This window comes from Panthera pardus, unplaced genomic scaffold (assembly GCF_024362965.1).
Source record: "Panthera pardus isolate Hobbes unplaced genomic scaffold, ASM2436296v1 HiC_scaffold_21, whole genome shotgun sequence".
In the NCBI taxonomy this organism is placed as follows: domain Eukaryota; kingdom Metazoa; phylum Chordata; class Mammalia; order Carnivora; family Felidae; genus Panthera; species Panthera pardus.
In genome coordinates, this window is record NW_026526777.1 from 7,463,305 (window position 1) to 7,535,393 (window position 72,089).

Here is a 72,089-nt window from a genome sequence, read left to right on the forward strand (position 1 = left end):
ATTCTAATGTGCCTTTGCAGAGTGCCATCAATTGAAAATGAAGGTTCTTAGAAATTAGACCTTGAAATTTCTTTTACAAACATCTTTGGTGACTTTTTTTTTTTTGTATCTCAAACACTGTTCTTTTGGGAGACACCACTAATTACCTATCCAATCGCTATCCAGCCTCTCCTTCTTTGGTGACAAAAGTCTGATTTTATTTGGAACTGTAGTCAGCGTGGTGAAGAAAGATTCATCTTCATCAGACTTCCTTGAAAATGGAGATTCACACGCGGCCCTGTTCTGTTCAGCGAGATGTAAGCAGCCGTTGCTGGGTGGGCTTTCTGGGAAGGTTTTTCAAAGGACAGAGTTAGTCACACATCTTTTTGCTCTTTTCCCCGTCTCTTGGTCTGGGGCGCACACGCGGTGGTTGGTGCAGCCGCCATCTTGTGACCATAAAGCTGAAGCCACGCGGTCAGGATGGCAGAGCCCGAAGACAGAGGAGGGGACTGTGTCACTGAACCGTCACCGCGCCGCTAACCAGCCCTACGCTGCCCACACCTGAACTTCTTGTTCCGTGCAGCTGCCAAATCCTTCCTTTGTCCAAGCCGCCCTCCGAGGGATTCTCTGTTACTGGCAACCGAATGTCCTGTTACCGACTGACAGTCCTCCGAGAACCCAGCATCTTTCTACCTGGAATAAGGAGGAGATCAATACACAAAATACGCACGGGCACCTTCACTGTGTTGAGGACAACAGGATGTTCCCTCAGTTATTCTCCAGCTCTCCTAAGACTTGCCTGGGAGAGGAAGCAGCGATAGAGGGTAAAAATAAAATGTTGTTTCACTAGCATCTCCCTGACGTGCTAAGATCATGGGGCTGCCCTGTTGAGTAGCCTAAGTCATAGATGGGCCATTACGTACCTCCTCCTGGAGCTGTGGTTGGAGGAGGTAAGGATAAGAAATGGGTGCATCAGACAGAGCAACCGCTCATTCACGTATTCGCTGACGCACCTCCTACTTCTGTGCCGAGGACAGCTGGAAGGGGGAAGCAGGGGAGGGCGCCATGCTGGGTGGCCTCCTGGGTCCGGTGGCGGTTTGATGCTCTCGGCATGTGTCACTAGCTTTTGCAATCAGTGAACCTATGGGAAGGGGTAATTGCAAGAAAACAAAGACAAAAACAACAAAAACTACCCAAAACCAAAAAACCTTTTTAGGGTCCAGGCAAGAAACAAATGTGTGTGAAATGTGAAGTGACAGATGTGAGGCAGAGTCTGTCAAACTAAAGAAGGCGAGCTGGCCTAAGGGATGAAGCCAACGTTGAAAAAAATACTTTGTAGCCCATAAGCATGTGCGTAGGGCCGTCCAAAGACAGATAAAAAGTTTGTCTTCCTGACTTTACTGGGGACAGCAGACAAAGGGCACAGCAATGGGGTAAACAGGAGTGAAAGAATATGGGGGATATCTCGTGATATCTCCTGTCCACTGAGGGAACTATTTCATCAGCCCTCACGACACCACCCAAGAACCCTGCGATTTAATTGGGAAGGAAGGGGTGGACGCCAAGCCAAATGAAGTGATTCTGTTATTACAATCACATCCTTATTTTTATCCCCAGCCTGGGAGAGTCTGGGCGTTGCTTGTTTCTATGAATAGTTTCACAGTTAGGTTGGTGGGAGATAAAGTACATTGGTTTCAGGTGACATGTTTTCACTCATCTTTGACCACACCCAGCACCCAGCACACGATCAATGCAAGGTAAATTCCTAAAGGGGATTTCAATCAACTCTGGTAGTGATAATGATGATAATGGCTGTGATAGCAATGATAGCGATGATTTTTGAGTGATGACTGTGCAAGATGTTATCATGGATGATCCCTGCTTTGTAAGTGAGAAAACAGGTGTGTGTAGGAGTTATAAAAATTGGCAAAGCCAGACAGTTACAACCGTGGAGCCTGGAATCAAAGCAAAGCTAGTCTGCCTTAGGAGCAGGGGCTTCCTACCTCTTGGCTGTTCTGCTTAGGTCGAGTTCAAGGGCTTTTATATAAGGAATTCCTGTATTTCCACAAAGGTCACTGGTCCTTCCAGTGAAGCTAAGCAGCTAACTCCGCCCACGCCGGCACAGAATAGCTGCTTCTCAGTTTGTCCAGCCAGCCCAGGGACATGCTGAGTGAAGGGTTGATCAAGGCTTCCCGGGAGGCTGTTTGCCTTGAAAGGTGGCCCCCAAGGGGAGGAGGGTGCTGCCCCATGTGCCGGCTCTGGTGCGGGTCTCAGAAGGGGGGAGTGGGCGAATAATACACGAGTAGTTGCCTTCGGTGCGGGCCGGCTACCGGGAACAGAAGAGGATTCCAGAAGGAAGCTGCACCCCCTTCCTCACTGCCCCACCCCCAGCACACGTCTTCGGTAACCCCCCTCGGATTCCAGGGGAGGCTGAACTGTTTGAGTGCGGGCAGCGGCCAACTTCTAGGAATATAAACATTGCCTGGTTCCCCTGGGAACGCAGCCTTTACTCCACGCAGCTCCATTGTAATTTATTAATCGCAATTATTTCAAGAGGAAAATGTGAGCTTGCTATTTGGCCACACACACACGTGTTACACATAAAAGGCTTCAAAATATCAAAAGAGCAATTTCCTGAGGGGGAAATGGAGCACAGAGGCTACGGCTTTAGATGCTGAAGCTGGGGCCACAGGGCCTGATTACAAGCGCCAGGCTGTGGCTCCTTTTGTGTGTTTGGGTTTTTCCGTTATTCCCATGGCCAAGCCTCTGTCATGTGTCACACAAGCTTCCTGTGTGGCTCGTTTGACACGATGAAAAATGTCTGCAGTACTGAAAGAAGGCGTCAGTGAGTGCCTTCATCACCATCCTTGGCAACATCCATCAGGAAAGACTTTTTACTTCCTCCAAAGCGGCCCTGCGGCTGCCCAGACACCGCCTTGCATCCCTGCCCTCCAGAAGGTTCTAAGGCAGATACCAGAAGGCAAGTGTGCTGACGGCTCACTGCGGAGTCAAATTAAACATCCAAAGGAAATCGAGGGGCGCCTGGGTGGCTCAGTCGGTTAGGCATCTGACGCTTGATTTCGGCTGGGGTCATGATCTCACAGTTGGTGAGTTCGAGCCCTGCATCAGGCTCCATAGTGATAGCCTGGAGCCTGCTTGGGATTCTCTCTCTTTCCCCCTCTCTCTCTCTGCCCCTCATCCACTCATGTTCTCTCTCTTTCAAAATAAAGAGATACAAACTTAAAAAAATAAAAAGGAAATGGAAATGAACATTACGATGTTTCTATGTTTATTGATAAGCCAAAAATAAGATTGTTTGTTTTTTTTAAGCTTTTATGATTAAGTCATCTCTACACCCAACATTGTGCTGGAACTCACAAGCCCTGAGATCAGGAGTCACACCCTCTACCGCCTGAGCCAGCCAGGCGCCCCAAGTTTGGTGGTTAAGCTGGAGAAAGAAAAGGACCACTGAATGCATCCATGGACACATCCAGTCAGCAGCAAATGGCAGTGACACAAGTGCTCGGTGCCAGCAACTAAACTAGGACCTGGAAGCAGGGGTCCCTGGGGGTGGAGTGGAGAAGAAGCCAGGAGAGTCTGCTCTGTGGACCTCATGCAGCAAAGGGCGACGGGATTGTCCACAGAACCGATCAGGGACGTTTTTGTGGAGAAGGCTGGACTTCAGGAATGAATGCTAAGAAGGGTAGGGGGTGGGGAAGAGGGGGAGAGGGGGCAGAGGTGAGAGGTTCCCCCCCCCCCCCCCACCCTGCTGGTCTGTGAAAGCTGATTAGATGCTCTGCTTCCTTTGCTCTAGGAACAGAGACAAAGCTCCCAGGGGCTAAGAAAAAATGACAAGTGTGTGGATGGCCTGCATTTCCGGGGCAGAGACTGACACACCCTAGCCTCTCTCTCTGTTTTGTTTTTCCGGATCCCATTGAATACACATTCAAGGAGATCTGGGAAATTAAAGGTGGGGGGGGGGGCGTCCCCAAAGAGGAGGAGCTGGATCCCACCAGGGAATGAGGCCTCGCGGGGCATTTCCGTGGTGGCCAGGGAGGCCCAGCCCTCCAGCACCCTCAGCAGGACACGCACGCCGAGCGGATCACCGGGAGAGGGAGGCAGGCGCTCTGCTGGGGGGTGCGCCCTGCCGGTGCTCCGGGCTCTCCCCTCCGACATCTCCGCGATGTTTATTAAGAGATGACAAGTCTATCAGGCCTCATGAGCAGTCGTTCACAGGGAGGAGACGTTCCCATACACCCAGGGAGCGTCATCAATCTTGTGGCGGCTCGGGTCTCGGAGCAGCGGAGTGAGCAAGGCCCTTCTGCGCCCCGCCCCGCGCTCTAACCGCGCCCCCCGGGTTCGCCGGCCGCCTCTCCGCGCCGCGCGGCTCGTCGGGCGGTGGCAGCAGGCAGCTGTTTGCATAAAGCGTTTCCTGTAAAGGGGTGGAAACGGAAGGACAGAATAAAAAGGGCCCTCTGCTCCCTTGTTACTGGCCCTATGGAACACATTTCGTCCTGGGAACCGCAGTGGATTGGAGTGAGACTAGGAATGACGGCACCCCTGCGGCCAGCATCATGTAGCCACGTCTTACAGTATACAAATGATTTGTGAATTTCATAGTGTATGTGTGAATATCACACCCCTCTCAGAGAGAATATCTAAAATAATCTATATCTAAAATATCCAATTTGGATCTTCCACTGCGTGTGAATACGCACTGTGTTGTCTTTCCTAGATGCACGCTTTTTTTTTTTCTTTTTCTTTTCTCTCTCTCTCTCTCTCTCTCTCTCTCTCTCTCTTAATTTCTTGCTGGAAAGAAGATTTAACGCAACTATCAGCATTTGGTACTGGAGGAAAAGACTCCGTGGCTCTCTGCAGGACGCAGAATTCATACTACTCACAATTGTCAGTGGACCTCATTGAATATATGTTTTTTGAGTATTGTATATATCACTGCATTTGTAAGTCAAATGTGCTACGCATTTATTTTTCATTAGAATACCCCTAATCTGGGCCATGCAGCTTCAAGTCCTGAAAGACACTGTCAGATGGGACAATAATATCATTTTTTAAATTTCATGAAATTTATTGAGGCTTACAAATCATTTTTTTGGCACTGGTTCAATATTTAAACATTCCAATCTAACACATCATAAGGTTGTTTTTTTTTTTGTTTTTGTTTTTGTTTTTTTTTTATTTGGGGTTGGGAGAGAGAGAGGAAATTATTTTTCAGTATCATGACTGCTTCCATACATTTTTGGGGGAATCTCGTTCTTTAACGCATGCCTTTCAAAGACTTGACACTGGGCTTTGTTCAGAGAAACGAAAAAGGTCATGAAAAATGGCTCTTTTATCCTTTGCCACGGCATCTCTGTGGCTCCAGCAGAATCAGATAGGAGTGAAAGATTGGGCTGGCTTCATTTGTAGAAGACGTACGTTAACACTTAGCTGCTGGGACAATGCTTAGATTCTGGGATTTGTTTCAATGACCTATATTGGCCCAGAAATGCTGTTTTTAGGAAGATAGTAACAGTCAAAAGCTGAACGATTGCATGTGCCAGCCTAGCCAGGCTCTGCCTTGGTTTTGCAGATGAGGTTCCCCATGCTGATCCACGTCACGGCCTAATGCACAAGAGGTTTGTGTACATGCACACACGTGTGTGTGTGTGTGCACCCATGCGTGCATGTGTGTGTAGGGCAGGGATGGCTCAGATCATTAAAGGGGCAATATAATACCAACATAAGTGACTCGATGGGGGGTCTAGTTCTGCTGTGGAAATCAAAGAGAATCTTGTTACACTTAAATGGGAAATTGTATTCTTTTCCTGTTTTGATGAACACCACGAAAACCAGAAGAAGAGACTGCTCTCCTATGGGAAAATTCAATAGGGCAGAAAAAACTTTCCCAAGTTCCAAATTAGTTTATGAAAAAGATTTTTTGTTTCGAGAAGATGAGCTTCCAATGTTGGATTGAAGTTTTTACTTCTGACGTTTTTTGCTAAGATGGGAAGAAGCTTTGGTTTGTATAGGGGGGAGATGGGGACCACTTCTCCCTCAGCATTTCAGACAGGGTTTATTGAGATGTAAATAACATACATACACTTCGCCCATTGAAAGGACACAATTCAGTGGCTTTTTATATAGTTATAGAGTTGGGCAACCAACATCACAATCAATTTGAGAACATTGAGGACCCCCAAAAGAAACCCTGTCTCCCTTAGCCATTACCTCCCACCCCAGCCCCTCCTCCAGCCTTAGGCATAGCATCTGTTTTCTGTTCATTTAATTTGCCTATTCTGAATATTTTATGTAAATGGTCACCCGATATGTGGCTTTCTGACTGGCGTCTTTCACTTTGCATAATGTTTTCAAGGTTCAGCCAAGTAGCCACCCACACACTGGTGCTCATTCTTTTCTTTGCTGGATAATATTCCATTGTAAGGAGCAGTTGAATGGGCATCTGGGGTGGTTTCCACTTCTTGGCTGCATGAATAATGCTTCTGTGAACACTCACGTACAAGTTTCTGTGTGGACGTATGTTCACTTCTCTTAGGTGTATATCCAGCGATGGCATTGCTCGGCGACGAGTCTAGGTTTAACCTTGTGACAGATTACCAGACCACTTTGCAAAGCAGCTGCACCATTTTATATTTCCCTTAATAGTGCGTGAGGGTTCCAGCTTCTCCACATCTTTGCCAATGCTTGTTATTAACTGCCTTTTTGATTATAGCCATCCTCGTGTGCGTAAAGTGGCGTCTCATTACGAGTTTGATTTGCATTTCCCTGATGGCTGAGCATTTTTTTCTTTTCTTTTCTTTTCTTTTTTTTTTTTTTTTGGTCCTTTTGTATATCTTCTTTGGAGAAATGTCTACCCAAATCTTTCACCCATTTTTGGAATTGTACTATTTGTCTTTTTATTACTGAGTTGTAGAAGGCCTTTACATGTTCTGGGTACACATCTCTTTTTTTTTTTTTGAAAACATTGTTTTTTAAAATTTTTATTTATTTTTATTGTTTTAGAGAGGGGAAGGGAGGGGCAGAGGGAGAGAAAGAGAATCTTAAGCAGGCTCTATGTTGTTCAGCACGGAGTCTGATGTGGGGCTCCATCCTATGACCGGAACCGAAACCAAGAGCAGGACGTTCAACCAACTGAGCCACCCGGGTGCCCCTGGGTACCCATCTCTTATCAGATACGTTATTTGCAGAAGTTTTCTCCCATTCGATTCTTTTATTAATGTGTCCCTCAAGCACAGGGTTTTAATTTTTGATGACGTACAACTTTTTTTTCTTTTTCTTTCTTTCTTTCTTTCTTTTCTTTTTTTTTTTTTTTTTTGGCTTGTGGTTTTGGTGTCATGATCTGCTTTATTTTTACATGACTCTTTAAAGGAACTCCTAAGCTTTTGGATTGGGTCTGTGATAGGAGTATTGAGGGTGAGTAGTATTGGAGCTGATGGCATTAAAGATAGATACTAGTGAATTTAGAAAACCGGATCACTGCTTCTGGCATCATAACATGCCAAAATGTTACCATATATTGGTTAGAAAATTACGTTGTAACAAATTTATTGTCTAAATCCTTATAAGTATGGGTAAAATATGAAACATATATAATGTCTATGTAAACATATGTGTAAGATAGGAATGTTTATATATGAAACGTGTGTAATATATGAACGTTTATATTCTTATATATAATATATATGAAACATATGGAATATATGAATGTTTAGTACTTCATATTCATCACCTCCAAAATATTATACAGTATGCTGCCACCAGGTGGTGGTAACGGCAGCCTGGAATGAGCAGTCTCATTGTTTGAACTTTGAGAAACATGGTTTATCTGAAATCCAGGTTGTCTACTCTAGCCTATTACATTCATAAGAATAACTTTACAAGACGTAAAAATTGAACTTTCTAATAAAATCAGATTCTAAATGGTAATCTTATTAAATGTGTTTAATAAGATAAAGAGAAGAAAAGAGAAAGAATAAACATTTACTGAGCACTTACTGTATGAGTCTAGAGCCACTATTTTATTTCACCTTCGTGATACTATTTCAATTAGTGCCCCCAGTTTAAAGATGTTTAACTTCTTTGTCCAGGGTCACACAACAATCACACGTCAGCGTTTGTGAAGCCTGTACATCTGCTACTGTGCCTATATTTTGTGGTTTCCTATCGATAAATAAAACATACATTCACGTTTGAGTAATATTTAACAAGCATCCACGGTACCAGGCACTACACTAGGGTAATTATCATAAATGTGGGTATCATTAAGATTTTAGTCCTAACTATTACCTGACATTGCTTAAAATAAAGTTGATCTCTCCTAGATTTGATAAGGGTTCTCTTCCTCTCTCTCAATCTCTCTCCGCCTCTCTTCTTCACCCTTCCCTTAAAACCAAAATCCTTCATAGGCACGTATGTGCTTTGGGGGTTTTCCACTCAGGACATTGTATCAAAAAACCCAAATTCTCCAGAAACGAGTCCACAGCTTTCTGTAGTTTGCAGATTTTGTGTTTCAGCCTCAGAAGCGCTGTTTCTTGGCTTAGTGTAACAGACGCTACTTGGATGGTGGCCTTGCCCACACACATCCCCGGAGCTTCCCAAGGGCAGAAATTCTGTCTGTCCGCTTGCCTTCCACTTTGTCTTTATTCCTCAAAGCTTGGTGGCTCTAGTGGCAGCTCCCTATAGAGCCGGGGCCCTAACTCAGGTTATCGTAGTTGCTAGCGTTCCTGGGGACTTTAGGCATTTCCTTCCCTTTTTTGAACAACTTAAGTATTCTTATGATAGACCTCCTCTTTCACTTAACTTAGGTGGGGTTATTTAACCAACATGCTTAAGCTGCCAGATTTAATGGACTCCCTCCCTCTTTCCTCCCTTTTCCCTTCCTTCCTCCCTCCCTCCCTTCCTTCCTCCCTTCCTTCCTCTCTCCCTCCCTTTCTCCCTTCCTCTCTCCCTTCCTCCCTCCCTCCCTTCCTTCCTTCCTCCCTCCCTCCCTCCCTTCCTTCCTTCCTCCATCCCTCCCTCCCTTCCTTCCTTCCTCCATCCCTCCCTCCCTCCCTCCCTTCCTTCCTCCCTCCCTCCCTCCCTCCCTTCCTTCCTCCCTCCCTCCCTCCCTTCCTTCCTCCCTCCCTCCCTCCCTCCTCCTTTCTCCCTTCCTTCCTCTCTCCCTCCCTTTCTCCTTTCCTCTCTCCCTTCTTTCCTCCCTCCCTCCCTCCTTCCCTTCCTCCCTTTCCTCCTCCTCCTCTTAGCCCTCCTTCTTCATGGAGATAGACTCTTTCTCTTCCTTCTCCTTTACCTACACAGTAACTTTAGAGCTTCTTTATGTCCTAAAATGAAAATCTCCAAGGTTCTTCATGTCCCTTTTCGGGTTAAGTGTTAGGTTCCTTTAAAGACAGGGGTATGTTCTGCTGCTTCCATATGCTTCCAGGGGGATCACCTTTGCTCGGAGCTTTTTGACTCTTACATGCATTTCTTCTCTTTACTGTGGCAATTATTATTAGGTTCCAATATTTATAACCTGTCTCTACAAGAGAGATCTTCAAAATCGGTTTTTAAAACCATGAGCATATGCACTAAGGATAAGATTTTCTTCTAACCAAAATTATAAATAGTGTTCTGAACAATAAAGTGGTTTCCTCCAGATTTGGAAAGGCTAAACACACATATGTACCGTATCTGCTGGCCTGAGAGTTAGGAGAGCAATGTTTTTCATGAAATAAGATACAGGAGGGTAGAGTTGGAGGTGATTGGGTTACAGGACTGATATTTCTCCAGAGTCGTGAAGAAGGTACAGGTGTGACACTGGGGAAGGCTGTGTCTGAGTCATGTTCCTCACGAAACCGCATGCAAAAATCACCACAAATGGCTTTCACCTCTTGAGGTAATATCTATGCATGCAAATATCTTAGCTGTTTTGCCTCCAAGTGCATCGACAACTGATTACAAACAGTAAATGGGTAACTAAAAGCTAGTCATTTCCAACAAGTTGGCCATGGAGGGGAAAAAAGAAATCTAGTGTACTTCCTCCTGACTTTTATTGCCTTCCCTCCTCCCGTTTGCAAGGTTAAGTTTGTAGTAACAATAAGGAGACAATCCAGGAGAGTCTTTAAAGCTTTTGGGATCCCAGAGCATTTTACGTGGGAGTTGGTGACAATGTGGGGTCGTGACAAGCTGCGAGCCCCATGCTCTTTCCAGATATGCGTCAGAAATTTGGATCCCTGATCACGAGAACTGAGTGAAGTCCACAAGTAGGGCAGTCTGGAGGCAGAAGGGGAGCTCCAAGCAGGGGAGTGGCATCAGGAGTGATGGGAAGGGAGAGACACCAGGGCCTGGGCAGCCCTTCTGTGCCCTGAGTCATTCCCAGAAGTTTTCAACAGCCTTGCAATAGAGGTACAGCCTCCTGGGTTTTCCCCAGGACAGGAAAGGCATGGAAGGAAAGTTGAGGAATCCAGGAGGGCATCTGTTTAATGATGTGAACTCAGAAGCTCCTGATAAGTTAACTCTGAAAAGCGAACTCATCTCTGTTAGGGGACTTTTACCAGCCCCCAAGTATACTCTCCACTCCTTTAAAATCTATCTTTACCAGGAGCGCCTGGGTGGCTCAGTCAGTTAGGCCTCTGACTTTGGCTCAGGTCATGATCTCCCTGTTCACAGGTTCAAGCCTGCATCAGGTTCTGTGCTGACAGCTCAGAGCCTGGAGCCTGCTTTGGATTCTGGGTCTCCCCCTATCTCTGCCCCCCCCCTCTCTTTCTTTCTCAAAAATAAATAAGAACATTAAAATTTTTTTTAATCTATCTCTACCAAAAGGAGGGAAGAATGATCTCTCTCTGCCCCTCCCCTGCTCATGCTCTCTCTCTCTCTCTCAAAAATAAATAAAAACATTAAAAAAATTTTAAAAAAACGTATCCCTACCAAAAGGAGGGAAGAATAATCACCTTTCAAAACCTGGCAGAAATTCCCTGTCCCTACCTCTTCTTTAGGCAGAGCAATTAGTGTTGTTGTGTGTTCTCAAAGCCCTTTACACAACTTCACTGTACAGTTACTCATTGTTAAAGTTCCTTCCTCCCTCCCTCCCTCCCTCCTCTCCTTCTTCCTTCCTTCCTTCTTCCTTCCTTCCTTCCTTCCTTCTTCCTTCCTTCCTTCCTTCCTCCCTCCCTCCCTCCCTCCCTCCCTCCCTCCCTCCCCCTTTCCTTCCTTCCTTCTCCTTCCTTCCTTCCTTCCTTCCTTCCTTCCTTCCTTCCTTCCTTCCTCCTGTCCACTCTTTCTCTCATTCTCTCTCATTCCCTTTCATGTATGTGTCTTGCAGGACTATGGGACCCACGGAGGGCAGATACACAGACCACTAGGAGACAACGGCTCACAGCCTCAGGAAGCAAACGCAAGTTACTGGGGCTGCTGGACAAGGCTCTGGGAACACAGAGAGGAGGAGGGAGTTTCCTGAGAGGACTGCAGAGGGAGCCGGCTGTGAAGGCTGGAGGCAAGCTGTTAAGTGTGCAAAGGCCACAGAGAGAGACTGAGCCAAAAGGAATCAAGGCTCTGAGGTGAGTGTGCCCACTTTGTGCGGCAGGGGGTTTCCCCAGCTCATCCGGGCTGGAGCGTTCTGGAAGCACAGGAGGGCGGATTACCAGCTTTTCACATGGTTTGTTAGGAAAAGCCTGTTCTGAAGACACAACGGTAAACTGAGGCAGGCCAGTCAGGAGAATCCTGCGAGGTCCCCAGGGAGAGAAGATGAAGGCCCGCAAGGGCCGGGGGCGGGGCCTTTTGGGGAGGGGCAGGACTTCAGGGATTTGCCCCACTAGGCCTACAGGAGGGTCTCTGGGGTTTGGGAATCTGAGAGCAGGTCTGGATTTACCTGGGTCCTCTATCCCCAGGATCCTGTTCTGTTCCGGGGGTGGGAGAAGGCAGACGGGCCTCACCCAGCAGCTCACGACCTCCCTGGAAAGACCTTGCTCACTCGGTTCATCTTGGGAATGGGTTTTGATGGAAACAGAGAGTGAGATTCGCGGCACATACGTTAGTCTGTGGCTACACAGTGAGGGGTAAGAATGGCCCCTGAGTGGCTGTGCCACTGTGTCCTCTGACTAGCAGCGTCTCCTTACCCTGAAAGGCTGTAATACTATCCACTGTGAGCTTAACTTTGGAGATATTTGGCCGACCGTCCACACGGCTCCTCCTTCTGACCTGCCCTCTGTCTCCTCAGCGGCTCACCCCCACCCATCAGCACAGGACCACCAGTCAAGCTGACCACCTGGCCCCACCGTTCGAAGACCACACTGACTAGCGAAATGCTCCCAAGGACATTTTTCGTGAAGGCTAACAGCACGTACAAAGTGCTCATTAAATGGCAGCTCGGGTTCCTTCCCCCCATGACTTGAACTAGCTCGTTCCCTCAGGTATCCAAGAGGTCTGTTTTCCAGGGGAAACGACAAATCCTTCCCGTGCGTAAATGAGGTTAGCCTTCTTGAGTATGTCTTTGCATTTTCAATGGGGTCTTTCAGGAAATGGAATGACTTAAACCAAGGACTGGTTCCAGTGCTGGAGCTCCCGGCCACTGAGGAGGAGCCGTAGGAAGCCATGTGGGTTCCAGGGCTATTTGTGCTGAGCCCTCAGAGAGGCTCCCCACCCAGCTTATGAAGCCTGGCCCCCAAAGATCATATCGCTTTGGTTTCTGTCTCTTTGTAATGACCATCCAGAATGGCTTCAATGTGTTTTCCATGTGTGGAAGTGGCTGTAACTTTCGAAAGATGTCTTGGTGGGGGATGGTTTAGAGAAAGGGAGGGATGGGGGTGTGAAGCAATATGGCTGAACTTGGCTCACAGAACCAAACACAGGGAAGAGGGGACAGAGGCCACAACAAAGCACACTTCTCTGTGCCATTCTCACTCCTCGTCTTGCTCAGAGCTGCTCTTGGGCTCCCAATGTGTTTAAGGGACTCCATAAGCACATGTAGAACCGAGCACATTTCTCTCCATCCTTTTGCCCCTCTCTCTCCCTCTCCTACACATGACTTTTCCTAGTGGGCACTTTGTAGGCCCTGCAGAATCATTGCAGAATCAGTCTTAGTTGAGGAGCTCGTTGCCTGGTCGGAAAAGAGAGCAGGAAATAGACCGCAATCATGATAATCGCCACAAACACTGAAATTCTTCTTTCTGTGCACAGCCACTGGGAGAGGTTTACATTTCTTAGGATTTTTCTCACATTTTTTCACTCCATCAATACTTCCAACGCTGTGAAGCAGATACTCTTTTCATTATCCTATTTCGTCAAGACCCTTATTTTCTTTAATGTTTATTTATTTTTTTGAGAAAGAGAGACAGAGCATGAGCAGCAGAGGGGCAGAGAGAGAGGGAGACACAGAATCCGAAGCAGGCTCCCAGCTCTGAGCCGTCAGCACGGAGCCCAATGCGGGGCTCGAACTCATGAACCGTGAGATCATGACTGGAGCCGAAGTCAGACGCTCACCTGACTGAGCCACCCACGTGCCTCTAGTTTCTTGAAGATAGTTTGATGTGGGGTTCGAACTCATGAAGTGCGAGATCATAACTTGAGCCTAAGTCGGATGCTCTACCGACATCATCTTATTTAGAAAATGAAGGGAACCGAGGTGCCGAACAATTAAGTAACTTGCACAAGGTCACGTACCTAGTCAATGGCCAGGCTGATTCAGTCCCAGGCCACTTAACTGCACCACACAACACCTCCTCTGCCCGTGACGTTGTTTTACAGCCCCGACTGGCACCTCTGGGAAGCTTCCTGGAGGAGATGACTGAATCGTGAAAAATGAATACAAGTTTCTCCGGCGAAAGAGGAAGCAGGCTGCGGGGTAAAAGGAGTATTCTAGCCTAAGGCAGTGTCAAAGTCTGGAAGCTGGGAAACTTGGACTCAATTCTGAAAGCCAGGCGGAGCCTCTAAAAATCTCAAGGATGATCAGACTTGTACTATAGACACTCCTGCTCTCATTTCTGGGTGTTTCTGAAAGCCACAGTGTGAAGGATAGAGGCTCTGCAGAGAACAGCCAAGCGTCCCTTACGGTCTGTCTCTCTCCCTACCGCATATCTACCCTCCACATCCACTAGGACCTTTGCTCATTCATTCGTTCACTGATGCAACATTATTCAGCAGCTGTTGATGAAGTACCTCTTCTGTGTCAGGAACTGCACCAGGTACCAACGTGACAAACATGGACGAGGCACAGGTGATGCCCTGAGAAGGACAGGGCTGCCGGGGGACACAGGCATATACTCACGTGAGTTCAGAAGCAACAACGTGCAAAATGCTAGATCGTGGACACGTTCAAAGTGCAAAAGCTGAACAGTAGAGGAGGCGACAGGTCTTCACGGTTAAGAACACAGACCCTGGAGTCACATCGCTCTGGGTTCAAATCTCAGCTCGGCCGCATGGTGGCTGTGTGACCTTGGGTCACTTATTCCATTTCTCTGAATCTTAGTTTCCTCATGAGCAAATGTAGATCAGAGAGTTGTTACAAAGATCGATTGAGTTAACGGTTTTTTAAAGTTACTTAGTACAATACAAACGTACAAGCCCCGAAGTGACAATATTCCCCAGTAGATGTCACTGCTACATAGGGAGTTGGGTGAGATGTCTGAGTTCAAGTCTACCACTTAAGGATCCCTTCAGGAGACTGGTACACAAAAGGCTTTCTTTTCAAAATACAAAAATACAGCAGAGCGTGAGTAGGCTGTGAAATGTACAGGGGTCAGGGCTCACGATCACCTTTTCTAAGTCTTTAGACGTACTTGGAAGTTTTAAATGTTTTCCAGAGTGTCTCTCTGATGGAAGCAATTTTCTTTCTGTTTCCTAGAAATCCTAGATTTGATGTCTTTGGCTTAGGTTTTGTCAGGGACCACCTCTTAATTTCCAAGTGTTTCAAACCATTTCTGAGAAGGCATGTGACTCATGGTTGTCAGAAGCCACGAAGATCTAACTTTAAGAGGAAGTCAAGACGGGGACCTGGGGACCTTGTGGCACAGGAAAAACCTTCAGGCAGCAAGAGGCAGCATCACTGGGGCTGGCTTTATGGCAACTAAGTTTGAACCTATAGCCCTATTTTCGGTGGACTGGGAAAGGTCGAAGTTCAGCGACTCAGGTTTTGCTCCATGGTCTCCAGAGATCTCAGCTCAGACGTGGCATAGTGGGTGAGTGATTTTCTTTCTGGCTCTTGATGCTGACATGACCAGCCCTTGGGGTGAAATAGGTAGGCAGACACCACAGGGGTCATCGTGCACTCATCTTCTTATCAGATCTCGTACAGAAAACTTCCTTTGGACCAGACTTAGTGTAAGGGATACAGAGGTGAATAAGGCATGGTCCTTTTCCTCAAATGGTTTCCAGTCTAGACGTGAGTGGGAGGAATAGACCTGCGAGTGTATAGGTATAATACGCTCTTTTAAATATATTTTTTAAGAAGTGTCAATAAAGTCTGTAAAGAAGGGGAATTTGGACCTTTGTGTTGAAGGATGAATGGGAGTTTTTCATGGGGAGAAGTGAGAGGAGAACATTCCAGATAGAAGGAGCAATGCCCATCCAAGTACAACGCCTCAAAGGCAAGACTAATAGCAACTTCTCGGAATTGAGGGTCTGGGGATTTGGGTGGAAAGATGACGTGCCCCTCTCAAATTCAAGGAGGCTGTGTGCGGGTGCTACAAAGGCCCAAAGACCCTATAAAAGGAGTCCTAAATGCTTCCATGTTGGAACCGCCCTTTTCCCCTATGTCGTTCATTCTGTGACTTCTGTTTCCTTGCTAGGCAATCAGCGCCCACTTTGTTTCACAGGGACCAGGCTACGAGGGTAATTTTGGGCACACAATACAATTTGCCTCGGTCCTTGTAAAGGAAGGCCCTGGTAAAGTAACAACCAGCCTTAAGGTACACTAGCTAATAGTGATAAGGATGATGTTAGTGATGGTTCATCCTGTTGAGTGCTGTCTAGCCCTGTATTAAATGATGCGTGTGTGTGATCTCATCTAATCCTCATCCCCACCTTACGAAGGAGAAGGCAGAAGAGTGTCAGGTTCGCGGCGAAGCCTGGGCTGTGGGCATCTGGGGCCAGACTGGCTGGGTTCGTATCTCGACAGTATTCCTTGTGAGCTAGGTGACCTCGGGAAATGGCTCCATGCTTCTGCGTGCCCCAGTGTCTCCATCTATAAAACGGGGATAATCACAGCACCTACCTTTTGCATCTGAATTCACTTTAGGGGACGGCACCGGAAGAGCTATCCTGGGCTACAGATCGCCAAGAGTGGTTTTAGAAACCTACTTTGTATCCAGCTGCCAGCACCTCACTCACGGTGAATGAATCTGAGAAACTCAACAGGTACAAGCAATCACCGGAAAGCTATTTGTTGTGATTGGAAAACACTCAAAGAAATGGAGTGGTTCATAGATGATTTAATATTTCAAAGGTGGCACGTGTGAATGAGTAAGCTCAGGGTATATGAGCGAGTTTACATTCCACATCAAGGTTTTACTTAAATTTTACATTTTGTTTAAATGAGAAGTGAGATCAATGTAATATGGCTTAAACCTTTCTCAGAAATTTATGGCTTCTTTTAATAAACCTCATAAAAGACACTTTTAAACATATGCAGCGTTCTTAATGTAATGGTTCCATTCCTGAAATATATAGTATTTAGGTAGCATCTAAAATGCTGTAAAAGTATCACAAAGGCTGTAAAAATATTGTTAACGGGAAGAAATCTTTTAGAGGGATAAATATTTTCTTGGAAAAGGAAAACGCTGTGAACCTTTTAAGCAGGGGAATGGCTTGGTTTTGAAAAATAACAATTTGCCTTTTTTATGTCCTTTCTGTGGTTCTACTTCAGCCAATTATTAGATTAAAGCAAGCTGTTGCTACGTGCCCTAGAAACTCAGACGGATTTGATGGTGCGCCCTAAGTTTGTGAGGACAAGTTCCATTTAAAGCTTTAATGAGGTCAAGGGAACAAAGAAGGAGCCTGGCTGAGTCCTTTGTGTTATTTCAGGACTGTATCTTAGAATTACGAGGCTTGCATAATGCCAGGGAAAGAACACAGGATTTAGAGCTAAAAGCCCTCAGTTTGAGACCTGGCTCTGCCATTTACTGGCTCTGTGACCTTGGCATAGTCACTTAAACACTCTGAGGCTCGGTTTCTTGGGTCTAGAAAACGGAATTGAGATAGCTGCTCCAGCCACTTTGTGAGGCTATTGTAGAGTCGAACGATTGAATGTAGAATGAAGTGCTTTGTAAGCTGGGAAGGAGTAAAGTGCTCGTAGACTTCATTTACTTGACAAACATTTGTTGAGCACTTATTATGTGCAGACACAGAGCAGAGCCTCCTGTAAACCATTCTACATGGATGAGAGGTTATTCCACCCTTAAAGATACATAGGTACATTCTTCTTCGGTGACCTTTCTCCCCATCTATTAATCGCCACCTTCAGAAAGTTTTCCACTGCATATAACATAAGACACGGATAACTGTGAGTAATGAATAGAGAAGCACTCCGTGCTATGGTTGGAAAGAACATGGAGTCCAAGCTCTTTCCCACACAGATGATGAAGCAAAGGTCCAGAGGGGGAGATGGTGTGCCCGGCCAGATTCAGTTTTCATCCGCTACAAGCCACAATGCCATATATAAACATCAGTAGAATAAGAAAAAGAATATGTCTCCTGCCTACTGCCCAGACTTACCCTGTGTGAGCGGGGCAGGTCTGGAGGATGAAGAGAGGGAGGCTAAGGCCAGTTCAGGAGGGATTTTGCATATATGTCAAGGCATTTAGACATTATCCAGCAAATGTGGGACTCCAGTAAAATATTTTAAGCAAGAGAGTTATGGAATTAGATACATGTTTCAGAAAGAAGACCCCGGGACAGTGTAGAAAATGAGTTTGTTCTCGTCATGACAGGGGACAGGGGACATGTTGGAAGGCAGCTCCTTAGACTTCCTGGGAAGTGATGTAGGTTTGAATGGTGGACTGTCAGTGGGGATGGGACGTATGAGTCCACTGAGCATGGTAGTGACTGGAAGAGACCTCCTCCCTCCCCAGCTTGGGAAACTGGGTGGGTGATAGTTTTCACTGAGAAGGAAAGAGGAGGAGGAGGAGGAGGAGGAGGAGGAGGAAGAGAAGCAAGAATTAATTGGTGGGGGGAGGGGGAAAGATCTTGAGTTCAGGTTGACATTTAGGGGCCGATGTGAAAAACTATATAGTTGAAAAGAGCCTAGAACTTTGAAAGAAACTCTGTGCTGAAGACATTTATTTGCTATTTCTAACTCCTGTGATGAACACAGTTTAGATTCCAGTGTAGACTGTTAGAAAGAAAACAAGATCTGGTGTAGAAAATAATAACAATAGTGAAAAGAACGAATGTTTATTTAGCCCTTATGTGCCAGGCACTGTGTTAATTCTTTTAACAAGTTATTTCCCGTATTGAGCCACTGGGGAAAGAATGAAACCCATGGCACGCTGTGGAAGAAAACGTCAGAGGGGTTACAATAAAATTCAAAATCATACTAGGCCTTCTGATCAAGGACTCAGAGGGGATCTGTCTGCCTTCTGAGGATTTGGGGCTTTTCTCAAGTACAAAAAGTGATCAGATATTAATTCTTTAAATGTACATTTCACTATGCCCTCTCTACTCTTCTTCTGGGGTCTAGAGCCCATCAGTGTATCCTCCTTTTAATTTCTCTTTCATTTTTATTTTTATTTTAAAAAATGTTTATTTATTTATTTTGAGAGGTGGGGAGGGCCAAGAGAGGGAGAGAGAGGATCCCAAGCAGGCTCCATGCCATCAGCACAGAGCCCAACATGGGGCTCAAACCCACAGACCAGGAGATCATGACCTGAGTCAAAATGAAGAATCTGACCCTTAATCAACTGAGACACCCAAGCTCCCCTTAACTTCTCTTTCATTTTTAAATAATGCAACCTCCATTTTAGTAGGACTTGGCTACTAAGTGAAATATATAATCTGCTGTCAATTCCATTCAATTAATTTCCATTTTATATATTGTAAATTTGTGTCTGAAAGGCCAATCTATGTCTTTGTACAAACCATACTCCACATCTTAACTTACGGTTTCAATCTCTCTTCTAGTTTTTTGAAATTACAAAAACATTTTAAATATTCTTGTAATGACTTGTACACTAATTATATCATCTGTGTCATTTCTGGGTCAGTTGCAGTCGGTTTCTTTATCTACATTACGGGTCACATTTCCTGATTTTTTTTATGTCAGGGAACCTTTGACTGAATGCCGGACTCTGTGGTTGTTACTTTCTGCGCGATAGTTTTTGTACTCCTGAAAGTATCTTCTTGAACTTTGTTTTGCAAAGCAGTTTTATTATTCAGAAATAGTTTAAATCTTTGGGATCTTGCATTTAAGCTTTCTTAGGGTGGATGGAAACATGCCTAGTCTAGCCCGATTTTTCCCCACAGCAGAGACAGACTCTTCTGAGTACTCCACTTGATGGCCCATCAATTATGAGATTTTCTACTCTGGCTGGTGGGAACAGGCAATATTCTCGGCTCTGTTTGAGGATAAGTAATTGGTCCTTCTAATCCTTCAGGTCGATCTTTCCCTGGGTTTTGCTGCTTTCCATAAACATAGCTGTTGATCAGTAGTGAGTTAAAGACTTAAGAGGACTCTGCAGATTTCCATGTTCCGTCCCCACATAGTTCTCTTTTCTTTGAGATTCTTCCCTGAAAACTCTAGCTGCCTTAGCCTAACTGTACTTCTAGCTTCATTTCTTCACCCTAGAGACTGTCAGTCCAGGCTCCCTCTCCCTATGCTGTAGCCCAGGTACTGTATCCCGGCAGCAATCTGGGGAAATCATAGGACTTAGTTCATCTGCTTCATGTTTCCAAGGTTTCCTACTCCTCTGTTGTCTCACAGCTAACATCTTGAATTACGTGGTCTCATGTATTTCGCGTGGTATTTCATTTGTTTCCAGAGGAGAGTAAATCAGTCCTTGTTAAGCCTACTTGTCCAGAAGAGTAGTTTTCGCAAAGCTATCTGACCGGAAGTCAGCGAGGTATGGAATATGCTGAAAACTGCTGAGTCACAACATAAAGACTGAACCAGGTGTTAACGGGAGATCGTAGAGCTAAAGAAAGGTACCGCTCTGTGGAAGAAGAGTAAGAGCCAAAGAGCTGTATATTCTCTTCCTACTTTCAAATGTGGTCCCTGGTGACAGTAGAGGAAAATGAGCCAATTGTAGAACCAGTTAATCCAACCATCGAGGCCAACTGTTGGCCAAGTCAAAGCTTTTGTTTGCAAGATTGCGGTGCTCCTCTTGCTGTCTTACAAAACTCTGACAACCCACTAACCGTAGCTCCACATCCTTCTGTATGGCTCTGGAACACTAGAAAACCACTAGAAGAACCGAACAACACAGACCAGTCTGGGGCGCTCAGAGATAGATGGCTTTAAAAACCCTCGGGCAAAACTAATTTAGCTCCAGGCACTGAAACCCCAAATTTGTACTGTTTTCCCAAGGCTGCTGTCATTAACTACCACAAACTTGGTAAATACCACAAACAGAAACTTATTCCCCTGTAAGAAGAGCCTAGAAGTCTGAAGTCAAGGTGTCAGGAAGACCGTGTTCTCTCTGAATGCCCCAGGAAAGAGTTCTTCCTTGTCTCTTCTGGCTACTGGTGGGTCCCAGAATTCCTTGGTTTGTGGCTGCATAACTCCAGTCTCTGCCTCCGTCAGTAAGATTTCTTGAGTGTGTGGCAGGTGGTGGGGGTTGGCAGAGCTGAGAAAGATGTGGGAGAGGATGGGGCAAAATCTTCAAGGCTGCAGCAAGGTGAAGAAGTCACAAAGTTCATAACAACAGCTCCCAGGGAGGAAGGCCACGTGGAAACAGAGGCAGAGACTAAGACCTTATACACAAAGTACTCACAGCGGTGCTAGGCGCATAGTGTCGTATATGCGTGTTAATCACTGTTATCGGAAAAGGTCACCGGGATTCCTTGCCGACTGACTGGGACGGCCACAGGGACTTATTCAGATTGCTTCCTATTTCTGAGATTGTCCTGTCCTTTGTTGCTTGATATACAATGTTTTCAAAATTGTTGTTTCATATATTGTGTATATATTTGTTTCGGCGGAGAGGGTAAATCTAGTCTCTGTATCTTTAAGTTTTCTGGAAATAGAAGTGTCAGAATGCTGTCTTAACTAAACCTCAGGAAAGAAAGTCAATCCTTCTAAAGAGCCCGATATCAGCAGTATACAGAAATATAAGGTTAAACAGAACAGGGTTCCAAACTTCTGAACATTTCTTTGTGAACCTGCCTCGACTCAATTTTTAATTTGTTTTCAGCCAAAGCCCCGATGAATTATGGCAACGGCATGACCCCTCTTCCAGGATGCATATAGATATCGGAGCTCACATCTCATAAACTCTCTCTTCATGCTGATCTGACATCACACCAGGGGAACAATGAAAAATATTTTCCCAAACACTCTTTTCTCTGTAGGTACCATCACATTATTCATTCATCCACTCACTCTGGAATCAAGTCATTACAAAGAAGGTAGTGGGAAGTGACTGAGTCCTGGATATGTTTTGGAAATACTTGTTTTTGACATTACATGCTGACGAATTAAACGTGGGGCATGAAGGAAAAACAGCAACCAAGGATAACGGCTGGGTTTTGTGCTTAACTAACTGAGTGGATGATGCTGTTGTTCACTAAGGTGAGGAAGGCTAAGGCGGGGAGGGCAATAAGATCTGTGTTGTGGCTGCGTCACGTTTGAGGTACCATCAGACATCTAAGGGGGGCGGGGTTGCCGAATGAACGCTTACATTTACAAACTCAGTAGACAAGTCCAGCCTGGAGACATGTTTTTGGAAGTTCTGAAAAAATATATATATGTTTGCACACACACCTATATACGCGTATAGGTATATGTATATACATATATATGAAAGCATAACGATTATATGTTATTAATATGTATTAAAATATATATATATTATTTACAGCGCCCAGGAAGATCATCTGAGGAGAAACGTAGAGCAAGGCACAGGGCACATTCTTCAGGTTCTGTGAGCACTATCACATTTAAGGCTGTTGCAGAGAAAAGAGATGTCACTGAAGGGATTGAGAAGGCAGTGAAGTCAGAGGAAGATGGGGTGAAGGTGATATTCTAAAGCATCATGGAAGAAGGTATTAAAAGAAGGAGGGTGTGGCCAACTGAGTCAAATGCTGGGCCGAATTTGAATAAGGTGCACACAGCAATCTGATTTGCAAAATGCAAGTTATTGTTGACCTTGAAACGCCCTGAAGGGCTTGGAGATGTGGGCCAATGCCCAAGGAATGACTTGAGGAGGGGAGGAGACGTGAGGACGGAGAGCCCGTGGGCACACGCAGCTCTTTTGAGGCATTTGACTACCAACGGGAGCGAAGGAATGCGATGGAAGCTGCTGGAAATCAGGGTTGAGGGGACTTGGCTTCTTTCCTTTCTGAGACAGATGATATTAAAGCATGACGTTAAGGTTTGTATGCTGATGGTCATGCTCCAGTGGAGAGGAAGAAATGGATGGTGGAAGAGCCAAAGGGGGTATTTGCGGGAGTGGGGGAGTACTAGAGTGAGGAAGAATGGACTCCAAGTTGTGGAGAAGGAGCAAGTGAACTCGCCTGGGCGCTAGCTGAATTGTCTTCAGGGTAGGATGCCCACAACAATGACCCCCAAAGAAAAGGAAAGCACTTGTGTGCGTGTGCGTGCGTGTGCGTGTGTTTTCCATCAGCGGCATTCAGCTTAGGCGCGGATATAGTGGGAGTGGATGGCTGCGTTTCACAGGACTGAGATTTCACTGGGCAGATATGATGGTGAAAGAGTTAAGGTTGATTGGCGACCCAACATAAAACCATGCTGGTAAGTTGTGAAATAGGTACAGAAGGAGGAGGGAGTGACCCATTTATGTGGATGGCCCACGGAACTGCTCCGGCCCCACTGCTCTGGGGAATCCAAGGAGACAGTTCTGGTACATGGTGGCCCCTCTGGGACAGAGGGCTTGCCCCCAGCTGTGTGTTTCTGGAAACTGGTGAGTCAGGTGCTGTGCCGAGACCAAGGGAGGGAGATTTAAACATTAAAATCCTTTTCTTGTCCTTGAGGGTCTAAGTTTTATTCCTAAGAACACCCGATTCCCTGGATTGCTCCTTATGTGTCCGTCCTTTTCTGCTGTGCCCCTACTTTTGCTCCTGGTAAGGGAGACATCACTCAGGGGCTGACGTATCCCTCCAGCTCGTGCCAGTGACACCAGACCCCTGTGACGACCGGGTCAGGGGACTCTCAAAGGGAGGAGGTGTGAAGCGAAGTCTTGAGTGAGCAAAACACAAGCCTGGAAGTTAGAGGACGTGACCTTCGGTCCTGAATGTGCCCTTTCTGGTTGCTTGCCACATCTGGTTGATGCTTAACCTCCGTGCCTGGAACCTAACTGGAACATGAGCTCTCACTGTGACTACCCAGAGACTCCCCCCTTGAAACTACAGAGGGGAGCTTAGAGATTTTACAACTTACCCATAATTGTGAGGCAGCTAAGGTCCCGAGGAGAGAGCCTGGGGCCAAGCTCACTTACCTCTGGAGCCCCAGAGCCAGGTCTGGGGTACACACAGCTCAGACTCCTAGTCTGGTGCCTTCTACAGATTTGTTTTTCTTTCACAAATAGCCATGTGCCTCCCCTCCCCACTTTTGCTAATGGCATAATTGTCTCGCCCATTCACGGCTCTGTGTCAGGCATGCCAGTTCTGTGTTCATTTAAGTGGACAAAGGAGTAAACAAATTAATTTTGGTCCTACAAATGCAGTGGGTGACAGTTTCTAGTTTTGGGGTAAAAATAATATCATCTCTGATTTGGGGGGAATAAAGTCACTGAGGTCCTGCCATCCAGAAAGGCCTTTTTCATGATAAACATAATGGCCATGATGTTTACTCCTGCTAAGGATGGAGGTCTAGGACCTCTGGGAAAGCACCCCCCCCCCCCCCCGCCCCGCACCCTCCCCACCCCGCCATTCCCCTTCCCCCATCCCCCACTGCCTCTAAGTCTCAGTCAAGGTGTAGGGCTGCACAGGCTCTTGGAACTTTCTACTCTTCCGGGGGGGGCACTACTTCCCTTTCCTCTTTCCCTCCTCTCTCTCTCTCTCTCTCTCTCCCTCTCTCTCTCTCTCTCTCTCTCTCAGCCCCAGGAAGTGGCTCTGTATTACATGCTGGGGCCAGATACCAAGGAGCACCCAGCAATAAAGCCCCTGAAAAATCTATGATCAATACTAGTGAGGAAAGGAAGAAAACAGATGAGATGTTTGGATGCTCACTAACATACATATGCAAATACAGAATCAATGTATTCCCAGAACTGAGTCGCTCCAAAGGACTCAGGAAGACAATAGTCCCAATTTACCACCAGCCTGGATACAAGGAGGCAGGAGGCTGCTGATTTTCTGAACAAAAGAAGGGTCAAATTTCAAGCTCAAACAACTCTAAATAGGATAAACACACAGGAGAGGACTGGGAAGTAGGGGTGGGATGGTGGGGAGGAGATGCTTAAGGGAGCCACTCAGGGAGTCCTAATGAGAACTGCTGAAAGATAAACTGAGGCACATCAGAAATTCTAAGAGCTTATTTGAGCGAAAATGGATTTGAATCGGGCAGCACCCAGTCCCGCAGATAGAAAGGAGCTCGGAGGTTCTGTACACATAGGCAGCCGGGAACAGAATCAAGGAAGTTGGACGGGACCAAAGCGTGGGCTGGTTCTGGCAGGTCACTTTCCTTGAGGGGATGGCAGGAGCCAATCGGGCTGATGCTCTAAGTAAGTAGCACTGATCAGTCATTCCTGATCGGCAGGGTTAGGATTCCATTTCTGGGAGACAGTCACATCTCCGTGGGGTGACATGGGGTAAGCGACTCTCTGCTTGGAGCCTGTTGTCTTGTTTTCAACAGAAGCCACTGGCAGAGACAAAGGCAGGTGACCAGCATCCACAGGGAAGGGGGAAAGGGAACTGGTTTTGGACAACTGGAATCTGGCTTCCTGACGTTGCTGGTGCTTTATGAAGAGTAGCTTCAGACAGAAGTCCACACTTCCTCTGCCTCCCCAGTACCCCCCCCCCCCCCCCCCCACACACACACACCCGGCTCCCTGGACACACAGACTTGGAGAGTTCAAGTATCCACATCAATAGGTCTTAAACTCATACAGCTTTGGAGTAGGAAGGGCCACATGATCATCTGATTTGACCTCTCTCGTTTTCTACGTGGGGGCTCTGAGTCCTACAGAGATTGCGTACCCTGCCTAACTTTAGTTTTAAGGAGAGATGGGCTTTCGGGACCATGAGAACTTTGAATTGGCTATTACAAGCCCCCTGCTTTCAGCGACCTTCTCTCTGGGCCCAAGAAGTCCTCACCCGATGCGTCCTGTGTGAGACATGGAACAGTCTGGGTTGGGTCTGTGTCTCTCCCAGCTGCTTAGGACACTCAGATGAGGCTCCAGCTTCATGAGAGGGGATTCAGTGCTCATGACCAGGCAGCTACTTACTGGGCGGTGCTTGGTGCTTTTCCCCACCTGTCTGTGTCCTATGTACCCTCAAGGGGCAGATTGAGTTCCTGTGCCCAGGACACATATTCCAACCACCACAGCCTCATGGCCTCTTCCACTGACCTGGTTTTTGGACCAAAACACCAATATTAAGAGTTTCTAAGTACCAGGCTCCATACCTACTGCAACAGAATCCCTTGGGAGGAGCCTTTCTCAAAATACCAATTCATAGGCCCCCCTTCTAGAGATTCTGTCTTAGTAGGCCAGACCTGGAATAGAGCTCATTGCTTTGTATTTTTCTAAAACTCCTACAGGTAATACTGGTGGGAGCCAAGTTCTAGAAACGATTGCTTCCTACCATTAATGAAAATATAAATGAACTTTTTTGTCTATTTACTTAGTGCCAGCTACTCTATGAAATCCCCCCTAATTATCCCAAGAGGAGGGTGCCATTCTCTTTTGGCCAGGAACTCTCACAAGGTCACAAAGGTTTTGAGTGGCAGGACTGGGCTGACATCCTCCCCATTACCTTCATTATTTGACCTTGAGCAAAAAAGCAAATCTCTTTATTTACTTATTTTTTTAATGTATGTATTTATTTTGAGAGAGGCAGAAATAGTGCGAGCAGGGGAGGGGCAGGGAGAGAGACAGGGAGAGAGAGAATCCCAAGCAGGCTCCACACTGCCAGTGCAGAGCCCTATGTGGGGCTTGAACCCATGAAGCTGTGAGATCATGATTTGAGCCAGAACTAAGAGTCGGTTGTTTAACTGAGCCACCCTGGCAGGTCAAAAGCAAATGTCTTAAAGGCTTGTGTGTTTCCTCTGGTAAATGAAGAAAGAAATGGCCATTTCATGGGGGATTTGTACAGAATGAATCAGTGCTTAGGACATCGTGAAACATATGTGGGGCTCCTGGGTGGCTCACTTGGTTGAGTGTCCGACTCCTGATCACATCTTAGGTCACGATCTCATGGTTCATGGGATCACTGCATCGGGCTCTGTGTGGACAGCGTGGAGCCTGCTTGGGACTCTCTCTCTCTCTCTCTCTCTCTCTCTCTCTCTCTCTCTCTCTCTCTCTCTCCCCCCCACCTCTGCCCCTCCCCTGCTCATTCTCTCTCTCTCTCTCAAAATAAATAGATAAACTTTTTCAAAAAGGACATTGTGAAACATACAGAAAGCACTCACAGTTTGTGTGTGGTATTGTTTTGGGTCACATGGGAACATAGTTACCTCCCTGAATATGGTTTAAAAAACAAGTTTATCGTGTAGTTAAACTATGACAAAGTATATGTTGTCTGGACTCCAAAGGAGTCCTCTGCTCTGGAAGTGTTACTGTTTACAGTGACAAAAGACTTTCGCTTGTCACTTGTCATTTGCTCTTCAGGACCCTCAGGAGTTATTACCTTTTAATGCATTTGCAAAAAAAATAAATAAATAAAAATAGCAGTCAGGGAACTCAAATGAACTGCCTTAAGTTTGTATTTTTATTAGGTCCATTCTGATTTATCAGAGGTTCTAACCTTATACGCCCATGAATATTTTTGTTGACTCAAAACCCCAAGATATTATTTATCTTTACCCTGAAGCAAAACAATTTATCCCCTACCCTCCTCTCCGATCCTCCCCCACCCCCCTGTCCCTCCCCAACCTCATCTAGAAAACACTCAGGAATGGGCCAGGGTGCATTACGAGAACCACCTTGGGAAAAGAGCTCCTGTTTGACTGTTTTGAGTAAGTCTGGAATTTTTCATTTTATCCTAAGGTCAATTTACCCACCCTAGAAATGACACATCTTTGATGAAATGTCCTGGCGTAAGATAGATCGTTGGTGCGGCGAGACAGGAATGAGACACTAAACAGGGAACATATAGTACAAAACACATCATTTCATTCACCCAGCCCTGACAGTGGACCCCCGAGTGATCTGTCCCCTCTGGGCCACCTCGTCCCTTTCCTTGGGAAAGCCCTCGAAACCCCGTAGTTTCTCCTGGTCTGTCATTTCTCTGTTCGCCTAGGAGCTTTCTTTCTGAATTTCATCCCTGCTCTCTCTACGTTTTGTTCCATTTCTCTTTTCCCAGACTAATTTAAGGACATTACGCTTCACATTTGGCAGTCTTTCATTAATCTTCCATAAATGTTGATATATTTCTCCTTTAATTCCTGCTAAACTTTATAGATCTTGCAGAAATGTGGCCCATGTAGCTTTTAGTGCCTCCGTGGTAAAACATCCTCTTTAGCAAAATGTATTTCAGTCAGTTGCATTTGACAGTAAGAAATGTTTCCTGAATGGTAAAGCCAGAAGCTGGATCGGCATAGGTTACGCTCCATCGCTGGGGCCACTGACTCAGGACTTCGCTTTTCAGGGTGCGCAGTTTCTGGGGCTCCTTGCGGACACAGAGAAAGCTCTTTCTTTGAGGTTGGGAGGCTGGGGAGGGGAAGGAAGGAAAGGAGAATGTGGGGAGCCTCACGGTACTCTTTGTCCAGAGACAAGGAACATCCCTTCCAGATCTGAGAATCTATCAAACCAATAAATTAGTATTAAAAGAATCAGAACCATGGCACCATTTTAATAAAGCTTAATTTCTATGGATGTCTGGTTTAATTTAGTCAGTTCCTTTCTTCTCTTGGTCCCTCTCTGCACCTCCCCCTTGCCTCCCTTTGTCTGCTTGGTCCTTGGGTTTATTTCCACTGGCTGTGGGTTAACCCACACGCCTGGACTGGTGTTCAGGCCAGCTGTTCCTTTCCCCCCCCCCCCCCCGCAGACCGGGCTTCCAGGGTTCTTGTTCCAAGGCCAGTGCTGGATGCCTGAGTCCTGTGGAGGACGTCCCAGCGTGTTCCCAGCGTCCACACACAGATCCACAAAGGATTCCATCCTGTGGCTTCATTGCGCACAAGATTCTCACTCCAGTGGAAATTTGTATTTCCTCTCTGAAGCCAATATGGTTGTTTCTCTTCTTTTCTTTTTATTTCAAGATTTAGGCTCTTCTAAAATTGCATTTCACTTCTGTGCCTGGCTGCCCAGTCTGTGTAACGGGGTTCTTTTCCAGGAGTTGTATTTTCTGTGCATTTCCTCTGAGCTTATTCCTTACCCTGAATTACTATGCCTTGATATGCAATCCACAGGGCTTTTCTTTTGAGACTTCTAAAATATTTCCAACATGGGATTTCCATGATATTAAAAATTTTTTATTATGAAATACATCATCCACGGGGAAGAGGATATATAACATATATTTAGAATTTAAAGAAAAATATTGAAATGAGCTCATATGTACCCATCAGACCACGTACCAAAGAGAACAACATTGGGACCTCTTCACATTCCGTGTGTCCTTCACAGATCACGCCCCCTCTCTCCCTGCTTGCGCTAACCACAGTCTGGATTGGGTGTAAATCATTCTTGTTGTCGCTTTCATACATGTATATCTCCCTAAATAATATATTATTTACTTGCTTTCCGTGTTTGATTCTCATATAAATGAAGTCATACTGCCTGTGTTCTCCGATTTTGAATGTTTTACTCAATACTATATCTTTGAGATGCATCTAAATTTTTACATAGAGCTATATTCACTCATTTTTACCATATAGTAGTGCCTGTTTTTTTCACAACAATTTTACACAACAATTTGTTGATCCTTTTTTTTTTTTTTCTCCTGGGCATTTGTGCCGGTTTTAGTTTCTTTGCTATTGTAAAAGCATTACTTCTGAACATTCTTTTATGTTTGCTGGAGTAGAATTGCTAGCTGGTAGGCTCTATACATCTTCAAGTTTCCTAGGTCGTTTTTTTCTGAATTATTTTCCAATCAGTGGAGTCAATTTATCCTCCAGTTAGCAGAGGATAAAACTTTTCACTGCACATTCTTGCCAACTTGGGGTGTTGTCCAACACTTACATTTTTGCTAATCTGTTGGTTGTGTAGTTGTGTATCACTGGGATTTTAACTTGCATTTCACTGATTACTAATCAAATGAGTACCTTTCATACGTTTATTGACCATTGGTGTTTTCTCTTCTGGAAAACGCATGTCTATGACTTTTGCCAATTTTTGATTGGCATTTTGTCTTTTTCTTTTTAAATTGTAGTGGTTTTTTTTTTCTGAACACAAATATTTTATTGTGTGTTTTGCAAAAAAAAATATTTTTCTTAATCTCTGGCTTGCGTTTCACTTTCTTTATAGTGTGTTTTGTTCAAAGTATGTTCTATATTTTTTAATTTTTTTTTAATGTTTATTTATTTTTGAGCCAGAGAGAGACACAGCACGAACAGGGGAGGGTCAGAGAGAGAGGGAGACACAGAATCTGAAACAGGCTCCAGGCTCTGAGGGGTCAGCACAGAGCCCGACGCGGGGCTCAAACTCAAGGACCACGAGATCATGACCTGAGCCGAAGTCGGACACGTAACCGACTGAGCCACCCAGGTGCCCCAAAGTATGTTCTATTTTTAATAGAGTTGAATCCTTAAGTTTCTTTCTTTATGATTTTTGCTTTTTTTTTTTTTTAATACTTATTTATTTTGAGAGAGACAGAGACAGCATGAGGGAAGGGACAGAGAGAGAGAGAGGGAGACAGAGAATCCCAAGCAGGCTCCATGCTGCCAGCACAGAGCCTAGTGAATGGCTCGAACTCACAAAACTGTGAGATCACGACCTGAGCTGAAACTAAGAGTCAGACTCTTAACACCCAGGCACTCTTATGATTTTTGCTTTTTGAGTCTGGTTTAAGAAATCTTTTTCTGCCTTGAAGTCATGAAGATCTCCTCTGATATTTTATTTTAAAAATTTCAAGTTTTGGTGCAGCTGGGTGCCTTGGGATTCTCTCTCTCCTTCTCTCTCTGCCCCTCCCCTGCTCATGCTCTCTTTCTGTCTCTCTCAAGATAAGTAAAAATTAAAAAAAATTAAAGAAAAATTTTAAGTTTTGTCTTTCATGTTTAACTGATAATTCTAGCTGCAACTGATCTTTGCAAATAGTGGAAAATAGGTATTCAATGTTATTTTTTCCACAGGGCTAACTAACTAGTTTTCTCCTCATTACTTATTGAGTAGAGTCTACTTTATTGACTTTTTTCACAAAGTCAATTCTGTCACCTGTTCAGTTTCTGGAATCTCCATTTGACTGCAGTTGTCAGTGTATCTTACCCTGGCCCAAATGACACAGCTTTTTACCAGACTTTTTAATAATCCTTGATTATAAATTCACAATCTTGGGGCACCTGGGTGGCTCAGTTGGTTAAGCGTCCAACTTCAGCTCAGGTCATGATCTTGTAGTTCATGAATTCAAGGCCCGCGTCGGGCTCTATGCTGACAGCTCAGAGCCTAGAGCCTGCTTTGGATTCTGTGTCTTCCTCTCTGCCCCCCACCCCCTGCTCATGCTCTGTCTCTCTCTCAAAAACAAATAAACATTAAAAAAATTTAAAAAAAGTAAATTCCAATCTTATCCTTCTTCTGTATTAGCATTTTGGCTATTCTTAAACTTTGCTTCTTAGCTATAAGTGTTAAAATCTGCTCAGAAAAAAACAGAATCTTCTTTGGAATTGAATTGAGTGCAAAAATGATTTGGGGAGAATTGACACCCATGAATGAGTAAGACGTATCACTCAATTTATTTAAACTTTCTTTAATGTATTTCAGTGACATCATTTTCACCCTAAACCTTTTGTCTTCACATCTTTGGATACATTTGTCCCTTGTACATTTTATCATCATAAACACACACACATATGCAAAATGTTTTATAATGCTTTCATAGGCTTTATAGCCATGCAATTAGCTTTTGCAGATTAATCTCATTCCTGGAAACACTGCTAAATTATTTTATTAATTCTAATAATTGATCTCTGTTTTGTTTTGTTTTTCTATGTAGACAATCATTTGAAAATAATGACAGTTTAATTTTCTTTTTTCCAATCCTTATACTTATTATATATTTTTTTGTAATCAGATCGAGCTGTAATCAGATCTAGGCTCCAATGCAATGTTGACTAGAAGTGATGACAGTGGGCTTTTTAAATCTTATTCCCAATTTGAAAAAGAATGCTTGAAATATTTGCCATGAAATATGGAGTTGCTATAGTTGTTGGCATATACTTTTTACCAGATGAGGGAAATCACATCTATTCCAAGTTTTATAAGATTCTATTTTTAGAAGTCCTGAATATCAGCTGAATTTTATCAAATTACTCTTCTGTATTTATTGAGATGACCATATATATTTTTTAGTCTTTTTATATACGGTAAGTCACACAAATGCATTTTCTCATACTGAACGTATGTTGGAATAAGTCTAATTTGCTAACGATGTATCATCTTTTTATACATTGCTAAATTTGATTTTCTGAGAGTGTGCTCAATAATTTTTTATCTAAATTTATGAATGAAATTGGTCCGTAATTTTTATATAGTTATAATTTTCTTGTCTCATTTGAATTTGCAGCTAGATTATTCCTATAGAATGCATTAGCAATATTCCCTCTTTTTATAGTCTTTCAAAGGGTGTGTGAAAAATTGTGTGAACTTGCCAATTTTTTAAATGTTTGGTGGAACTCATCTATAAAACCATCTGGAACTGGTATGTTTTTGATGAGTAGATTATTAACTGGTTATTCATTTTAATGAATGGTTTTAGGTAGAATGTTTTACTAGTGATTTGGATCAGGTACTGAGCTAGTCAGGGTAGATATCAATCAACAGTCCTGGAAGGATCTGGAGGCCTACTGTTCCCAGAATTAACCGTTAGTTGGTGGATTAGAGAGAGGTTTATGGGATCCTTGAGGAAGGGTCAAATGTGGTCCAGGTGGCACTTGGGGATCAAGGTAGGGCCTCTTAGATGCTAATGTGTAGATGTTTTGATATTTAATAACTTATATGACCTGTATTACATGAACACAATGTGCCCTGGCTGAATACAAGATTTTTCCAAATTGGCTTAAAAAATTTCTATTTTTCTAATACATTTCTAATAATCAGCTCACTTTACTCATATAAAATTGTCATAATATTTATTTACTATCTATTTAATCTTTGGTGCATCGGTGACTCTGTTCTTTTATTCCTAATATTGTGTTTTGAGGCCTCCTCTTTCTGGCCTTGTCTTTCTCTGTGATCGGTTTTGCAAAAGGTTTTTATTAGACTTCACGAGGAACCTACTTTTGGGTTTGCTGATGCTTTCCATCGTATGTTTGCTTCCTGTTTCATCTGTCTCAGCTCTTACCTTTTTTTTTCTTTTGATTAATTAAAAGAATCAGCATTAATTTAAATTTCCCTCCAATCCAGCTTTTCCAGCATTTTCCAGATTTCATATACGCCGTTTTCATTGTCATTGTCATTCAGTCCAAAGGTGTTCTGAGCTGAAAGGGTTTCTCCAGCTGTTCCAGCTGCCATTTTGCTGGAAGTCAAGGGATCACTGGTCCTCTTTAACATCTCTGTGAGGATTAGGAAAGAAATGATTATTTAATTTTCTCATTAGAAATTGGTGTAACTGAAGTTTTAAATCAAAAAGAATCCTTTGTTTCTCATTATGCTTGCCAAAATGCCAGAAACGAAATAATTAAATAAAGGCATGGCTCCTTTTGACAATCTGTTAAAAATAAACGGGACAATTAATTTTTCTCTCTTGCTTGCTTGCATGCCCACCCCATGTATTTGTTCCAGCTTTATTGAAATATTATTGACACATAACATATGTAAGATAAAGATGTACAACGAGATGATTTGATGTGTGTGTAGATTGCAGAGTGATTACCACGATAAGGTTAGTTAACACCTCCATCCTGTCACATAATTACCTTTTCTGTGTGTGGTGATAACATTTAAGATCTACCCTCTTAACGACTTTCAAGGATGTAGCACAGTATTGCTAATTATATTCACCATGCTGTACATTAGACGCCCAGAACTTATTCATCTTATATCTGGAAGTTTGTACCCTTTGACCAACATCCTCTTTTCCCCCTCACTTTGCTGCCCCTGTGAACAACCAATCTACTCTCTATTTCTGTGCTTTAGGCTTTTTTAGGTTCCACATGTGAGAACATACAGTATTTGTCTTTCTCTGTCTCATTTATTTCATTGAGCATAATGTCCTCAAAGTCCATCCATGTTGGGCAAAAAGTAGGTTTTCTTTTTTGAAAAAATATGGCCAAGTAATGTTCCATTGTGTGCAACTATATACACCAAGTAAGAGAAAGAGGAATATTGATTCATTGAGAAATAAAGACAGAGACCTTGAGGCAGCCCTTATGAACACAGAGACCCCAGATGTGCACACACACATAAACACACACATACATTCACACAGAGAAAAAGAGACACACACGTGGGGCCTGGCGATGAGAGAATAGACAGAAAGGGAAAGGAGAGAGAAGAAAGAGGAAAAAGCAGATTCACACAGAGAAGGAAAAGCAGAATAAGAAATACCCAAAGGGAGATCAAAGTTTAAAAATACAGAAATAAGGGTGCCTGGCTGGCTCAGTTGGGTAAGGGTCCGACTCCAGCTCAGGTTATGATCTCGTGGTTCACGAGTCTGAGCCCTGCATCGGGCTCTGTGCTGACAGCTCAGAGCCTGGAGCCTGCTTTGGATTCTGTGTGTTTCTGTGTATGTCCGTCTCTCTGCCCCTCCAGCTCGTACTCTGTCTGTCTCTCTCTCTCTCTGTAAAATAAATAAAACATTAAAAAAAACTGTAGGGGCGCCTGGGTGGCTCAGTCAGGTAAGCGTCCGACTTCAGCTCAGGTCATGATCTCACGGTCCGTGGGTTTGAGCCCTGTGTCAGGCTCTGTGCTGACAGCTCAGAGCCTGGAGCCTGCTTCGGATTCTGTGTCTCCCTCTCTCGCTGCCCCTCCCCTGCTCATGCTCTGTCTCTCTCTGTCTCAAAAATAAATAAAAACATTAAAAAAAATTTGTAAATACAGAAATAGGCCAAAGGATACAAAAACACACAAATATGCAAACACACACACAGACACACACAGACACACACACACACACACGCACGAAGAGAGGGTGTGAACCATTGTGAATGGATGTGAAATTCAGGAAGAGTCAGGGGCTCAGAGAGAATGAGAGCTAGAGCTGCACATGGAGGCAGAGAGGGACAGAGACAGCCATACGGAGGGAGAAAGACGAACTAGGACAGACACGGACAGAGGGATAGAGGGCCGGGGTTGGGCAGGTGGAAGACAGGAGGAGAGAATAACAAGACGGAAAGATGGGGAGAGTCTGTGAGAGATATCTACAGACAGGGAGCTGGAGAGAGGCCGGAGCCAGCAGCCCCCAGAATGAAGTAGTAAATAAATAAAAAGAATAAAGAAACCGGACAGCACCAGTTAGCGAGGTCAGGTATCATCCTATCTCTTCCTTTCAGCTCTTCCCTGTGCTGGAGGACAAAACACGGAGAGACAAACGCAGGCAGAATAAGGAATTGGGTCAACCTCACGCAATGACTTTTTCAATATGGTGCGAAATGTCCAGAGAACATACTTTTTTAGTTTTCCTCTAGATGTTGGCATTGGACACTAGTGGTTCCAGTCAGCACAACATCTGGAAATGAAAGTTATATAGACGCCCCGGGGACCTGGATTAATCACCTTCCCTGCTGCTTCCTCCAATGAATCAGCAGCAACTTCGAACAATAAAACAGCCCTGAACTGGTGATTTCTCAAGGGTTTGTTAATGATGTGGTTCTCAAAAAATATATCAATTAAAAAGTACCTATTGAATGGCATAATTTATCACCACGTCGCTGTGTGCTGTAGGGAAATTGTAAAAACCAAAAAATATACTTCCAGCATGTAAGGAATTCATAATTTAGTTATCGAAGATTAGACAAATAGATTACTATATCAGAGGAAAAATAAGCCATGAAATGTTGAGATTCTGTGTATTTATTCTACTTATATAAATGTATAACGTTGACTAGAAAATAAGTTCTATGAGGACATCGAGTTTTATTTGTTTTGTTCATAAGATCCCCAGAGCCTAGAATAGTACTTGGCATATAGTAGACACTCAATTTCTCATTGAAGGCATCTCAATGGCATTGGGGGTCAGACAGATTTATCTTTTACTATTTATCATTTGTGTGGTCTTGGGCATGCTAGTTAGCTCACCTCAGTCTTACCATCTGTAAAATTGGATGACAACCTCACCACTGCCATAAGTCATCATGAAGACTAAATCGGGTAAGATATACAAACACTCGGTCCAGCATAGGAACAGTGGCAAACAGTTCAGAATGGCATATGTTATTCTGATTTATTACCGTCCAATTATTAACATAGCTTCTACCTCAAAACATGTTGCCGCTGGGTGAAAATCACTATAGCACTCCAAAAATTAAAATTGTATCTGGTTCAAAAAAAATCTTATCATTCCAATTTCGGGGAATTAAGAGGACTCTTCCCTCAACCAAAATGAGCGAGTGCATTAGAATGATATTGTAGGAAATATGATACGTCATCTTTAAATTCATAGACTTCTTATTTCGCTTACAAAACTGTATCGTATTAATGGCCTCATTCGCTGCGATATCACCAGCGACCGTATTTGTATATGCACAAAAGAATTCTAGTTGTCTCTGTATTTGTCTGGTGTGATTCTGCGTGGAGATAAAGGGTCAGGTCCCAGAAATGCAGATGTAAGAGCTAACTCGAACATCCCAGGGAACAGTGACCGATATTTCCAGTCACGTCCAATTGTGCTGCTGGCATAGAAACACACGGAGTGATGATGCTAAAAAAAGTCAGCACATTTTCAATTCAGATTGACACAATTCAAGAGATAGACATAACTGACATTTGTTCAATAATGTTCAAGGATGTCAAAGAATCTGTGAAAGAAAGTTTGATATCTCTAGTCAGCTTAAAGTCATGTACTACACTGGGAAAATATGTTTCAGGCAGATGCAGATGTTCTCAGATGAAATGTTCCTTTAAAAACTTGAGGATGGGGGCGCCTGGGTGGCTCAGTCGGTTGGGCGTCCGACTTCGGCTCAGGTCACGATCTCATGAATGTGAGTTCGAGCCCCGCGTCGGGCTCTGTGCTGGCAGCTCGGAGCCTGGAGCCTGCTTCGGATTCTGTGTCTCCCTCTCTTTCTGTTCCTCCACCGCTCGCATTCTGTCTCTCTCATTCTCAAAACTAAAGAAAGATTTAAAAAAATTAAAAAACAAACAAACAAAACTTGAGAATGGCGTTCAGCTGATGGCACACCCAGAGCATCACTTAGGCCTGCCTCTTGGTAATCAGTCAATCAAACGTCTCTTGCCCATGGCTCTGTGTATGTGTGTGTGTGTGTGTGTGTGTCTGTCTTAATTGTTTGGTTGGAATTTGGTCACAGACAATGTACCGACAGAAATGAGATCTCTGTTGATATAGTTGAGACCCCAAGAATCACGAACTTAACCTTTTCTGGCTGCACTAGCCATTTACCACCATCCACACACCTGATATACAGCCAGCTAGGAACTTGATCGTGTTTCGGGACATCACCATGCTTTTCCTTTTGTGTGCTAATGCTCAGGAGATTTCCACCACATCAAATATTCTCCTATTTTCTTATTTGCTTGTTCACATCCTACCTGCTCATTGAAATCCGTCTCAAATGACACCTTTAGAGCCTTCCTCATTCTACCATGAGGTATAATTTCTCCCTTCCATGAAATGCTCTCAGGCTTACTACTAAATTGTAAGGTTCTACATGGCAAAACCTCTTTCCACTTACGTTTGTATTTCCTGTAGAAAGAGACTCAAGACGTTCCAATAAAAGGTGCTCACATTAATGACCCCAGCTGCTCTTTCCAACAGATAGCCATAACTTGGCGTGTAAGCTGACAGGGCCCTCCTGCTGCGGGCAGGCCATAATTCTCCACACCTTAGAGTGGGCATGCAGTTGGCTGTGGCCAATGGCATGTTGGTACATGTTATGGGAGAAGAGACTTGCAAAGTGCTTGTGTGCCTGGCCTCCATGTTCTTGCTCTTCTGACATGACATGAGGAAGCCATTCGCAGGATGAGGATGAGAATACGGGACATACTGAGCAGAGTGGCTCCAGGTAAGATGCTCTAGTCAAGACCTGGAGAGCTCCTTGGCCTTCCAACAGGCATATAGGCAAACTCAGTCAAGATCAGCTGAGATGCAAAGGCAGACATGTAGCAAATAAATATCTATTGTTCCAGGCCACTGAGTTTTGTTTTTTTTTAATCTTTTTTTTTGGGGGGGGGGATTGAGTCATTTATTGATCATATTTGGAAAAAGAGTCAAGCTGCAAACAGAAGTCCAAGAAATTTATCCATTGTGGATATTAACTGGAGGTTGAAAATGTACTTAAATTTACAAGCAAAACAATTTATCTCACTTTAAAAATGTCACATACTTCAAATACATTTATATTGTATGTATAATAGTCACTAACCACACTTTAACAAAAACATTACATTTAAGCTTATATTATGTGCAAGGTACTGCACTAACTGCTTTATGTATTCGGCAAGGTAGGGGCATCTGGGTGGCTCAGTCGGTTAAGCAGCCGACTTCGGCTCAGGTCATGATCTCGCGGTTCGTCGGTTTGAGCCCCACGCCAGGCTCTGTGCTGACAGCTCAGAGCCTAGAGCCTGCTTCAGATTCTGTGTCTGTCTCTCTCTCTTCCCCTCCCCTGCTCATGCTCTGTCTCGCTCTGTCTCCCTCAGTCTCTCAAAAATAAATAAATGTTAAAAAATTATATTTGGCAAGGTATCAGGCCACTGAGTTTTGTAGTTACTTGCTGCACAGCAATTTTGTAACACCAGCCAATGGTCAGGTACCCAATAAATGTCTTCAAATAAACTGTAATACAATTATTTTCTAGATTCTCAAATTAAATATTTAAGGATTAATTTACTCACACTTAAAATGAGGAACAGTGATCTCTCGGAGACATTATGGATTCATTAAGTGCACGTTATAACGAGACTCTAAGCGCACAAGCTACAGGGATGTTGTGGTTCTGGGAAGTGTAAATTTCAGAGATGATGACCTGTGGAAAATGTGGAGACTTATAAGTGAATGGCACTTGCTTTGTTGGATTTAGAACTGGCCAATGGACATGTCCCCAAAGGAGTGGAGTGGCAAACGTCAGTAGGGAAGATGGTTTTTAAGCGAGCGCCAGTCTCCAGCATCACCCATACCTGATCGATTCGTGGCTGTTCAGTGTTCTTTCTGAAGCATGAAGCCCAGCAACAAGCTCTGCATATGGGGGCCCTACACCAAGTGTAAGGACTACGGAAATATCAGGGGTGCTGGTGCTGGTGCTGGTGATGATGGTGACCCGTGAGGTTCTGGCCATCCCTGGCTTTCTCAGATTTTATTTCACGACACAATCTGAACTTTAAAATCCCTGTTCTGCCTTTTGACGAAAGTCATATTAAGGTGGGGATTTTTTTGACATGAATACCATAGGAATAAAATAAAATGACTGTAAATGTCAGGCAAGAGAACAGACCATTTGTCTTTACTTTGAACCCTAAAGCTCAGTTCTCTCGAAGCCCTAATAATACGCTTATATTTATAAAAAGTATGTTCACTATTGACATCTTTTCTCATCCCCAATCCAGCCTTGTGAGGCAAATAAAGGTATGTATTAACATTATTAACATTCCCCCCTCCCCCCTCCCCCCCCCACCATTCAACAGATGGTATAGTTGCAACCCAGACAGACCAAGGTACTTTCCCCAAGGTTATACCAGAAACGATCGGTAGAGCCGGGATCAGAATTCGGGCCAGCTGCCCCAGGGCATATATTGCTTGATGATATTGTCTCTCACAAATGTATGTGGCAAGCTTCTTCCAAAAATGTAGTGCAAATGGAAGAAAAGCTTCCAGTCACACACCTACCATAACCTTCATGCAAGTTGTCATATAGATAGCTGAGGTGCCGAGAGTCAAGTGAACAGAGTTGGCCGACGCGTGTGATTTGAGTGGTGAAAAGCTTTGACTGCTGAGCTCAGGTGTCTCTGGGTTGTGAGGCTGCATCTCCTGGACAGAAATGGAGGCAGAACGAAGTGTGCATCTAAATTACTGTCACTTGTTATTGATTTACTGATGGCTTCTAAAAATGTCGCATTTGAACTGTCAGTGAATTTGCCTACTGTTGGCACGAGTGATGAAAGCAAGTGTGAACCATAATTGATTAGGCCTCATTTGCTTATCTATATTATGCTAATTAGATCTGCAATCTTTCCCTTTGTACCATCACCCAGTGACAGAGTAAATCAGGGTGATTGGGATGCAGATAGGATTAGAGGCAAGAATGTAAGATTGAACAGCCCCCATCTTATCAGAGAGGAAGTTTGTTTCTTGACGATACTTGTCCTTAGAAATAGAGCTTTATGTGACTCCCTTTCCTGGTGTTTTCTTTGGGATGGTTTTGCTGAAATTAATTTTAACTTTCTGGACCCAGACCTTGAACGCTTTTGGGTAAACCCTGTCCTCTGGCTAGTGATGATGTGATCAGAGTGAGAAATCTTTTGGCAAGAGACTAGGACCGCATTAGAGACTCTCCCAGGCAACTTCTGATAGTCCCGGGGGAACCTCAGTTTATTCTCCCTGACCTCCCACCTGCCCACAGGAAGTGAAGATTTTCTCCCATTTTGCAAGAGGTTAACTGGACTTCAAAGGCCGAAGTGTCCCCAAGTCTAAACTTTTAAGAGTTTGCTTTAAAAAAAAAAAAATGTTTATTTATTTTTGAGAGAGAGAGAGAGAGTGAGCAGGGGAGGGACAGAGAGAGAGACAGAGTCACAGAATCTGAACAGGCCTCAGGCTCTGAGCTGTCAGCACAGAGCCCAGCGCGGGGCTTGAACTCACGAGTGGTGAGATCATGACCTGAGCCGAAGTCGGACGTTCAACCAACTGAGCCACCCAGGTGCCCCTGGAGTCTAAACTTTTAAATAAACTTTTTAGTGCCGATACTTATATAACTTCACCACAGCACGTAGACCTAAGGAGCATCCGATGCTGGTTTAGGGGAATCGACTAACCTCCAAGCGTGTGTTGAACACTCACTTATTGGCCAAAGTATGGTGATTGGGCAATCTGTGTGACAATCTCCTAATGTGCTTGTTAACGTAGAGACTTGTAAAGCCCACCCCAGCAATTTCTGAATCAATCTCTGGCGTTGGCATCTGAGTAGCCACACTTTTAACAAATTCTCTGGATAATTCCTATTCGTATCAAAGCGTGAAAACTATGGTCTTTATGGGATTTGATCAGACGGAGCATAAGAAGGAGATTCTGTCCATAATTAGCTTCAAATCTAGATAGGATGATGATGGTGATGGTGATGGTGATGATAACATAAAATTAATAAACAAGATTATTTTAAAATCTCAGGGAAGGAACATTAAAAAAAGCATCTAGTCTAGTCTAGTACTTGTCAAATGAATTTTATGTCTCAAATCCCAGAAGGAACCTGACACATAAACTGTTACTGTTGAAAGGGCAGGGGACCTGATGCCCTGTCATCTTGGTCACTCTCTTTTTTTCTCACGGTGGCCTCCAGGAATATGAGGGACTTTGTGTTTCCCCTGGGAAAATCATGATTGTGGAGAACAAGTTGAAGCAACCAACAAACAGTAGAAAAGATGCTCCAGCTCATTAGCCATCAGAAGGATGCAAATTAAAACAACTCTATACCCCTCACATTGGCAAAAATGTAAATGAGTTGGCTAGACGAGCAGGCGTGGAGTGCTCTTAAACGTTGCTGGTGAAATTAAATGCTTACAGTATTTTTGAAAGTTCTGACGATATACTTTTTCTTTGATGCGGCAATCCTGTTCCTGGGGATTTATCCCACAGAAATGAGAGGACAAGAACACACGAGGATGTTTATTGCAGCGTTTTCTGTTGCTAAACACCGAGAACAAATAAAGGCTCATCGATAGGAAAATGGAATTGTAGCCTACCCGTATGATGACAGGTTATGTGGTCATTAAGATGATTAACGTAGTCCTGTGCCAGGAAGCTTAGAGAAATTATCAGCATGTATTTTTACTTGAGAACAAGTATATTTTAGCAACACCAAACTTCGTAATATCAGGCAAGTCCTCCATATAGATATATTTTATCGTAGATGCATGTTTTTATATGAGCATGATGAAAGTTGGAGGGTTGTTCATGTTGTTAGTGTTGAGCATTGAAGCAGAGAGGAAAGGAAGATAAAGGGGAAAACACTGTGTAAAGAATATGGTCTGTGAAGGGCGCCTGGGTGGCTCAGTCGGTTAAGCGTCAACTTCAGCTCAGGTCGTGATCTCATGGTTTGTGAGTTCGAGCCCCGTGTTGGGCTCTGTGCTGACAGCTCAGAGCCTGCAGCCTGCTTCAGATTCTTTGTCTCCCTATTTCTCCGCACACGCCCCACCTCACGTTCTCTCTCTCTCAATCTCTCAAAAATAAATAAAAGTTAAAAACTTTTTTTAAATAAAAAAATTAGGGTCTGTGGTATAAACACAAGCTACGTCCCGTTCATGTGTAACTGTGCATCTGTCATGTACGTGCAAAATGTGAGATAGAAAGATAGTCGCCAAAATTATTAATAGTGGTGGGATTTCAGTTAACTTTTATCTCCCTCATTATTGTGATTCCACCCCGCCCCCGCCCCCAGCAAAGACACGTTGTGAAAAATAAAAGCAAAACTGATTTTGTTCAAAACTCATTTTGTAAATAAGAAATCTAAAAGTCCGGGAAATGTGGGTGAGGTGATTTACCTCTGGTCAAATAATAAGTGAATGACAGAGTATGGATCAGAACCTTGCTCCCCACCAGCACTAACGATCAGCAGTTTTTGCTGATGTAGCTTAGAGAGATTATCAGTACACAGTAGACAGACCCTTGCAGATGGTAGGACATAAATGAGTCTAGGGACGGAAAAATAGCCCATAAATACCATTTCAAAAAGTACCCTTGAAGAAACGGTAAAATGAATTTGTATATGTTTCGTATGTATTCATACATACTGATTTGGAAGTGGAACAATGGACGCTATTCTGTTTGTCATCCAAACTACTTCTACAAGATTCAAGAACTGTGAGATTATGGTAGAGTCCATTAACAGGGCAAGCCACTTCTGTCCTAAGACACAGAGGTTTTGAGTGTTAGTCTGACCTCGTTTTTCAAGAAAAGCTCTACATTCTAAATGTTGTTTACAATTTTTTTTTTTTTTTTACTATATTCCACTGTTACATAGGAGTATAGTTACAAAAGTCACGAGGTGTATTTTAAGCTGGGAATATTTTATAATGCTGCCAATCTTTCTCACCTGAGGAAACAATGTTGTGGAATAAAAAGATACTCAAAGAAGTTCTCAAAACAATATTATCAGTTCTATTCAAAGCCATTGTGTTTTTTTTTTAATCACGGCTTACTGGTTTTATGACAGTATGTATTATTAATATACAAAGAAATTAACCAAGTGATTAAACGTCGGACTGGGGGCGCCTGGGTGGCTCAGTTGGTTAAGTGTCTGACTCTTGATTTTGGCTCAGGTCATGATCTCACAATTGGTCATGAGATCGAGCTGGGCGCGGAGCCTGCTTGGGATTCTCTCCCTCTCTCTGCCCTTTCCCCACTCATGCTGCTCTCGTGCACTCTCTCTCTCTCTCTCAAAAAAAAATTAATTAATTAAAAAAATGGCGGACGAGGTTAATTATTATGGTCCTGAAAATGAGAGCACATAGCACGATCAGGGTTCAAACCCTGGGCAGTCAGCTTCCAAAACTCGTACTCCCCCTCACTGATTCCATTATGTGATAACCCTGGCCACTGCTAATGTCTACTAGTTCAAACCTTATTAAGCATGAGACGGAATTGACTGTGTGGTAGTCCAGTTGACTTCTTTGGTGATTCCAATCCATGAGGCATTTGTACAGGTTCTCAAGCCAGACACCCACTGACAGGCCTGATCATTGGAAGGTGTTATGAATGGTGTCTGACACATTTAAAGTGTTTAATAAATGCTAACTATTATAATTAAGCGCATAACTTAGCTCCCAGCCCCTGCGTGTGGCTGATGAGTTTTCTCATGGACAAAGTCCATCTTGTCAGCTACCAACAACCAATACTACCGCCCACGACAATATCCAGAAATGTGAACCGTCACAGGTAAAGCAGAGCTAAGTTCCATTGCTCTCAGCTGAAAGGCCTCAAGGATCTTGGTCTTGCCGTGATTCAGTATGGCCTGTGGGCAGGGCCGACTAGTCCCCATGGCCTTTCAGGCACATTGACACACCTTCCCCCATCACGGAACACTGATTGTGTTGGATCCAGAAAGCTGCCACAACAAACACACAGATCTGCAATGTCTCTTATGTGAACTGTTCCTCCTGAGATGTTGTGCTGTATGTGGAGGTTTCACTAATCCGCATGACTCCTGAGAGCCTCGGGTTTTTACAGATTGTTCAGCAATGTTTAGATATCATGGTATAACACATCCACTAGATCTCTGAGGTAGAGACTCACGTAAACCTGCTTCTCCTAACGAGATTATATCACAGGACATATGTTGGGAGAACAACAGGAGTTATGTTATAGGCTTTTTAACTTAATCATGAAGAAAACTGCTTCCTTTGAATTATATTCTTCTATGCCTAATTTACCAAGTATAACCAAACCTATGGGAAAGTGATATCCTAATTAGAAAGAAGCCGTTATGCTTATTTAACATTCCCTTCTAATGGTTATTACTTACAGATAATGCTGGCTCCTGATAATGTTAAAGCTTTATGAAAACTCTGTCCACACAAAAAGTTAACGATTATAACCTGCTAAAACTGTCCAGCCTGAAACTATCTTTTGAAGTCACTACTGCTGTTCCTGCTTCTGATCCAGGCACGTGTCCCATGGTCTAGCTGAAGATTCCTGTTGCTCACAGAATCAGTCCTGCCTGGCCTACTCCTGCCAGATACAAACACTTCTCCAGTTGTGCGTTCAACCCTTGGAGCCATCAATGTCATTCATTGCTCTTTATTTCAGTTCAGTTCTCTCCTTGTCTCATTCTTTGAATTGGATATATGCTGTTCTCTCTCCCCCCGACCCCACACTCTCTCTCTCTTTCTCTCTCTCATGCAATTCTCTTTATATGACAAAGATCTTAGCTGCCCTTGATGACCAGCCTTTTCCTTTCCAGATTTACTACAGTGTCCCCTTAACGACTTCCTCATTGAATTGACCCCCAAATATCTTTCCACATTAGCTCTACTCTATTGGATTGTAAGCTACCTGGGGGTAGAGCTTGCGTCACATTGATATCATGTCTCCAGAGCTTATCGTGTTCAGCAAATAAATTTCTTGAATGTTATTACATGAAATTAGAATGACTTAGGAGGTTGTAGCAATAGTCTAGATCAGAGAAACCAAAGCATCAAGTGTGAAATAGCTCAGTGCTTACGAGACAGAAAGTATGTAAGATATGCAGCCAACAAAATAGGATTGGGTGACAGACTATAGGTTCCTGTCTGAATGACTGAGAATATGCTTGGGAGAATGGCAATGACCTTGAGGGGTGTTGTGAAAGGGAACACATTTTCAATTCCCTCAGTTATACCCATGAGATTATTAGGCTAGGATGGATCTAGACCTTGCTGGTAGGCATGAGCTCACTCCTTGAAGATCGAAGAATTATAGGAAAGTTTAGAAATGGAAACCACAATGCTAGTCTAAGTATATACTCCACAAAAGGGAGTGGATCTCAGCCTTCTCTACTGACCCAATGGATGGAAATCAAGAAACCAGAAAATTCAGAGATAAGTTAGCAGAAAATCTTGTGAGGGTGAGGGTACAGGGTTCAGTGTTGTCGATTGTCAACTCCTTTGAGCCTCTCTTTATCAGGGTCCTGAGGACCCAAGGCAAGTTTCTGTCCTCAGAGCGGGGGTGAGGGGGGCGGTCAGTGGAGATGATCCTATTGTATTATGGAAATGAATGGTTCTTCTTAACGTATGGGGTGTCCTCACAATTTACTCATGCGAACCAGAGCAGCTTCAAGCATTATTTTTCAATCCCTTTTATTAGATGTGCTGGGTCTGACTCAGCAGACTTCAGGGACTGGCTGGCCTCTGGACCTGGCTGATGCGGATAACTGCATTTATTAAGTTGATAGGCACAGTGGGGCCGTGTCCCCATCCCAAACCCCATCTGTTTTGAATCTTACTCAGTCACTACAAGCACATGTCTTAAAATCTGATGAAACAGGTTGGAGGAGGTGGTGATTTTAAAGAGGTTCTGAAAATAAAAGTATTGTGAAGGTAACTGATATATTTTTCCACTCGTGTCATTTCCTTCCTTAGAGAAGACAGGGTGAATTATTTGGGATTGGGGAGAGGCAGCAGTTCAATAGAGTAGAGCAGGCTCCAGGTTTGAAGCCAATGGTCTGTGTTCGAGTCTCGATCCCAGTATAAGGCTTTATGTACAAACCATCTGTGTAACCAACTTATAGAGCTGATTTGACCCATTGCCGGTATACACATCAAACTATTTTTATATTTTTATAGTGTTATGTCCTTATTATTTCAGGGGGAATCTGTTGGCTTTTGATCTCTTCCAAGATTTTCTTTTTTAAGTTTTTTGGAGTCAGTTTTAAAGCTTCTATTTCATAGTAATTTAAAGGGCAACTGTATTCTTATTAAACCTCTTTATTGGTTGTCACTGATCCCCCTAGATGACGAATGGACAGAAGTGGAGTCTCTGTGTAGCACGTGTGGGACCCATGGGGAAGAACCTCCTCTGCAGAGTTCCCTGAGGTGAGGGAACTTTCTTGGTTCTGGCTTCTTCCAACCCCTCAGCCCTCATGGACAGGGATATACTTCACAGCTCTGGGCTGCTCTCCACCGGTGGCCAGTAGGGTGTTGGCAAGGGAACTCCAGCAAGTTCTTTCTTTGGGTCCACTTGGTCAGGGGGAAGCTAAACATGGCTGCTCCCTGGTTTCTTCTCTCCTCAATTCCTCGTCCCTCCGTTTAAGTAGGTGCAGGTCACATGTTGCAAATCCAACGCCCGTGCAACCATCCATCCAGACACTGAGATGTCTCATGCCCTTTCTTGTCGACATGGCTATATTTGGAGTTTGCTTCACTTGGCTTTTGGTAGGCAAAAATACCCCTTCCTACCCTTCTTTAATGACAAGGCAGAAAAAAAGCCAGACTGACACATTTCAATTGAGTTGATTGTTGGCTCTTAAGAAGCCCTGTGAGTACTGTTTAGATCAGTTATTGGCAGATTTCTTTAGAATATAGGTTAGGATGCCTGGATGGCTCAGTTGGTTAATTGTCTGACTCTTGATTTTGGCTCATGTCATGGTCACACGGTTTGTGGGATGGAACCTTGCATCAGGCTCTGCACTGATAGTGTGCAGAGCCTGCTTGGGATTTTCCCTCTCCCTCTCTCTCTGCCCCTCCCTTGCTCTCTCCCTCTCTCTCTCAAAATAAATAAATAAACTTAAAAAAAGAATATGGGTTATTTATCATCTCTTTGCCCCCCCCCCCACAAGTTTGAAGCCTATTCCCTAATTCCAGAGCCAAAGAAAATATCCCACTTACTATTATTTTACATTTAATTTCCATGTGCTCAGAAATTTTTTTTTTTAAGTTCTCTGGGGGGAGAAAAGTGTTTTCTCTGAGGGCCGGGAAGAACTGTAACTAAAGCCATTAAAACGTCATTGTCACTTCTGGGATTGTCTCCCTGGGATATCACTCCGGGGAAGGCACTAGGTGTCTTTTTGATAGCCTGGACCCTCTGGCACAGTCCCTTTATCCTCGTGGCTTCTGAGTTGGTCCCTGACCTCCAAAGATTACCCAATTGGTGCAGAATCCTAAATCTACCAGATCTTTGTTATATGCCATTATGTCCTTTCTTCAGAAGGAATTTCATTGGAGTTCATTGTTAGGCACAAGATCAAGAGAAGTTATTAGTTAATTTTGTTTGTTTGTTTCCTCACACGATGACATTAACACTAAGACTATATGCTTCATGATGTTTGCAACATTTGAGAATTAAGACCATATATGGATTAAGACCAGTTGTGCATATAAAGTGTTATTAACGGTGATTAATTAGGGCACAAAGCCAGTAATAAATACTAAGTGTCAAATAATAGGCTCCAATTTATTTTTACCTTGGGCATTCCAGGTGTCTGCATACATTTTTACTGAGTTGCAAAGATGCATGGTCTAGTGTAGGCTGTGTTCTTATCTTCACGGAGTGTTCCTTTCCTTGGGAAGAAAATGCAGTTAGGCCCACCACCAAAGCTAATTTTAACTCAACTTTCTGAACACCTTGAGTTCATACTCCATTGTCAGAAAGGGTAATTAATGAACCATCAAGAAACAAAGGTTGGATAGCTTCCTCTTCCTTTTTCACATGCCAAGCCATTTTTCTTAATGGCAGAGTTCAGAGCTGAGTACACACACAGGCTAAAAGGAGCTTATAGGAGGTGGATGTTTTTATCTTTCCTGTTGGTTGCTGTGTTGAACTTTCTGGGCTTTGTGTATTGACTCAATTTTCATTTCCTAGTCAGTTCTACTCCACACCTGCTCTTCAAAGGCATTCCCTGCTTTCAGAGATGAGCAAACTCCAAGGCTGCCTCGTCCCATTACAGGATGAAGGGGACTGATTAATTCTCAAGCATGTTTATTAGTACCTTAGGGGCTGTGGAGCCTGCTCCCACTTCTGCGTTTGCTCTGGGCCTTGCCCATGAAAGAAGGAAATTAAAACAGTGCCACCAGTTTTTCATCTGTGAGGTGGTTTTTTGGTGTGTGTGTGTGTGTGTGTGTGTGTGTATGTGTGTTTCTTTGTGATGGGGGGGGGAGGGGTGAAAGGGCCATGGGCAAATGGAACATCTATGAACATAAAGATGTAATAGCATGACTTACCCCTTATTTGTCAAAGGGGCCCTGTTTTGAAGGCATCCCCAAATCTGGGGAAGTTGTTATTTAGTGAAGTCATGATGAGTAGACATGTTGGACACATTTCAAGAAGAAGAAATACCATATGATGTGGTGGGAACAAAACGCAGAACCACAGGGTAGGAACCGTTTCCTTCTCCCCTTCAAAGTGGAAATAATTGCATTTTTTGAAGAGTATAAAATAATTCATGGCCATTATGAACATATTAGAAAATACAGAGAAAATTTTTCAAAAAGGATAATAAACATAATCTTCACGCACGTGTTTGAACAAATAGCTACCAATTCCTTGTGCTCCAGCTTTATTCTTTGGAATCACCTGTTTAGGCATGCCTTAGTGCTCCCCAATTCAATGAAATTCCCTGACTTGGAGGCTCAGGACCATGATGCTTTTCTTCACGGACTTGCTGGTAATCATAAACGACTCAATTGTGCATTTGCTATAGGACAGACCTTATTCTGGGGACCCAACAAGTATGAGCTGATTTAATTCTGACGCCACCACCGTGGGGTGCACTTTAATATCATGTCTGTTTACAGATGAGAAAACTAGGGCTCAAAGAAGTCAAGTAACCGACACCACTCACAGTTATTCAGCAATGGAGGTAGGAGTGTGAAACAATGACCTTCAGCGCCCATGAGCCATGAGCCTAACCTTCACACTTTACTGTGTTTCTCTTGTAGGAATGCAAGGAGAATCCTCAGTGATAATCTGGCTCTGTAGATATATGAAGGCAGATAAATGGGGCTACGAACAAAATTTTCTTTTCCCTAGAGGACTACACAGGTCAGTCTCTTACCTCTGGTCTAAGATCTACTCAAATTCTTTCCTTTCCCCAGGTTAAGAGACCACTGTGTCCACAGGGAGGTGTGGTTAAAGTTCAGGTGCCTTGGGCATGCAGAGGACACAGGATTCGGCCTTGCATGTTGGTTACTTTGCAAACAGTATTGTATTGATTTTGGCCCTAGCAATGGGAACACGAGCAGCCACACATTTATGTGCCCTTTTTGCTCAAGTGAGAGCAAAGTCTTACTCAGGCCCAGACGTTTAGAATCCTATATTAAAGAGAGATATATAGATATGAATCCAATAGATGGTTGCTTCTGTCATTTTACTTTAATTGTAATTTTGCAACTTCAACAACAGAAGATCCATTAGGCTTTCCCCCTCAATCAATACACAATATATTATCAGTCTAGACGACCAAAAACGACTTGTATAAAATATCAGCGCGTCACATTTTCATTATGTAAATGGAACTCTGCAGGAGAATTAATTGATTATTCAGTTACTATGGATCAGTCTCAGATGTCTTAGTGAGATAAGAGAGAAACTTATCAAGCCTCTCCAGTGACTATAACTTAAAAAGGAACAAGGTAAAAAAAAAAAAAAAAAAAAAAAGAGAGAGACAGAAACACAGAGCACATTTCGCTTTCATTGGCAGCCTGGGCGACACCTATGAAATGTTGAGAGAGAGAAGAAATCCATTACCAAGTTTATCAGCGATGGAACGTCGAGAGGTATTAGGGCTGGTTACCGCTTGATATCAACGTTTTCAAACCACACAAACAAAACCGTGATACAGGCAGCTAGCGGCTCCCCAGACTGTCTGGGCCCCGAGTAATTCACACCTGGACTGTCTATAATTATAGCAGGGTTGTTTAAGTAATATATGGACCCATTTCTTTTTTTTCTTGCAGGGGTGGAGGCTGGGGAACGAGGGAGAGTTTTATCTTCAGCTTCATGACGGAATGAAGAAGAGATATGAGAAGGCGAGTAGGTTCTTCTTTTTCCCTCCCCTTTTAAGTATTGAAGAAAAACAAATGTTCCCATTGCTACTACAGAAATATATGGGTTTGGTTGTAAATGGATGTGCTTTGTTTTTAGGAAACATGCAACAGCTATATACGTTAGGGTCTCCTGGTAATAGAGTCTGTGCCACCCTTGTTCCGATACTGGCCTTGCTCAGAGATGTTTCGAGACCTTTTTTGGGGGGGGAATTGACTCCAGGACATTCACAGCACCTTGTCTGCAGCGGTCTGAGTGGTCAGTCTGGTGAAGACTGTGTTTAGGTTTCACAGAATAGTCAAAATGCTTTACATACTGAGGGAGGTGAATAAGAAGGCTGTTAAGATTAAGATTTCTCTGTTTCACAATGAGGTTTTAAAAAGCAGCAAAACTGCCTGGCTATAAAACATAACCATTTCTTTTAAATTTTATTTTGTTTTGTTTTGCAATGCTCTGAAGGCAGGTTACAAAACATTGGAAACAAGGACAGCATTGGGGAGGACTATATCATGATTCCTAAAGTGACCATTTTGAGAAGCAGTCATCCTGGCTATTTCAAATATGACATTTAATACCAACCGAGCCAAATCAAGTCAAGTGACCTTATGACTTTATATTTACTTGGTGTGTAAGCCAGGCAGAACTGGTAAGAGCCAGGGATGCTTGGCCAATAGAGATATAAAGTCCTGCCTGAACTGAGCGACTCCTATTCAGCTTAACCACCTTGTTGCCAGGTAGGAAATTAGTGCCAATATGGCTGAATGTTCTGATTTTTTTAAAGAAGCAGGAACCATAGGGGCGCCTGGGTGGCTCAGTTGGTTGAGTTTCTGACTTCAGCTCAGGTCGTGATCTCAGGGTTCAGGGGTTCGAGCCCTGCATTGGGCTCTGTGCTGACAGCTCAGAGCCCAGAGCCTGCTTCGGATCCTCTGTCCTCCTCCCTCTCTGCCCCTCCCCTACTCACACTGTCTCAAAAATAAACATTTAAAAAAATAATAAAGAAAAAAGCCGGATACCTAAATTGAATGTGAAATCCCCTGTATTTAAATATTGACAACTTATTCACAAGTTTAAAAACCATAGTGCAGTCCTGACGAAACAATTTTGAGGAATTAGTTTTGCCTGGGCCACCTGACAGCTTCTGGGTTTGTTGCTGATTTTAATCACGAAAGTCCTTAAAGGAAAGGGGATGGTAATGTTTCTGAATGTAAGAGAGACAGGAGGCAAGGTGGGTAAGGGCACTTTTTACTTTTTTGCTTCCGGCTCAGTGTTTTCCCTCTGCTCTCAGGAGGCTCTCCTGCTCAATGAACACAGTTACTGAGGGCATGCTGTATTTCTTTCTTTCTTTTTTTTTTTTTTAAAGTTTATTTATTTTTGACACAGAGAGAGAGTGAGCATGAGCTGGGGGTGGGGTGCAGAGAGAGAGGGAGATCCAGAATCCGAAGCAGGCTCCGGGCTCCCAGCTGTCAGCACAGAGCCTGACGCGGGGCTCGAACTCACAAAATGTGAGACCATGACCTGGGCCGAAGTCGGACGCTTAACCGACTGAGCCACCCAGGCGCCCCAAGCATGCTGTATTGGTGAGCAGCACAGCTGACCAAGATAGAGTCCTTCCTCTCAAGAAACCCACAACCTGATTACGGAGACAGAATAGAAACTGAAGGAAATATGCAGAAGAAAGCCTTTACTTCCATAGTGAATACATATTCAAATACTATATGTAAGTCCCGGGAGCTCTGAAGGGAATACATTGTCAGGTGGGGAAGGGGGTGGTGGGGGAGCGCTGAGGGGGCCCAAGGATGCTACACAGGAGATGATTTATGCTCTAGGCCTTCAAAGAATACATCAGACTTGGATAAGTGGAAATGGTCAGGCATATGCTCTCTCTTAGAAATTTCCCAATAGCCATTAAAAATTGATCACGCCTTTCCCATCTAAATATACAAAACCAAAACAGTATCTCTTTTGATCAAACTTTTCTATTCAATTTTGTCTATTCTCCTTCCTCCTCTTGAAAACCAGACTTCTCCAAAGAGGTGTTACACTGTGTCCACGGCATCTTTTTTTTTTTTTTTTTTTTTTTTTTAGCTCCTTCTTTACCCCATCCGGTTGAGCTTTTTTTCCCATGTCTTTACCAACATGGCTCTTGGCAAATTTACCTCTGATCCTTGCTTAAAGATTTGTCTCTCAGAGAAGCCATGCCGTGTCCAGACGAGCTGGTTCTGTGCGTGGGTAAGAACTTTGCATGCACTGTCTTCATTGGTTGCTCTTTGTCACTTCACAACACATTGAGTTAACTTTTGCCCGGCAAAAGTACTTAGTAAGCGCCAGATGAATAAATGCATGCACATCTTTTGCTGTGTAAAATCCTTCCCACTATTCATCCACTGATGTGGCCCGTACCCAGAGCTGTTGCCTAAAGTGTTTAATTTTTTTTTTTTTAATTTCAGAAGGTAAAAAATAATGATGATGAAGTCATCTGGGGGGAGTAGAGGAGGCTATATATTGAAATGCTAACTCAAGGTGTGGACTTATGTAATTGACTGTATATCATCCTGACTGACACCTTCTTGGACCAATTGAGACAATTCTATGCCTTGTGAAATTGGCCGAGGCAGTAAGCTTGATTGATCCAGTACAGTCAGAAGGTTTACTGGAAGCAAGAACCCACTGCATTGTTGGTATCGTGTTGGTGCAGCATAATGTATGGCTATGATCCTCCCGGTGGCACATAGCTGTGTTTTCCACCTTCCCCCTCCCCCCACCATCACTCAGATTAAGAAACACAATTGCTGTGGCAACACACACACTTGTACACACATAAAGGAAGGTAGAATGCCATCAAGCGATATTTACCCTTCTTACACGAGATACACTAGGGTATTTTCTATCGTACTCTATTTTGCTCTTAAAACTACTCAATGTGAACCACCGATAGGATTTCATAACCCATTAGTGGGTCTCGACCTGCAGGTTGAAAAATACTAGCATCTACAAAGTCCATTTAAAACATTTGCCAAATAGTCACCTGTGAAGCCTCAGGAGAGAAATGAGGTGGGACTGATACTCTCGCCTCCTTACATGTAGGTCCTGAAACACCGGTAAGAAAGTCTTCCCACCTCTGTTAGTAATCTTTTCATTTTTCACTTTCCTGCCTTCAATCTGGCCTTTCTGATGCTTTCAACCTTCTTTGCCTCCACATATACCCTATTGCCTCATTAGTTCTTGATAAGAGGAAAGAAAAAGAAATCTTGGATTCTTGTCCTGACTGTGTTGCACGTCTCCTTCTTCATTCACTAAATGAACAAAGATCAAATGTGATTATGAGTGTAAAAAGCTTTATAAGCTACAAGAAAGCGAGATTCTTACTATTTTAGCTGTTGGAGCGGACATCTGATAGACTCAGGGGCATCAGAAATGGGTTCGAGACAAACAAGCATCAGAATCTGAATGTCAAGGACCGAGGCAACACAAGTGAAATGCAAATATGGGCTGTGGAATAAGCCAAGCTTTCATGAATTCACATCCAGCTCTGTCACTTATTATTAAATATAACTGAGACTGAGAAATTTATGTACATTTTCTGAGCCTCTTTTTGAATTGTAGAAGGAGGAGAACACCTATTTTATATATAGTTGTTGTGAGAATTACGTGGAATAATGTATTCAGGATACTCAGCCTGTTAAATAATGCAAGTTAAAAATAAGATTCAGAAATCCAGAGGAGCTTTGTCTAGAGCAACAGTGTCCAGTGGAAACAATTAATCTCAACAATATTTTATTTAACCCTCTATGTCCAAAATACTATTATTTCAACATGTAATACACATAATTATTAATGAGATATTTTACTTTTGTTTATATAAACTCTTTGGATTCCTGTGCAATCGCTTCTCGGCCTTTTGGCTAAGATCAAGTGTGGATTCCTGTGCATACTTTACTATAGAACATCTCATTTCCAATGCTAAGTTTTTACCAGTAATATTTGAGCTTTATTTACATTTCCTAAAATTTATAGTTGAAAAAGCAGATTCACCTACCCAAGAGGTTACAAACATTCTCAAATGTTTTCCAATAACTGAATTGACTGTCAGGTTTTAAATGTACATTAACTAAAATGAATTAAAATTAAGAATTCATTTCCTCAGTCCCAGGAGTGACATTTCAAGTGCTTAGAAGCCACCTGTGGCTAGTGGCCACCATATTGGACAGCACAGGCCTAGAAGGCCATCTTCCTCTCACTCCACATGAGCAGGATCTGGGGGAACTCCCCCAAGTCTCGATGGGACATGAAAGCAGAGGAGGTGTCCTCCAGAGGATGGTGAGATTGAGAAAGGCAGAGTCTATAAAAGAAGATCCAGGAACATTACAATTCTTCAAGAGGGCCTGGGAACAGAAGGCAGGGATAAACAACAATTCACATCCACTCTCCTCCACTAGTCAACAAGCTGTCTTCTCCCTGTAAAAAATAAAATAAGGGAGGTGGGGTGAGAAGGGGGTTACATTCTAGTCCTAACTTCATTGCCTCTTCCCTTGAACAGGGACACAAAGGAAGTCATGAAAAATGCGTAAGGACCTGGCTGATGAGGGGCGATGACAGGAAACGAGTGTTTATTGAGAACAAGGCTGGGGAAAGTTGAAGAGAGAGTGACATATTCATTGCCAACAGAGCTCATCATAGAAGGGAAGAAAATGCTCAGAGAGGTCCAAGAGACCATGAGGAGGAGTCCAGGGATTAAATGCAGGAAAAGAAAACATCAATTAAGTACAGTATAGGGAAAAGTTCCTATATACAGGAGCCATCAATCTGAGAAACAGAGTCTCCAAGGAAGAGGTGAGAAAGCCAATACTTAAAAACATTAAAACTCAGCCAGTCATAACAGTGGGGGTAAAGGATCATTCTGTTCTTGCTCTGAAACATAAGATAGACTAACAATTCAAAACCTGAAATGTATAATTTTACATTTGGAAGGGAGCTAGTAAGTTATTTAGGCTCCGGACCTCATTTTGTAAACGAGAAAATTGAATTATATTGCACCCCTAAATAGCGATGGGTCCAGAGGTGGAACTTAATTGCTCTAGTTATCAGTCCCATGCTTGAACGGTCTATAGATCTGTTGTTGTTCTTATTTTCAAAAATTTTACTGACACTTACTAGTAAATCTTAAAGCATCAGTAGAGTATGTCTTTGATCCTTCTCTGATGAAAGAGAAAGCTGAGGCCTTGGGTTAGTGTAGGTTAGGGGACCTACCTGGGGCTATCTAGAACCCTGCTATCTAATATGGTGGCCGCTGGCCACATGTGGCTATGGAGCACTTGAAAAGTAACTAGTCTGAATTGAGCTTCGATGTTAAGTGTAAAACACAGACTGGATTTATTACATTTAGTACAAAAAAGGCACAAACTATCTCATTACGGTGATGTGCATTAAAGCACATTTTTGTATTGACTACATGTTGAAATATATCTTTAATATGCTTACTTAAATAAAATATGTTATTAATTTCATCTTTTAAACATTTTTAACGTGGTTACTAGAAAATTCTAAATTATATGTATGGCTCTATTATATTTTTATTTGCCTGGGATGATATGGAAGATACTACAAATTACAAAAGGAGTCTGATGTTTTATTTCCAGCCTGCTTCCTAAAGCACAAATTAAATTCTTTGGCCTTCATAAGGTTTGAGCGTGTCTTTAAGAGCCCAAATTCAGATTAATAAATAGCTCATGAAAATTAGCATCTATTCAAAAACCATTAAAGAGAAAAAATAAACCTTTCCATTTGCATTGTTCTTTATTCTCATGATTGGCTCATGAATTAAGATGTCTGCAAACCCCACTGTGCTTAGCCATAGCCACCCTCTACTTCTTCTCCACAATAGCGTTCTGTTGTAATGAAGACCATGAAAAAGCATTTCAGAAAATAGCCTCCAATCCGAAGCAGCAATCAATATGCATGGTATATACGATCAAGTTAGAGAGATGTGTAGGAGAGGCCCAAATATGTTTGGTCTGCTTAAACACATGCTTTCTGCTTGCCAGCCAACAAATCGCTTCTATATATTACATAAGACTAAATTAATCCCTACACGAAGACAGTTTATTGTGGATGATGGATCATGGGTTTGTTACTCATACATCCAGAGCAGGGCCCTGGAAATCACATCATCATTGCATTCCCAGGGAAAGAAATGATTGTCACATCCAGACATGTTTATCATGGAGAGAGAGGCTGATCCGGGCCCATCTACTTGCTGAGAGAACACTGCCATCTCACATGATGAGCGCTCAGAGGGCAGACTCACTGCCGACGGCCAGGTGCCGGCAGGAAAACAATTTCACTGTAAGTCCCCCTGGGGTTGATAAGGAATGATCTGGCCATACCCTACGGTCTATACTGTTAGGTGTTGCGGGGGGGGCAAGTATGAGTGTCCTGTAACCTCAACAAAGGCAACCTATGTAGCATCTACTCGACTCTGGAAAGCAGCAGTTACCGGCGTTCCACATATTTTAATCAACGATATAATACAGATGGGCCCCAAACCCAAAGGTGCAAGTCCTAGCATAAATGTAGGAGGTGAATGAAGGACAGATTAAACTAAAGGGATGGGTCTCTTTGGCCTATCTCCCGACAAACTGTCTGTCTGCATCAGCAAAAGTCGGGAGCAATCAATACTTACGAAACAACAACACTGCCACAATCAGAGGCAGAGCAGGGCTGGAGTGCTATTACCATAAGTGGCTGAGTCATTGACGTGAACGTGTATGTCATTTTGCATATCATTTGCATGTTATTTGGCAGAGCCTTGCCAATAAATAAACACAATTTATCAACTGGCGCAACCTACCCTGACCCTTGTAAGTACACGTGGAGGAAAATAAACTAGACCTGCAATGAATTACTATTTGTTTTCCCCAAGATAAAAGGGAATGGGTCAGGTCCAAGGGAGTAAGCTTCTAACTTCAATGCCGTCATCTAAGTAACGTGCTTCCTGTGGGCAAGTCTGTGTTCTAGACGTCTTTGTTTCTCGTCCTGCTTGATGGCTTCATATGGTAGGCACTCTCTGGGTATTTGTTAACGCCGATCCAAGAAAGACGTGTATGCGTATTGTATACCTGTCTCTATCTCTCAGTCACGTTTATTGAATGCATTGTATCTACCAGGTAGAATAGTAAGTGCTTTACGTAGACTCGAATCCTCAACAAAAATGGTGGATGAAGGCACAGGGCTGTGGGCATTTGGGCAAACTCTTTGGGCGGCAGAGGCAGTAATAGAACCGGGCTCTGAACTCACGTCTATCTGACTTTAGAGCATGAGCTCTTTGCCACCTGACACCTGTCCTAACCCTAACAATATATGATAACTGGATGAAGTTATGTGGGATTTATACCAAAAGACACGAGTGAGCAAATTTTCCTTTCTCCAGGGGTGGAACCTGAAGCACGTAAAACTCAGAGGACTCTCTTGAAGAAAAACAATGTAAAATTATGAGTACAACCTTAGATATAGAAGTGAATATTTGTTTGTAATGAAAAGAGAAATAGCAAATTAAAATGTCATAAATACAGCAAGATGCAGACAGATAATAATAATACTTTTCTTAATTGAGTTAGTCTCCATGCATCTCTGTAATAATTTTTCCTTAAATATTTTGGCTGTACTCTTGGGTTATCTCCAAATATGAAAGCAATTTTTGTGATATTTTCTAACTAGAGAATAAAAAGATAATTCATTATTTCCTCCGGTATGGTTGATTAAAATTTAATTTAGTAAAACATGCAACCTCGCCTATAGAAATATGGATAGATGGATGGCTGGATATATAGACAGAGAGATACATACTGTTTATAGAACTGCTGCAGGCTTGTGTCCCACAAAAAGAGCAATTCTATGGTATTCGATAATAGTATATTCTTCATAGAAATCAAGTGTATTCCTGACAAGAGTAGATGTCCATCGTGATCAAGTGTTGATGAGGATTAAATCCTTTGCTTAGAACTTTAGATGTCTGATTAGTGGGAAATTTTTACATAGATGGCTTCTGATGCTGTATATTTCAAACCTTTCTTCTGAGGCCCATCTGGGCCTGGTGGTAGAGTCATTCATTTATTTCATCGTAAGGCCTCTAGCCTGCCTCTTCCTTTCATTAACACCTAGGTCCACACAGAGAGCTGTAGGGGTAGTCCTGGAAGCCATTCCCATGCTGTGCTAGTTAGCAATGTCCTAACTATATTCCCAAGTGGCTGCAAGCTACTCCAACGGGACCCACTAAATCTAAATACACCCCCAACTTAATTTTATGAATCTCCAAATGCCTACAGCTACACCACTGACACCTGATAGGAAGGGAGGTGTATCTGAGTGGAAGACTGAACAGACTTGATTGGCTGATGTTAACTGATTGACATTTCACTTTTGCAAATTTTACAAAATTTTACCACCCGGCGAACACATTCTTAGAGCCCTTACCAGGGCCTTGGGAGTGACAATGCAAGGGAGGGGCCTTGAAGCTCAATTTTCATTGGCTTCTTGGTATATCTGCCTCTGTATCTACGTTCTGCACAGCTTCACAAGTGGCAAGGATCGGTCCGTTTGGTTCCTTGCCATTCACAGGGTTGACCGGGTCCGTGGCCACAGGTAAGAGCCACATGGCCACTCCCCATCACCTGTTTTGAATTGCCACATGGCACAATCTTTGTTTGCAAGCTTGTTTCCTTTTAATAGCTCCTCACCACTCAAGTCACCCCCATCCCTATTTGTTCACTCTATGTCAATGGTTCTAAAACTTTCTGACTATGATGACCCATTTACAGATCTAACAGATTGTGCTCTCCCTTACTTGTTGGGGTGATTGCTTGAATAAACCCACAAAAGTTACTTTGTGTCAGTACTTTTTAATTTTTGTTATGTTTAGTATAATTAATAGTAGGAGTTATTCACTGTTATATTTCAATGTCTTATTTATTGTATTACTATAGAATATGTGTTATATTTATTAACTGTATTATTTGTTTATTACATTTATTCGCTGTAGCAGTTACTGCAAAAAGGAATACTTTCTAGTGCATATGGGACCCTCTAAATTGAATTATTTGGAATCATAAATATCTGCATGAAAAAAAAAGTGCACTTTCCTGTGATTTGGGACAGTGGTTGAGAGGAAGGCACTGACCAATGTGGATTTCAGTTTGCGCTGCAGGCTTTGGGAAAAATGGCTTTGCACTCTCGTGGGAAGGAGGTTTGTGGCCATCCTTCTTCTCCTGGCTGGCACAGCAAGTTGGCTTCGTTTTAAAAATAGTGCTAGGGAGGGAGGAAAAAAAAATGTAATGTATTCTTAAAATGTTTATATGTCAGCAAAATCTCGAAAACCATTCAATAGATTAATCCTCCTGCTGACTTAAAAAGGATGGATTTCCAGCTATAACTGAGATTGGGAAAAATTGATTTCCATGTTCCTTATGACTGAATAAGATAAAAGCCACCGCCCTGGCAAGCTTCTCTCAGCCTGGATCCAGACTTCTCGAAGGCTAGCTAATTGAAAAGTCACTCCAAATACCAGCCCTGACCCTTCCAGGGGATCTGGAGAAAGAATCAAGGGCAGCCTGTCCATTTCTCAAAAATTATTTCCAGAATGTTGTTTATCTGCATCATCACCCAACAGCTGCAGTCAAAGGTGAAAATACTTTCTCTCCTTTTCCTTCCAACCCTTCCTCATTTTCCCCTTACCTTCTCCTCTTTCTCTCCGTGTCTCAACTCTCTGTTCCTTCCCGTGAGTCTGCGTGTGTGTAAACATGACATCAAAACGACCACATCACCTGTGTTGAAGCTCTCTTCATCAAGCTTTAAGCAACGGTGGCCTTAGTTTACCCAGTTAAAAAGACAACCTTGCGTCTGCGCATGGATTTATCGTTAAAGCATCTCCCCTACCTTTTCTCATGTCATCGGCACACGGTACCTGTGAAGGGCTAATTACTATGGTCACTGCTCTAAAACCACCTCAGATGACTGCAAACTTGGAGCCAGGAGAGCCAAAGCTGGGACAAGACGCCGCCTCTGATTCTCTGTCCGATGGGTCTCCACGAGTCACAGCTGATTCTGACACAATTAACACTTCATTCCATCACAAACACGTAGAGAGAGAGGGTTCCTGCGCTCTCACAGCCATTCATTCCTTCATTTCATAAACATGTATGGAGCCCCTACTATGTCCTGGGCATTATGCAAAATGAGGGGACTGAACTAGACCTGCAAGATCTCTGCTGGCTGGGAGCTGATCTGTCAGGGAGGCCACTGATTGGAACATGACACAGAAGCTCTATGGTGAGGTTTCGATTCTTTTTTTTTTTTTTTTAATTTTTTTTAACGCTTATTTATTTTTGAGACAGAGAGAGACAGAGCATGAACAGGGGAGGGGCAGAGAGAGAGGGAGACACAGAATCTGAAACAGGCCCAGGCTCTGAGCTGTCAGCACAGAGCCCGACGCGGGGCTCGAACTCATAGACCGCGAGATCATGACCTGAGCCGAAGTCAGATGCTTAACCGACCGAGGCACCCAGGCGCCCCTATCGATTCTTTAGAACAGAACGTAGTCCGACTGCCCTGCCATCTACCCAACATTCAAAGGCAGTTCAATTTTAACAAAAAAACATGGTAAATTAAGTTTTAAAAAAGAGTCCCACTTTGATAAACTGTCTTACGGGTTTATGGCCATCAGTGCTCTTTAGAAGTATTCGTGTTTTTCCTGTGTGTTTTCACCTTGATCTTTCTCTGCCATTTCCTTCTTTCCTGCTACTTCTTCTCCTTTCACTTTTAAATTTCATCTCCTTCTGGTTTCCTGCTTCATCATGTACCCTCTCTCTCAAGTCATTTCTATACAGAAGCAACTGGTCCTGTCATTTTGAATCGATCATAGGATGCCATTTTCCCAGCCAAAGAGGATAGTTGCTGAAGCATTTGTTTGTATTCCTAAGAATTCCACGCAGTTTTCCAAAGCACGTGGCTCTGAATATTTATGGACTTATCTCAATGGGATAAGAAATCCTCAACTGATAAGATCACTCCTCTGAATCTTAACAAACAGCACAACCGTGCTAGCAAATATTATTGAGTAACGCTTTTTTTTTCTGAGTTTTTTTACATGTATTCACTCACTGAATCCTCAGGACAGTGTTTTAAGGTATGTACCACTTAAGTTCCTCCTTTATAGAAGGAGGGGGGAGGAGACAGAGGGAGGAGAAAGTATCTGAGGTTATCAACAAGTTCATGGAAGAGCCTGGATTCAAAGCCAAAAAAATCATTTCTTCACAGTGGTTTAGTCTGTCTTTTAAAGATGATTACGGGCACCTGGGTGGCTCAGTCAGTTAAGTGGCCGACTTCGGCTCAGGTCATGATCTCGCAGTCGGTGAGTTCAAGCCCCACATCGGGCTCTGTGCTGACAGCTCAGAGCCTGGAGTCTGTTTCAAATTCTGTGTCTCCCTCTCTCTCTGACCCTCCCCCGTTCATGCTGTCTCTCCCTGTCTCAAAAATAAATAAACGTTAAAAAAAAATTGTTTAAAGATGATTATAAGTTTTTTTAAGTTTATTTATTTTAACTTCCATGATCTCAATTTGACGCAGGCTATTTTCGATCACCACTTTTTATCTTCCTAGCCTCCCAGACACTTTGGATTCCTCAAGTCCTTTTTTATTTTTTTTAAATTTTTAAAATTGTTTTGTTTATTTTTGCGAGAGAGAGAGAGAGCACAAGCGGGGAAGGGGCAGAGAGAGAGAGAGAGAGAGAGAGAGAGAGAGACACACACACAGAATCGGAAGCAGGCTCCAGGCTCTGAGCTGTCAGCACAGAGCCGGAGGTGGGGCTTGAACCCACCAGCCGTCAGATCACAAGAGAGGAAGTAGGACACTTAACACACTGCGTCATCCAAGTGCCCCTCCCCCTCTTTTTAAGTTTCTTTATTTTGAGAGCCAGAGAATACATGAGGGAGGGAGGCGCAGAGAGAGAAAGGGAGGGAGAGGGAGAATCCCAAGCAGGCTCCATACTGTTAGCGCAGAACCCTATGTAGGGCTTCATGCAGGCCTTGATCCCAAGAACCACGAGATCCTGATCTGAGCCGAGGTGGGCGGCTTAACCTACTGAGCCACCCAGGCACCCTACAGCATTTAGTCTCTTAACCATGTACTGGAAGATTCTCACAAAATCAATCAGACACGACCCCTCAATCGACAACCTTAGCAAATGGCATTTAAATGCTCAGGCCAGCAGCCTAATCACCAGGGCCTGTGGCCCATCAGTACTTTGTTCTATCTCCTGATCAGGTGTTAATCCTTTCCTGACTGTATTAGGCTCTTACGCTTCTGCTTGCCAAAAGCCGGGAAAGGGAGCGGCAGCCTGGCCAGATGGAGCCCAGGGACTTCCCCTGGGGGAGAGTCCCTCCACAGAAGACTGTCACACGTAATGTGCACTTTGCCCCCTTGTGGTGGAAAAGTGCAAAAAAGTAAGTACTGCGCGTGGAGGGGGCAGATGGGGTAAAGTGGAACTTGGGGCGGTAGGTATTTGTGAGTGGGTAGCTGTGATGACAAGGTTCGCTTTTACGGCTTCTTGGTGGGTGTGATCGGTGGGGAGATGTTCCCGTCAGGATAGGGGCGTGGTGGTGGGGGTATCTGTGGGTGGGTACATTGAGGATAAGCATGTGGCAGAAAGACAAATCCCAGCAACACATTTTCTTCTTCTCTTCCTTACCTTCTCCCACCTCTCCTCCAAATATCCACGATGCTGCAGCAGAAATAACAACGGCTAAAGTTGTGGAGAGGATTTTTTTTTTCTTTTGAAACAGAGTGTAAAGCCACATTCATAATAACCAGGTTCCCTATATAAATCTATTTTTAAGATGATTATAGGGTTTCCATAGTCGTTCTAGCATCAACTGCTGGTTTTGTTTCCTCGTCGTCAGTAAACTGTTGGCAGGATAGTGCACCAGAGGTATACTTTTTAAAGGGTATAATTGCATGGCGCAGAAATTATCACTTTCTCGACGACGGGTTTCATTGGCCGCTCCCTTTGAGAATCCGGTTTGGAAGCTGGGCTTGTCAGCCCCTCCAAGCACACATTGCATTGTGCGTGCTGGCCTCACAGCACATCATGCTGGCAACCATGGGCAGAGGGTAGCAATTAAACCACACAATAGGCATCAAGGGATGAGGAGAAGACACTGTGTTTAAAATAAACGAATACCAGAAGCACAGCCAGCTTCCCTAGGAAGGCTATCTGAGCCGTGTGGCAAGCCAAGATGGAGCAGACTTTGCAGAGCAAGCTGGGAAATTCCCCATGGTGCCAAGCCATTAGCCAGCCACTGAGCTGCATCCCTCCCAAGGATCTACCATGGGACCCCTTCTCCAGGACTAAGCTTCTCTGGGGTCTACAGACCTAGGAAGGAGGCTTTGTAGAACTATATTCTTTCTAGTGCCAGGGCCCAGAGGCTATGCGAATTTAGATTGATTTGGCAGCTTTTTCGAAAGGCATGTTTAATAACACAGGCCCGGGGACTTTGGTTCTCCCTCAGAAATACGGGACGGATAGGAGAAGTCAGACTCTGAAATGGAAGCTAACAAGCATCAACATCCTCTAGGTAAAATTACCTATTGACAGAAGTAACTGACTCTGAAGAGGTGATAATAATGTAATAATGAGTCAACATAGTCCCCAATTTCCAGCGAGGGGAATCAAGAAAACTATGGAGACAAAAGACCACAGTGTCTCTCATTCTAATCAAGATGATCAGCATGGTGCCTCGGTACTGAAATGTAGCTGGTGTCGAAAATCAGAAGCCGATAAAATAATAAGCAACGATAGTAGCCTTAAGTCTGAAATACGGAATGTGTAGAGACAAGAATAAAAGGGGCTGCAAAGCAAGAATGGATGGACGGCAGTTTAAGTTCTATTATCTGGGGGAAAGGGCATCAGGATGCTAACAAAGGTCGTCAGAGAAGAGAAGGGCACTTCAACTAGTTATCCTAACCAGATAAAAATAGGTACTACAACATTAACTACTCTCATCCCAAATTTGTGTCACCAAGCAAGGTTTCTGGTCCTCAGCTTGGACCCTGAGTGGCCTGACCCACCAAAAGAGGGAATCCTGAGAATATTTGCTCATTCATTGACTTAACCCACATTTTTAAGTACCCCCATATCCCAGGTACTCCAGCACAAAGGTTAGAGGGATACAGTGGATGGTTAATTTTCAAGGAGTCCACAGCCCATCTGGACAAGGAAGTCAACATATAATTATAATGGGAAGGGGTAGACTCCCTTACGGAGGTACACAGAAGCATGAATTGGGAATACGGAGAAGAGGCGCTTTACCCAGACAGTGGTGGGGAGGTGTCAGTGAGGCCATAGCAGATTAGATCTGAATTTACCTTGAAAATATGAAGATCAGAAGAGGTAATAGAGGATGAGGATGGTCAACCGGGGCTGGCATTATGTTTACAAGAGGCAAGGCAGTGTGTTCACAGCAGACGTTAAAACCAGAGGTAGTATGGAAGAGACGTTGGAGAGCATTATGGATTCGGGAAATACTGGAACATTTTGGATGTGAGGAGAGGTATGGAAGGAGATGAGCTAGAAAGAGGTTATATCAGGAATTGCCTGATTAGCAATTTGTAGGCAGAAACGAGCTATTGAAAATGTTAAGCAGGGGAGTAATATGGTTGAATTTGCAATTTAGATGATATTTCCATACAGATCTCCCACTCCGAATGAACTGATATTCTGATGTGTGGATTTGGTAAATGCAGATAGATGTCTTACTTTGACTGAGTCCAAGAGCTTGATGACCTTTAGCTGGCTGGGTAAGATTGAGTTTTTAGGCTCCAAACTTGAGGATTGGAGCCTGGACCTAAGGGAATCCCCACTGAGTTATCACTTGTGAGGCCCTGCTAAAAGCTGTCATCTGATCTCTCTCTCTGACATCTCTCTATCTGCAGAGACTTGGGTGGAAAATGGAAATATGCAGTTAACATTCAAAACATCGTGACATGTCAGTGAGAGATTTCAGGGTGGAAATTATCCATGGGAAAGGAAAAAGCTTACCCGCTCAACTTTCTGCATGTCAAACCCTTTCTATCTTATGAGTTTTTAGATGGCTTCTCTGAGAATAATAAAATGTTGTTCTCTTAAAAAGAGTGCTATTGACGGTCAAGACTTTCACTATAAATCTTTGTCAAGGCCTTTTAACAAATGGGTTTATCCGCAGTTCTGAAATGGTCTGAGATATTTTATTTTTTAATAAATTTACAAATTGTCCTTATACTTAGGTTTCATAGCATGTGATATAAAAATCAAACTGAACTTTCTGGAGAGATGGTGAACAAGATCAAACACACCCAAAGTGGGAGCTATTCAAAAGGAGACTGAAATTCATCCATTCAATTAAAATGGCATTTATGAGACACTATACGTTCACATAAAAATAGCATAAGACACAGTACAGAAGCCAAAAGCTTCAAAAGAGAAGAAATCCAGAGAACAATGGAAATGGTAAGTGCTCTGGGAGCACAGGGGAGGGTAACAGCGAGGGATGGAGTGTGAGCTGGGGATGAGCACATAATAGAGCAAGACTGATGGAAACTTCCAGGTGTGGTGAGCAGACAACAAAAGCCAAGAGCCAACAGAATTATATTTTCTGAGAATTTGGACTACAGCAAGGGCACTGGCCCAGGTGGAGTGGGGGTTCCTGATGAGATGGCCGCCATGGCCATCCGTGTGCCACTCCACAGAGCAGGCATGACAACAGTGGGAGGGACTTCAGGCCCAGGTTACATGGGCCCAGGCTTTGTCCTGCACTTTGGGTGCTAAAACTCATAACTGATAAAGAGTCTCATTCCCACCATGCGTTTGACTAACCGGGTCAGAGTCAGCATCCTTCCTGACAGAGCAGCCAAATGGAAGTACAGAACTACACAAAAGTGGCCACTAAATCCAGCCCTTTCCTTCTAGAGTTGAGGAAATGAAGGCCCCAGAGGAGTTCAGTACTTTGCTCGAATTTGCCACACAGCTGGTAGCAGAGCTGGGACTGAGGTCCAGTTCACCTATGTCTCTGTTCTTTTTTCACTATATTCCCCTGTCATCTTTTTTGGAGAGGAAAGCTCTAAATATTCAAGATGTGATCCTTCCTTCCCTTCAGTGAAGTCACTCTTGAATGTCTGTGGTTTCCACTGAATGTAGGTCCTTTTCCTGTGATGCTTATTTAATTATCGTGGTTTTAGGCCTGTATAGAGCACACGTGGTCCCCATTAGGTTGTTTATTTAGGGCAAACATACATTCCTTTTACTTGCATTTAGGGTTTTGCCTCTTTCAAAATATTTTCATATACATTTCTCCACTGGATTTTACCCTGAAGAATTCTACCAGGTAAGCTGGGAACCTGTTCTCTTCTGTTGATCACTGCATGAATTGAGGCACAGAGAGATTTAGTGACTTTCTCTTAGTCGCACACTGATGTGGTGAAGAAGTTGGGACTATAAACCCATGATTCCTTAAACTAACAGAGGAGAACCTGTGAAAAGCAGCAATCATTGTATGGGGGCTGGAAGATGCTCGTGGCATCAGAAGTTCACATTTTGTCAAGCTTTGTTGTTATTTATATAAAAATTTCACCCAAGTTTCAAATCTGTACCATGGAGATGTACACAAACCACAAAAGTCATATCTGAATTCCCAGATCATGCTGCTCTAATGTATTCTATGCCCAAGAAGGAAAGCTCCTAAGCCTGATGGAAAAGGACAGGATCCGTCAGTGCATTGATGTGACTGGGCTGAAAAAGATTCAAATAGACATGATCTGTCTCTGGAGACAATTAGAAAACAGAGTGGGGGGCCATTTGCTACATCTCTCTCTTTGTTTCAAATGTGGCTGCTTAAATTTGAATTGAATGTGTTTGGGGATTTTCTACAAGGGACCCACTTGGAAGGCTGCCGTTTCTTGTTATCAGTCATGTTTTATTATTGAGAGAAAGAACGCCCAGAGGAACTTAAGAGCTCAGACACAGGCAAAAAAACATGGGAGGGACTGATGCGCAACACTTCTTTGGTCCCATGGCGTTCAAACTCATACACACTGTGCTCAAGGATCCATTAAAGATTCAGTACAGAAGGAGACGATTCCAAAGTACTTTGGATGAGTATCATCTTAAAGATGGAACAGGAGTGTCAGTAAAAGGAATTAATTTACTCATAGTTTTCAGGAACTCACCATTGACTATTATTTCCTGAGTTGGAGACAAATAAGGAGAATTGGACCTTATGGTAGCTCTCAGAAAGTGTACAATTAAGTTGTACTGGTAGAAACATACCTGTATCGACTAAAAACCAAACATGTACCTCAAGCATGTGAATGGCCAAATTAGTGGTACAGACCGGTGTTGTAAAAATGTGGAAAAGATACTTAACACCCATGTTTGGTTAGACAGGAAGAAACAGTCAGTATCAGCTTTAAAGGGATGGAGCAGAGGTAGCAGCTAAAGAACTGGAGAGTAGAAGATTCTAGAAGAAGAAAAGACAATATAAGTTGGTTACAGGCACCTGCTGCTTGCTTATTGCCCCTACCTTTTGTCTTTCCAAAACAAAATATTTACGTGGTCTCCATTTGCCATTCTAGTACCTAAGTCAGCTCTGAATGAAACAGGTGAGTCACTTGACTCACTCAGTCACCATGTCTGACGTCTTCCCAACTGTTATAAAGGGAATTATATTTCTCATATACATGTCAAGGTTTCTGGAAGTTTAGAAGCAGTGATGTTTAGTGGAAGCATTTTAAAATGTACTAAGTGCTATAAAACCGTGAAGAGTTATTACTAATTTTCTCTGCGTAACTCTGCAAGAGGTATCCAGGCTATCTGGTTAGAGTGGGATTTGCAGTTTCAGTTTGGCTTGACTGCCCGGGTAAGAGGTGGGCTTATCATCTCTTTATCGCAAGCAGTGTTTTTTTTGCCAAGAAGAACACAGATTGGGCAAGGTTTAGCCAAATCTATCCAGTGATAGGTGTTAACCCTTGGAATGTGATTTTAATAGCCAATAGGTATTTATAATTAATGTGCAATAACTCAATTATGCACATCTCTTTAAATTTAATAGGCCCAGATAAGGTAAGATCATTAAGCACCCAATTGAATGTTAAACACATATATTTGAGGTTTAACGACTGTGCAGCAGATGCAGGATGGATTATGGGATTGTTAAAGGGCATTAAGAAAGTTGTTAATATTGTGGGGGTGTTTAATTAATGTTTTAAACAATCTAGCCTTTGAAATCTGCCCAAAATGCTGTGTGAAATCTGCTCGGGGAGCTGGAGCACACTTGACAACATCACGGCTGAAACACAACCACACTGAAGGAGACACAACAAAACAGCCCCTAATTAGTGTGAGAAATGACAACAACACAACAGAAACCATGGAGTGTCTCCAATGACAGGTGCAGCAAATAACAAGGCTGATGAAAGATTTTGCAATTAAAGATTCTGCTATGAAGATTAATGGAGTATTATCTTAAATTAATGTAAGGCAGGTTATCAGAGACGAGATTCTGCCTTACAAGCTTCCCCCCTTTCCCACGTCCCTTCCCTTAATTCATTTCTGGGCCTGCAAGTCCTCTTTCCTATTCCCCAATAATCAAATGACTTTTTATTTTAGTTTCTCTATTCTTTTTCTGCCTGGCCATGGTCTTTCTTTCTTTCTTTTGGTCTCTGTCTCTCTTGTGCACACACACACAGTTTCTTACTTAAAAGGTTAGAAAAATGGTTTCTGGGGAGGGGCCAAGATGGCAGAACAGCATGGAAGTTTTTTTTTTTGTTTTTTTTTTTTTGCATCTCTCATCCCTGAAATGCAGCCAGATCAACACTAAACCATTCTGCACACCTAGAAAACTGATTTGAAGATTAACACAACAATCTGCACAACCTGAACCATAGAACTTGGCAGGTATGTGGTGCAGAGAGGTGAACTGGGGGAGAGAGAAGCCGCAGAGGGCAGGGAGCTGTTTTGCTTGTGGACAGAGGATGGAGACTGGGGAGAATACATAAGCAGCTGGAGTGAAAAGAAAGAGTATGTAAGGGACTGAACAAAAAAGGGAGAAAGGATAAAGGAGAGGGTTTAAATTCCATTAAGACTATAAGCAGGGGGAGTGCAGGGTCTGAAACTCTGTAGCTTATACCTGGCAGTACTCTTGTGGGAAGGGCGAATCCCTGGGAGCAGAGAGCGAGGTCCGAGGAGTCCTCAGGCCACACGGGGAGAGTTGGTTCCCTGGCTGGGAGGATATTTGGTAGAGGCTGTGTGGCCTCCGCATAGGCAAAGGCCCAGAGAATGGCCACATTTGCTGGTGCTGGAACAAGGACATTAAGGATGAAGCCTGGTGCCAGATGTGTGTTGTGATTTTCCATAATCCCTGAAACACTGCTGCTACAAGGTCACACGAACATTTTCCGGGGCAGGCTGGTGCCTGGCTGCAGTCTCTGGGCATCAGCAGCAGCATGGTCTCAAGAACGTTCCTGGGTGTGGCTGGCACCTGGCCATGGCTCGGCGAGACCCTCCCTCAGAGAGTGAGAACGGGCCAAACCCGCAGTCCCTCAGAAGCAAGGGGTTGTGAAACACAGCCCCATCTGAGATAAAACTCAGGAGGGAGGTGCCACCTGGTAGCCTGACAGCTTTGGCATGGACAGTGTAGAAGTGGGGAGTGGATGGAAGCTAGAGACAAAGGAGGGGTGCTTGATTGCTGGTCGGGGAGAGCATAAAGTTCTGATACTAGAGACTGGGTAGCTGGGTGACACCATTTTCACCCCTCCCACATATGTGCATACATGCCTACATGCACCACAATCTACCCCAGTAAGCTAAGGGGTGCTACCTGGTGGAGAACAGAGCCATTACACTAAGCCCTGCCCAACTGGGCCAACTGTGCTCTTGAGGAACACCACAAGTCTCTCCCCTGCTTAGTTTATGGACTATAAAGTGCTTCATAATTTGATTTCTAGGGGAAACCGGATGTGTTTTCAATCATATTTGATTCTGTTCTCTGGTCCATCTAGTCCATTTTTTTCCTTTTTCTTTTCTTATTCTTGAATACAGAAAGAGAAAAAAGTTTTTATTAAAAATATTTTTCTTTAACTTTTTCCTGCTATATTTTTTACTTCTTTGTAAACTTTTTATATTCTATTTTACTTCCATCATTTCATTTCATTTTATTCTATTTTATTGTATTCATTTTTTCAAATTTTCAAATGTTTTCCTTTCTTTGTCTTTTTTCCTTTTTTTTCCTTTTCTTAGCTTCCCCTTTTTTCTCTAATCTATCAAGTTTCTTTCAACAATAAGACCAAAACACACCTAGGATCTAGCATCCTTTACCTTTATTTGATTTTTTATGTTGTTTTTAATTGTTTAATTTTTATTTTGTTTTACTTTATTAATGCCTTTTCTTCCTTCAAAATGACAAAATGAAGGAATTCACCCCAAAAGAAAGAACAGGAAGAAATTACAGCCAGGGACTTAATCAACACAGGTACAAGCAAGATGTCTGAACCAGAATTTAGAATCATGATAATAAGAATACTAGCTGGGGTTGAAAATAGATTACAAGCCCTTTCTGCAGAGATAAAAGAAGTAAAAGCTCAGGATGAAATAAAAAAATGCTATAACTGAGCTGCAATCTCGAATGGATGCCATGGCGGCAAGGATGGATAAAGCAGAGCAATGAATCAATGATGTAGAGGACAAACTTATGGAAAATAATGAAGCAGGAAAAAAGAGGGAGAGTAAGGCAAAAGAGCATGATATAAGATTAGAAAACTTAGTGACTCATTAAAAAGGAATAACATCAGAATCATAGGGGTCCCAGGAGATGAAGAGAGAGAAAAGCGGGTAGAAGGTTTATGTGAGCAAATCGTAGCAGAAAACTTTCCTAACCTGGGGAAAGACACAAACATCAAAACCCAGGAAGCATAGAGAACTCCCATTAGATTCAGCAAAAACCAATCATCAACAAGGACTTTCATAGTCAATTTCACAAAAATATACAGACAAGGAAAGAATCATGAAAGCAGCAAGAGAAAAAAGTCCTTAACGTACAAGGGAAGACAGATCAGGTTCACAGCAGACCTATCCACAGAAACTTGGCAGGCCAGAAAGGAATGGCAGGATATGATCAATGTGCTGAATCAGAAAAATATGCAGCCAAGAATTCTTTATCCAGCAAGGCTGTTATTCAAAATAGAAGGAGAGATAAAACTTCTCCCAGACAAACAAAAATTAAAGGAGTTTGTGACCACTAAACCATCCCTGCAAGAAATTTTAAGGGGGACTCTCTGAGTCTCTTCAGCAAATGGTACTGGGAAAACTAGACAGTGACATGCAGAAGAATGGACCTGGACTATTTTCTTACACCGTACACAAAAATAAACTCAATGTAAGATGGGAAGCAATCAAAATCCTCGAGGAGAAAGCAGGCAAAAACCTCTTTGACCTTGGCTGCAGCAACTTCTTACTTAACATGTCTCTGGAGTCAGGGAAACAAAAGCAAAAATGAACTATTGGGACCTCATCAAAATAAAAACTTCTGCACAGTGAAGGAAACAATCAGCAAAACTAAAAGACAACCGATGGAATGGGAGAAGATACTTGCAAATGACACATCAGCTAAAGGATTAGATCCAAAATGTATAAAGAAGTTCTCAAACTCAACACCCCCCCCCACACACACAAAAAAACACACAAATAATCCAGTGAATAAATGGGCGAAAGACATGAATAGACACTTCTCCAAAAAAGACATCCAGGTGGCCAACTGACACATGAAAAAATGCTCAACATCACTCATCATCAGGGAAAT